This window comes from Vigna umbellata, chromosome 3 (genome assembly GCF_029865625.1).
Source record: "Vigna umbellata cultivar VRB3 chromosome 3, Vumbellata_1.0, whole genome shotgun sequence".
Taxonomy (NCBI): Eukaryota; Viridiplantae; Streptophyta; class Magnoliopsida; order Fabales; family Fabaceae; genus Vigna; species Vigna umbellata.
In genome coordinates, this window is record NC_142167.1 from 27,216,395 (window position 1) to 27,288,483 (window position 72,089).

At 32.8% G+C, this 72,089-nt stretch overlaps 4 protein-coding genes and 1 long non-coding RNA gene across 5 annotated transcripts; all 5 read right to left on the reverse strand.

Moving 5' to 3' along the window:
• Positions 1-24,529: 24,529 nt before the first annotated feature.
• LOC148202153 (uncharacterized) lies at positions 24,530-27,963 on the reverse strand. Its single transcript, XR_015785324.1, has 2 exons — positions 27,836-27,963; positions 24,530-25,409 (listed from the first exon to the last, which is right to left on the reverse strand). It is a non-coding gene; the product is annotated as an uncharacterized LOC148202153 (long non-coding RNA).
• Positions 27,964-28,308: 345 nt separating this feature from the next.
• On the reverse strand, positions 28,309-31,806 carry LOC124835232 (GDSL esterase/lipase WDL1-like). Its single transcript, XM_047310135.2, has 6 exons — positions 31,550-31,806; positions 30,076-30,153; positions 29,637-29,777; positions 29,429-29,502; positions 29,005-29,154; positions 28,309-28,847 (listed from the first exon to the last, which is right to left on the reverse strand). Exons 1-6 carry the CDS (start codon positions 31,658-31,660, stop codon positions 28,634-28,636), a joined length of 768 nt encoding a protein of 255 aa, XP_047166091.1. The 5' UTR covers positions 31,661-31,806; the 3' UTR covers positions 28,309-28,633.
• A 1,884-nt stretch (positions 31,807-33,690) lies between these two features.
• Positions 33,691-35,398, reverse strand: LOC148202154 (uncharacterized). The gene is made up of 4 exons (XM_088110489.1): positions 35,197-35,398; positions 34,405-35,034; positions 34,199-34,321; positions 33,691-34,113 (listed from the first exon to the last, which is right to left on the reverse strand). Exons 1-4 carry the CDS (start codon positions 35,230-35,232, stop codon positions 33,691-33,693), a joined length of 1,212 nt encoding a protein of 403 aa, XP_087966615.1. The 5' UTR covers positions 35,233-35,398.
• Positions 35,399-47,337: 11,939 nt separating this feature from the next.
• On the reverse strand, positions 47,338-49,442 carry LOC124835234 (GDSL esterase/lipase WDL1-like). The gene is made up of 6 exons (XM_047310137.2): positions 49,332-49,442; positions 48,873-48,950; positions 48,301-48,441; positions 48,069-48,145; positions 47,709-47,852; positions 47,338-47,554 (listed from the first exon to the last, which is right to left on the reverse strand). The coding sequence occupies exons 1-6, from the start codon at positions 49,440-49,442 to the stop codon at positions 47,338-47,340; spliced, it is 768 nt and encodes a 255-aa protein (XP_047166093.1).
• Positions 49,443-69,907: 20,465 nt separating this feature from the next.
• Positions 69,908-71,107, reverse strand: LOC124835237 (uncharacterized). Its single transcript, XM_047310139.1, has one exon. It carries the CDS (start codon positions 71,105-71,107, stop codon positions 69,908-69,910), a length of 1,200 nt encoding a protein of 399 aa, XP_047166095.1.
• Positions 71,108-72,089: the final 982 nt, after the last annotated feature.

The following is a 72,089-nucleotide window of genomic DNA, read 5'->3' on the forward strand; positions in this document are numbered from 1 at the left end:
GAAAGTGCAATTATAGTCACCATTTAATTTCACTTGTTTCGGGTATAGGGTTGAAGTCTCATACTCAAAGCACGAACTTTGCTCCAGGTTGTCTTGAAGTCCGGACAGACGTGGCTCCGAGCACTCCAAATTATCTTGAAGACCTGACGAACAAACGTTGCTCAGCACTCCAGGCTGAAGACCGGACAGATGGAGGTTGCTCAAGGTGCTCCAGGTTGAAGACCGAACGGACGTTCTCATAGCGGGCGGACCTTACTCGTTGTCTCTAAGACCGCGCGGGTTCGTTGAAGGCCGGACGGACTCCCTAGTCGTCCTCGTACTCCAAGTTATGATGCTCATTCTCCCTCCTCTTTCTTCAAGCCGAATGGGCGGGTACATGTTAAAGGCACTCTGACGCTCAAGTTAGTAATGTAACAGAGCGGTTAGCACATAAGGTAATGCATATATTGTGCACCTTGTCTTAAAGTCATACTTGAGACCTTTATTTATACTAGTCGGTGATGGGCCTTTACCCTTCGCCGACCTAATGACGACCCAATCGCACCTTAACCTTCATTACGGACTTAATGAGTCATTATCATTTATAATCTAACCATGTGGTCAACCTAGATGGTTGGCCACTCCATTTTGCTGGACGGTCGACTTGATTGGTCGACCTAGGTGGTATGCCTGGATGATCGGCCTGGTGGATCGACCCAATGGTTAGCTTGGGTTAGCTTGGATGGTCGGCCTGTTGGTTGGCCTGGATGATCGGCTTGGGAGGATAGCCATGGGGGGACTGTACGGGAGGAAAAACGTGTGGAAGGACCGTACAGTCATGTTGGAGGACCGCTCGGTTGGCACAACAAGTAATGCATATATTGTGCAGCTTGTCTTAAAGTCATACTTGGGACCTTTATTTATACTAGTCGGTGATGGGCCTTTATCCTTCGCCGGCCTAATGAAGACCCAATCACACCTTAACCTTCATTAGGAGCTTAATGAGTCATTATCGTTTATAATATAACCATGTGGTCGACCTTGATGGTCGGCCACTCGGTTCTGCTGGACGGTCGGCTTGGTTGGTCGACCTGGATGCTCAGCTTGGTGGATCGGCCTAGTGGTTGGCTTGGGTCGACCTGGGAGGATGGCCATAGGGGGGACTGTACGGGAGGATAAACGTGTGGAAGGACCGTACGGTCATGTTGGAGGACCGTACGGTACACAAGCCCCCTAAGCCCGAGCATGATGTTATTCTGCGAAGGGGTTCTTGTACATGACCTTCCTGGTAGGGACGAGTTCTCCGGTTGTTTTTTGTTTATGTCCTCTCTTTTGATCAAGATGGATGATTGGAAAAACGAGTCTTGCCTTTGTCGGCTGAGTTGGATACGCTACTGATCCTTCAATCAGACCGATTGTAATTCCTTTGGTGAAGATCCACGGTCGCCGACCTTTGGTGAGGCCAACCAGGATTCCTTTAAGGTACGGCCGAACGGGTGTGGCTGAACACTAGAGGCCAAATTTAGCTAGGAGGTTGAGGTCGAACACGTACCTGTGAGGCCATGGGAGGCTGAGAGGTTGAGGCTAAGGTAAGGCCGAATGGGTGAAGCTAGGTGGCCGAATTGTTGAGGCCAAATTTGGCTAAGAGGTTGAGGCCAAATATGTACCTTTGAGGTCGAACACTTGATGAAAATTTTGGCTAAGTACTTGAGGCCGAATGACCGAGATTGAGACCGAATGACCGAGATCTTGTGGGCAAATGGCCTAGAGCTTATGGCCGATTGGCCGAGAGCTTGAAGCCAAATGGCTAAGTACCTGCAAGGCCATGGAGGTCGAGCAGTCGAGGACAAACGACCGTAGCCGGATAACAGAGGTCGGATAGTCGAGACCTGATGGTCGATGTCGGACGACTATAGCCGGATGATGGAGGCCAGATGGTTGACGCCAAATTTGGCTAAGTACTCGAGGCCATGAGAGGCCGAGCAATTGAGGACCGATAGTCGAATGCTTGAATGCTCATGCCAAATTTTGCTAAGTACCCGGGGCCATGGAAGACCGGGCAGTTGAGTCCGAACGACAGAATGCTTGAGGTCAATGTAAGGCCGGATGGTGATGCTGATTCATCTGCAGAACGTGTCGTTCACCAACTTTGGTTTTATATGGAGTCGGGCGGTAGTGGTTCTATAATGAACTCGTCGTTTACCGCCCGACCAAGTTGACAGTGGTTCCTTTAGGAACTTGTCGTTCATCAACTGGGGCTTTATCTAGAATCGGTGTTAAACAAAATTTTTTATCCCCGACAATGGAGCCAAAAACTTGTTAAGACTCCAACAAGTGTACCGAATCACACAAGTAATATAAAATTAAGACAATCATGTGATAACTTGATTAATTAAGACTTAAAGAAAACGAGATCATTGGTTTCAAATGTAAAAACAGAAAATTAAATATGAATGCAAGTTGATCAATAGCAGAGTAGCACAATGATGAACGGATGTTGTTTAATATGAGATGCGTATGTTGTTGGGGTTAGATTTCGCCAAGTTCCCTCTCATGTATGTAAGAATTCTTCTATATGCATTAATGTTAACGTCACTCACTAAATCACTTAAACCCGATCCCTTAGTGAAATAAGTATGTCCTTAATCACTAGTTCATGCAATTTCTAGCATTCCTAGTAATTAAATGTGAAGATCAAGAGCTTTAAGACGACTAAGACTCATACCCTCATCCTTGAGAAATATTACTCTTGGGAGTAATTCAACAAGAACCTGAATTGTAGGAAACCTCCCGACACTCATGCAATTCATAAATCATGTTATTGAATGCATTAAACAAAGCAAGCGTTGTAACAGATTAATTACTCTAACAATTAATGAAAAAATATATATTATTAAGAATCAATTCAAATACATGAGAGTTCACAAGGTTACATCATCCCCCAACAACAAATAGAGTTTAGTTCACCATAGACATGGTGAAACTAGATGAATAATGGAGAAGAATGAGATAGAAAAACCGTAAAAATAGAAGATGGAAGCTCCCGCATCCAAACCCGCTTCCAGAGGGTGAAAGAGTGTGCTACTGCACTTCTCCTGCAAAGATACAAAACCTATGACGTCTTGGTCCTTTAAATAGAGCAAAAACAGAATAGAAACGAAGTCCGGCCCATGTCGCTCGCGCTCAAGCGCCCCCTTAGGGCTCCCGGGCGTCGAAAGGTACTTTCTGGCGCTTAAGCGCCCAAAAGGGGCATTCAGGCGTTGTGCGGTGCACTTCTGGCGCTCAAGCCCCCCTAAGGGGCGCCCAAGCCTCGCAAATTTTTTCAACACTGTGTTTTTTTCTCTTTTTCTACAGTTCTGCTCGCTCCTTGAGAAGTTGAGGCCAATGCAAGGCCGAACGGTTAAGGCCATGGGAGGCTGAGAGCTTGAGGCCGAATGGCCTAGTAGTTGGGGCTAAACACTTAATACCAAATATTGGCTAAGTACCTGAGGCCGAATGGTTGAGGTCGAGCACATACCTTAGAGGCCAAATGGCCTAGGTTTTAAGCCGAAATGTGGCTAAGAGGTTGAGGCCAGACGGCCGAGTGGTTGAGACCAAACGATCGAGAGCTTGAGTTTGAATCGCTGAATGGTTAAGGCTGAACATGTATCTGTGTGGCCGAATGGACGACCAGTTGAGGCTGGACGACCGGATGTTGGATGCCAAATTTGGCTAAGTCCCTGTGAGGTCAGATGGCCTGATGCTTGAGGCTGGATGGCCGAATGCTGGATGCCAAATTTGGCTAAGTCCTTGTGAGGCTGGATGACCGGATGACCGGATGCTGGATGTCAAATTTGGCTAAGTACCTGAGGCCGAATGGATGAATAGTTGAGGTCGAACAATACCTTAGAGGTCGAAATTGCTGAATTGTTGAGCCCAAATTTGGCTAAGAGGTTGAGGCCGGACGGCCGAGAGCATGAGGTCGAATGATCGAGAGCTTGAGGCCGAATGACCGAATGGTTGAGGTCGAGCACGTACCTTGGAGGCCGAATGACCGAATTGTTGAGCCCAAATTTAGCTAAGAGGTTGAGGTCAGATGGCCGAATGGTTAAGGCCAGACGACCGAGAGCTTGAGGCCGAATGGCCGAATGTTTGAGGCCGAACATGTATCTATGAGGTCGAATGGACGAGCAGTTGAGGCCGGAAGACCGGATGATGGATGTTAAATTTGGCAAAGACCCTATGAGGCTGGATGACCGGATGCTTGAGGTTGGATGGCCGAATGTTGGATGTCAAATTTGGCTAAGTCCCTGTGAGGCCGGATGGCCGGATGCTTGAAGCTGGATGACCGAATGCTGGATGCCAAATTTGGCTAAGTCCTTCTGAGGCCCGATGGCCGAATGTTGGATGCCAAATTTGACTAAGTCCTTTTGAGGCCGGATGGCCTGATACTTGAGCCTGGATGGCCGAATGCTGGATGCCAAATTTGGTAAGTCCCTATGAGGTCAGATGGCCGGATGCTTGAGGCTGGATGGCCGAATGTTGGATGCCAAATTTGGCTAAGTCCTTGTGAGGCCGGACGGTCAGATGCTTGAGGCTGGATGGCCGAATGTTGGATGCCAAATTTGGCTAAGTCCCTGTGAGGCCGGATGGCCGGATACTGGATGCCAAATTTGGCTAAAATGGTAGAGGTCGAACACGTACCTTGGAGGCAAAATGGCCGAATTGTTGAGCCCAAATTTGGCTAAGAGGTTGAGGCCGGACGACCGAGAGCATGAGACCGAATAAATGAGAGCTTAAGGTCGAATGGCTGAATGGTTGAGGTTGAGCACGTACCTTGGAGACCGAATGATCGAATATTTGAGCCCAAATTTAGCTAAGAGGTTGAGGCCGGATGACCGAATGATTGAGGCCAGACGATTGAGAGTTTGAGGACGAACACGTATCTGTGAGGCCGAATGGATGAGCAGTTGAGGCCGGACGGCCAGATGCTGGATGCAAAATTTGGCTAAGTCCCTGTGAGGCCGGATGGCCAGATGCTTGAGGCTTGATGGCCGAATGTTGGATCCCAAATTTGGCTAAGTCTGTGTGATGCCGAATGGCATGATGGTTGAGGCTGGATGGCCGAATGCTGGATGCCAAATTTGGTTAAGTCCCTTTGAGGCCGGATGGCAAGATGCTGGATGCCAAATTTGGATAAGTTCCTGTGAGGCCGGATGACCTGATACTTGAGGCTGAATGGCTGAATGCTAGATGCCAAATTTAGCTAAGTCCTCGTGAGGTCTGATGGCCGGATGCTTGAGGCTGGATGGCCGAATGCTGATGACAAATTTGGCTAAGTCCTTGTGAGGCCGGATGGCCGGATGCTTGAGGCTAGATGGCCGAATGTTGGATGCCAAATTTGACTAAGTCCATGTGAGGCCGGATGGACTCATACTTGAGGCTGGATGGCCGAATGTTGGATGCCAAATTTGGCTAAGTACCTGAGGCCGAATGGTTCAGGTCGAACACGTACCTTGGAGGCCGAAATGGCCGAATTGTTGAGCCCAAAATTATTTAAGAAGTTGAGGTCGGATGACCGAGAGCTCGAGGCCGAACAGCTGAGCAGTTGGGGCCGAACACTTGATGCCAAATTTGGCTAAGTTGTGAATGCGTTATTGGACCCTTAAAGTTTCTACAATCTGGATCAATATGTAGGGGTCGGGTTGACATAATGATGTTGAGACTGCGTGCTTGTCTGGTTCCTTGTGGATCACAGGGGATGCCGCTAGGCCCCACAGTGGGCGCGAAAATGTTTTGGGTATAGAGTTAAAGTCCCATACTCAAAGCACGAACTTTGCTCCAAGTTGTCTTGAAGTCCGGACGGACGTGGCTCCGAGCTGTCTTCAAGACCTAACGGACGAATGTTGCTCAGCGCTCCAGGCTGAAAACCAAACGGATGGAGGTTGCTCAATGCGCTCCAGGTTGAAGATCGGACGGACGTTCTCATAGCGGGCAAACCTTACTCGTTGTCTCTAAGAGCAGGCGGGTTCGTTGAAGTCCGAACGGACTCCCTAGTCATCCTCGCACTCCAAGTTATGATGCTCGTTCTCCCTCCTCTTTCTTCAAGCCGAATGGGATAGTACCTGTTAAAGACACTCTGACGCTCAAGTTAGTAATGTAACCGAGCAGTTGTCACAGCAAGTAATGCATATATTGTGCAACTTGTATTAAAGTCATACCTGGAACCTTTATTTACATTAGTCGGTGATGTGCCTTTACCCTTCGCTGGCCTAATGACGGCCCAATTGCATCTTAACCTTCATTAGGGGCTTAATGAGTCATTATCATTTATAATCTAACCATGTGGTCGACTTGGATGGTCGGCCACTCAATTCTGCTATTCGGTCAGCCTGAACAATCGGCCTGGTTGGTTGGCCTGGTTGGTCGACCTGGGTGGTCGATCGGGATGATCAGCCTGGTAAATCGGCCTAGTGGTTAGCCTGGATCGGCTTGGATAATCGACTTGATAGTTGGTCTGGATGATCAGCTTGAAAGAATTGCCATGGGAACAGGAAGACAAACGTGTGAAAAACGATACAGTCATATTGGAGGACCGTACAGTACACTACTCAATATGAGTGATAAATGATGCAGGCATGTGAACTACGAACACAAACATTTTATTGAAGCACGATTCTTATTTCCTGTTATTATGTGATTACAACATTACAAAGAAATCAAAAATAATTTATTCGTTTCAACATTGTAAAAAGCCACATGTTGCATATGAAGTGGGAAAGCAAGGCACAACATAATCACCAACTAATTCAACACTCAAAACGCTTATGACCAACAGACACACCTAATACATCTTGAATTATGCTAGCAAAATGTGGCAGTAATTTAAATCTTCCATAGAAAAAAGTACACGAAATAAGAAAAAAAATTGAGTCCAATATAAGAAATAAAGGATTTCAAATAATCACCTCAGTTTCATCGTCTTGTTATTTGAAACTCAAACGGTTACTTAGTGACTGAAACGATCCTTTTTTCGAAGTCGATGAATCAGATATAAAATACAATGAGAAGAAAAAGAATATGTAGTCACCAATTTCAAAGGTGAAATCACATACACAATCAAACAAAATGAATTCACGGAGTTGGAGATACCATTTGAAAAGAATAAAAACAAATTAGAAAGTTAAGAATATTGGAAGTCCTACAAAAAGATCAGTTTAAAATATATACTAAGATAAATTTACATATCAATTCTTTTTAAAATTGAATTAAATTTAAAATTCACTATTTAACATAATATCTTAACAAAATTTATTATTTATTAAATTATATTGTCTATTATCAAAATATTTATTTTTTATTAAACATATTATTTCATTAATTATCTAATCAATTAATAATATTAAATTAGTTTAAAATATATGAGTAATTACAAATATCCATGAGTAAAAGTTAACTTAAACTTTTCATTTCTTAGCAAAGAATCCTACAAAATGTACAAACGTTTACCTGTTGCCTGAAAATAGCATCAAACTGATCCCAATTTTAGACTCACGAACAATCAAATTCACAGCTTGCACAGAAAGTTGAACGGAAATGGAGATTCATTTAGTGATTTGAGGAATTAGGATTCATTAGCACCTCTACGGATAATTACTATGAATACATTGTTATGATTTCTCATAATCAAAGCTGTTTTGTTTGGATTTATTAAATTTTATCAATTTATTTTTATGGTTATTTTAAATTTAATATTTTTTATTTGACTATTTTCTTAAACTTAATATTTTCATAAATTAAAATAATTATTTATAAAAAAAATTATCTGTGAAATAAATAAAAATTATTTACAATAAAATTGTAAACATTATTTATATCTAGTTTTATAATTATAATAAAAATTATTTTATTATTTTTTATCATAAATTAAATAACAATAGTGATTCTATTAGTATCTTTAATTTGTTTATTTACAATTCTTATTTTACTCATAAATTAAATAATGTTATTTATGGATTTTGGTTTTCTCGTGTCCCTCTATATGTATAAGTAATTTTTTTCATGTGCCCATTTCTCTTTTCCGTGTATGTGATAACAAAATTGGTATATTTTTAGAACAAACTTTATTTCTCAAATTTTCGATCCCGAGCTTTTTTTTTTAGTCGTGGAGGTTGCTACTTATCTTTTGAAGTCTACTTTTAAGAAAACAACAGAGGAATTTATTTAACCTTTTTCTATATTATAATTATGTAATTGAGTTCGTTGTGGTCAATACCATTTCAAGAAGGTTTATATGAAAGAAAATACTGATGAATACCCAAAAGTACTTGATACTAAATATATAGGTATTATCCACGGTTAATATTCATTGAAATGTTAAAAATTCATTGTAATGACTTTTTTCTGACAGATTGTCGATTATCGATGGATTAAAATTCGTTGATAATAACGTAGTTAATAATATTTATTGACAAAATTTTATATTGACGAAAATATCCGTCAATAAATACGACAAAAATCCATTAATGATTACTGACAGTTTTTTTTGTCGATAAATACAGAAAAATCTATGGTAAATATGTCAATAAATACTGTGATCAAGTTCATCTTCTTTTTCTCTTTCTCCCGTTTTTTCCCGTCTAGAAAAATAAAGACATTACAAACGAATGTCATACAGATTCATACAATTTTATAACCCGCACAAAATTTTATCATCCTGCTTTTATTCATTATCTTACTTTACTTTGTTTTATAATTTTATTATCACCTAATTACCATTACCTTTATGACAATTTCATAGAAAACCAACTTAGCAAATTACTTAACCATAAACACAGAAAGAAAAAAGAGGAAATAAGAAGTGGAGTTTGGATGCACAATGCAACGATGATGCACAGTGGTGGCGGTGTGTGACACGACGATAGTGGAAGAATAGAAGCATCACCACCCCCTTGCATGTGTTAGAAACGAAGAAGATGAAGCGAAAAACTCGATGGTAGATCATGTTGGTGTGGTAACAGAGACAACAACGACGACATGGTTCAACGAAGATGGAGGCGCGTCAAATAGATCATGTAGCTTTGGTGGTCTGAGTTGAGACGGGAGAAAGGGAGATGAGAGAACTTTGATGGAGAATTGGGGTTTGAAGTTGGAGAAGAAGAGAAACGAGTCTGGAATGAAAGTAAGAGAGGTAAAAAGTTAATAATGTGTGGTTCATACTGAAAAGAAAAAGTGGATGCGAAATTTGCCACACTTACAACCCGCGGCCATAAGTATTGTCCGTCGATAATTCAAATCCTAAAATATGTCAATAAATCTGCCGATAATTTAAATTTATCAACGAATTTATTTTCGTCGATAAAAGTTTGCCGATAATTTTAATTATTTTTGTAAAGAACGAAACCTATCTTTTTTTATGTAATATCAAATGATTGTTGTTTATAATTGATAATTTTATTCACTAAAAAGAAAATAAATAAACAAATAAAATGAATCAAATTTAATAAGTTAAAAATATATTATACACTTCAATTTTAAGTGTAATGATAATAATAAAAAGTACAAATATTTAAAATTAAGAGCGGTAAAATATATTAGTTGGCTTTATCATTGGCTTACAAAGAATGGGTTCGAGACTAAGAATACTCGTATGTTCCTCTAGAGTATACTAGCAATCTAGAGTACACTAGCAAGGCAATCGATTACTTTTAACACACACACACACACATATATATATATATATATATATATATTGTAAATATATTTTAAGATAAATTAATATTTATAGTAAAATAAATTAAAATATTTATTATTGGATTAAATATAATTTTAATTTAGATATAAAATTAGAATTTTTTTCATTTCAAATATACAATTTAGTTTTCAAACTTTAAAGATAAATAAATATAGTGTTTATAATTTAACTGCGTTAATTTTCTCCATGTGTTAAACTGTGTTTTAAATTGATATTTGAATTGTTTATATTATTTAACATAACTTGAAATCTCGTTTAGCATATAAAAAAGTTAACATTATTAATTAAGAAATTTATATTCATTTATTCATAAAGTTAAGATCAAATATACCAAAACTAACGAATTCTAAATATGTATCCAAATCTAAGAACTACTAACATATTTAAACCTTTATTAGTTAATTAAAATTAAAAATTTAAATTATAAATTATTGTATTCATTATTACAGAGCAAAATATGTATATTCACTAATGTAAAAGAGATTTTTTATACCTCTTAAAAATACTTTTTATACGTGTTTTTGAGTAGGTATAGAAGCAGAGGTAGTCTTTTCTTTTATACCTGTTATGTTTATAATATGTATAAAAGTCTGATATTTACACCCTGAGGGTAGAAAAAAACTCTTTTTATACTTACTGGTGCTACAATAGGTATAAAAGAATCTCACTTTTATACCTGCTGGAACTATAACCGGTATGAAAAAGCAAGACTTTTTATATCGGATATGAATTTAAGCGGTCTAAAAAGTAACGTTTTTTTTTAAATATTTTATTTGTATGTGCTACTATTCATATCCTGCATAAAATTCAATTCCAGAATACAGTCTAAATAATCAATAACGAGTAAAATAATCAATATTTCTACCTGCATAAAATTCAATTCCAGAATACCATCTAAATAATCAATAACGAGTAAAATAATCAATATTTCTATTAACACATCAAAATATAATATTTACCTAACAAAGTTTCTAAATATATTTACCTAACATAGTTACTTAACATAGTTACACATAAAATAGTTCCTAAACTCATAATGTAATATGGAAACATATAATAATTTACAAATGGTTAAAAAAAATGTAGCCTACTACTCCTGAACATCCTTTCTGACATGTTGCTTCATTGAAAACGTATCATCAAATATCTACATAATGAATAGTTTTTCATAAGCATTCACCAATACATATAAAACAAAAATGCAACAAAAACAATAATTTTCACCCAATTATATCATGTAATTCTATCAAAAAGTCAAATCCAATTCAGACCTTGTTGCAATACTTTAAAAAAAATGTACAAACATATTCATAAGGAATCAAATAGCAATCCATGCATCACTCATACTATAATATAAAATCATGATATATTTAATAGCCAAATGTGTACCTAAAAGCCAATTGTGTAGCCAAATGTAATATAAAGGCATTAAAACTTACAATCTCCTATAATATATCTTAAAATTTAATTAGCGTAAACTGTTAAACATATATTAAAATATATTGTAATAATATTAAATGTAATTTATTAATTTAGTTAAAATTTAGTCTAAATATAATTTTTTTTGTAAAAATCATATTGGACGAGTTAGTTAAATCAGTCTAATTAAAAGTTAATGATGTCATATCGAAACAAAAACAGCACAAAAATCAGTACAAAAAATCATCTTGAACAGGGATTTTAAAATATTAATTTTAAAATTTAATATAAAAGGTGTTAAATACTAAAAAAACGCATTTAATATGTTGTACTGAATTATATTTTTATGTCTGATATGGTGTACTGAATTAGATTTTTATTTCTTATATAAATGCTAAGGATCTTTTAAATAACGTTTTATTTTAGATTTTAATGCCATAAAGTTATAATATTGTATTTCCTTGATACTAATTACTTCCGGATAATCAATATTGATAACAAAAAAGTAAAAAATAAATGTAGGTAAATATCTACAATGACAATTGGGCTATAATGTATTTTTTTATCCATAAAAAGTTTAATATATATATATGAAAACGTTTCTTTAACAATTATATTTTGTCAACTTTTTTACAATGTCACGTGGTGTTGTTTCATTGGTTGGTTTTAAAAGGCTTTTTTAAAAAGGTGAAATTTGTTCAGAAGGGCAATTTTGGAATGAATTTGGATAGAAACTCCTTTTGGCAGTTTATTTTTTCAGATTCACTTGCAGTTTGGTTTTCTCAACTCTCTCTCTACCATTGAAGCTTCCATCTCTCTCCACCATTGAAGCATACATCTCTCTCCACCGTTTGGGTTCTCTTCGTTCCTCGCTTTTCTTCACTCTCTGTCCATCATTGAAATGTAGTTTCTCTCTCCCCTTTGAGTTTGAGTTCGACTTTTCTTACTTCGTTTCTTGGATCATTTGGTCACTGTCGAGGATTTTGTCTCTCTCTTTATCCATTTCCCCATTTTTTGATGGTGTGACTGTGGGCTCGTTGGCGGTATATATCCCTCATTTTGGAATTTTGTTGATTTTGGCGTGCATTGTCGTTGGCGACATTTTCATGGTTGTGTAAGTCTTTGGCTTTTGTCTCCCATTGTGGTTGGCGGTATTTCTCCCAAGGTTTGGGTTTTTTCGCACACACCGTCGAGGTTGGTATCACCAAGGTTTGGGCTTTTTCGCACACACCATTGATTCATTACCAAACTTCACATTAGAAGTTGTAGAAACCATCAACCATGACCAACAAGGGTCCTTCATTCATAAAATCTTAAAAACACTCATAACAAACAAAAAAACAATCATGGGAAGCGCGGTTGTCACACCTGGGTAGCACAGATAAGCTTTCAGTACAAAACTGCAAATTTAACCTGGTAATCGATTACAACCTTTCTGTAAGAGATTACAAGTGCATGTCTTCAGTGTGTATGGTACAGGACCTAACTTGCGTTGCTAAGACCACCCAGGATGGGTCTTCCCTACATAGAAGACTTACCAAACTTCACACTACAAGTTGTGAAAACCATCAACCATGACCAACAAGGGTCCTCCATTGACAATATCTTAAAAAGACACTCACAACAAACAAAAAACAATCATGGGGAGCGCAATTGTCACATTTGGGTAGCGCATATCAATTTTCAGTACAAAACTGCAATTTTAACCTGGTAATCGATTACAACTTCTCTGTAAGCAATTACAAGTGCATGTGTCCAGTGTGTATGGTGTAGGAACATGTTAGCTCATTGAATTGTTGAGAAAAAATGTCATTTAGGTGCTTTCATGTAAGTTAGATGAGCTCCATAAGCATTTTTGGCCAATTTCTGCCCTGGTAATCGATTACAGGGGTCTTGTAATTGATTACTAGAGGAAAAAGGGTAATTTATATAGAAACTTCAACTATACTCCCCAGGTAGATGAACATTGCTCCCCAACTCTATTTTTCTGACCTTTGCTACTTGTTTTGTTCTTAACTTTCTCCACCGAACTTCAAATGACTTGATTCTTGTTTTGTTGGAATCTAGACTCAAAGAGCTTTCCAACAAAACAAGAATCAACTCATTTGGAGTTTGGTGGAGAAATTTATGAGCAAAACAACTAGAAAAGGTCAGAGGTGGTAGAAATATATAAAACATTAACTTTAAGGAATTAACTGCACCTACTCAGATGTCCAAAAATTATAAATTAGTAGTCATTGGAAAGATTTTTTAGTCTGCTTTCTAATAAAAAAAGAATCACATCATTTGGAGGTCTGTGGAAAAAGTTATGATTAAAATGTCGGAACAATCGGTACCGTTATAGAGTTGCGCAGCGGAATAAAATACTCGGAAAGCGTGTTACGGTCACAAATCGAGTTATGATGGTCCGTTTTAGAAAATCAATTTTCTTAGAGAAAATTTAACAAACACTTGATGTGCATAAAACAGTAACGAGTGTAAGGAATAGAAAAGTTGACACACTGGATTTTTATCCTGGTTCGATTCAAAAGAATCTACGTCCAGTTGTTAATCACTATAAAGAGTGATTAACGATTTCACTAAAATCAGTTTCAGCAAAATACAATTAAGAGTGAATAAACAAACCGAAATATAAAACCTTCCTTCGACCAACGAAATGGAAGCCAACAATCTACACTTTCCTTCAACTCTGGAACAGTGCAGAACAGTTCTTCCTTCGACCAACGAACCGGAAGAACAATAGCGTTGCCAACTCGAAGAGAATCGCTCCGACCTTTAACCCACAAAGCGAGAGCTTCTCCTTTTCACGAGACTAGGCAGTGCAATGAACTAGCTTTTGGAACTTCCTTAGATCACACTGTATTCTCAAAAGCTCAGTAGTGTTTCTAAGAGTTCTAGAACTCATCTATATAGCCCACTGTTCTAAAGTTTGCAAAGATGAATTGCAATTGCCGCAGATAATCGATTATTGTTAGTGATAATCGATTATTCGAGTCCGTTACAGGGTTTTCAAAAAGTGATAATCGATTATCCTGAGGAATAATCGATTATTCCAGAGACTTTTGGCAGTTCTCATCAGAACTGTGATAATCGATTATTTGGAGTAATAATCGATTATTCCAGAGCAACGAGGTTTTTCAGAAGGGCTCAGGATAATCGATTATAGCTTCTAATAATCGATTAAATGCGTAGCAGTTCTAAAAAATACGAATTTTTCTAAGTATTACATGTTTAAGGCTTTTCCTAATACATTTATAATCTACAAATTGCTTTTAAAACAACTATAACAATGTATCATCTTTCAGCATCATCAAAATTATTTATCTTCAAATTTACCAATGCTCTTCATTGGTAACAATCTCCCCCTTTTTGATGATGATCAAAAATCACTTTTTAAAAGCAACGTTGGGTTATCTGCAAAAGATACAAACTGAGAGACAACAGTAGGAGTTAGTAGTAACTGCACATATTTCTCCCCCTTTTTGATCATAAGCAAAAAGAGTGATAAGGCTCCCCCTTAATATGAGCTCCCCTCAATTAAACAGTGTAAGTACTAAAACAGTAGATCATTTTATTCAGGAAAACATTAAAGAGTACAAGGGCACATAAAGCAAGACATGAATATGAGAAAACATTCTAGGAATTCAAAACAAACAAACATGAAAGCACACTAATCAAAAATCCTAAATCTAAAATTCAGGACTTGGTGGTCTCTCTGGAGGTTGGAGATTAAAATGATTTTCAATGTTTCCAATGCGAGTATCAAGGTCATTGAACTGGTCGATCAAAAATTCTTCATGATTTTGTTGCCACTCATATATTTGGTCAAAGTGAGATTGTTGAAAGAGACGCATATCCTCCAGTTGTTTAGACAGATTTGCAAAATGCTCCTCCATAGTCAGGGATGAATTTGAAGGCATGTGAGAAGGACCAGCATCAGCAGAGGTAGCAGCTGGGACGGGATCAACCATATGGGCGTCCAAATCGTCATTGACATTTTCGTGGTGATCATCATCCTTGTGAATGATCACACGGCCACGAGCAACAAAACCCATTTGGCGAAATGTTGTCTCACCAATTTCAGTGCCAATTGCTTGAATGGAGGTAGTGAGTTCGCCGTCCACACTTACACCTTTGTATTCTAAAATTCGAGAGATGAGAAGTGCATATGGAAAATGATAAGAAGAATATTTCTTGGCCTTTACCATGGTGTCGGAGATGAGGGCTGGCCAATCAATGTGGATGTGATTTAAAAGCCCATATAGTAGTAGAAGATCTTGCTCCGAGCATTGAGCATGGTTAGTGGCACGAGGACATAGGATCCATACAATTAAGTAATGAATCATCCTTTCTTCAACCTTGAATCCACCCACAAGCAATTGTCGACGATTGATTTGGTGTTCAGGATGACGCAAAAAAGATTGAAAGGCGAGGAGACGATTGAAGTCCGGAACTCCAAGATGGACTTTGACAGCATCATCCCATAGTGTGAGTTGTGCAACATTTGTCCATATGTCATCATCCAGAATTATAGGGACACCTTTTACTTTTGTTGTGATGATACCGTCACGATAACGCATATTGAAGTAGAAGACACGGATAAGATCAGGGTATATGCACCCCTTTTGCTCCACTAGATGAGTAAGTCCTTGAGCACGAAACAGATTTGGAAATTGAAAGCCATAATAACGATAAAAGTCGAGACGGATGAACTTTACCGCCATGATTCGGCGTTCTTGCCAGAAATGAACATAGTCACCATGTTGCTCCTCATCTGAAATCCAACCTTCGATGGAAGCAGGACGAACGTTTCAGGAGCGAGAGGAAGAAGCACCAGCAGTCCTCCTTCGGGTTCTTCTTGAATCAGCCATGAGAGAAGTGGGCACAAAAGAAACTTTGGAAGGAAAGAAGAAAGAGGAGAGATTTGGTTCAGATTTGGGTGCAGCAGGTTTCTGGGTGCAAAGAAGTGAGTAATAATCGATTATAGGGGGCTATTTATAAGAAAAAATGGAGAAACTAGCCGTTTATGACCGTTTCCAGCCGTTAGGATTCACTGTAACGGCTATATTTTTGAAACAGATCGCGTAATAATCGATTATTCTAAGTGATAATCGATTATCTGCTCATAAGTCACTTTCCAGAAATTGTGTAATAATCGATTATGTATGAAGATAATCGATTATCTTCGCATACAAGTCCAGTTTTGGTTTTGAATATGAATAATCGATTATTTGTAAGTGATAATCGATTATCTGCGAATAGGGGTTTTGGCCAAAGTTAAAAATAATCGATTATTATAAGTTATAATCGATTATCTGCGAATAGGGGTTTTGCCAAAGCTAAAAAATAATCGATTATTATCCTATGATAATCGATTAAAAGCGCTGATCGTACCAGAATTGAGAAAATTTTATAAAGTTTGAATTTAGGACATATCTAACACTCCTAACTCTCTTCTAAGCTCATAGAATCTATCTTTAGGTAGTGCTTTAGTGAAGATATCAGCCAATTGATGTAAAGTGTCAATGTATTCAATTTGGCAATCTCCCTTTTGAATGTGGTCTCTCAAGAAATGATGTCTAATTTCAATGTGCTTAGTTCTTGAGTGCATTATGGGGTTCTTAGTGAGGTTGATAGCACTAGTATTATCACATTTCAGAGGAATGTGATCAAGGAAGATATCAAAATCCTCCAGTTGTTGTTTCATCCATAAAATTTGGGCACAACAATTTCCAGCAGCAATGTATTCAGCTTCAGTGGTAGACAAGGCTACACAAGCTTGTTTCTTTGAATGCCAAGACACTAAAGAACAGCCCAGAAAATGACATGTTCCACTAGTACTTTTCCTATCAATTTTACAGCCACCATAATCTGCATCAGAATAACCTATCAAACTAGGTAAAGCATCAGAAGGATACCAAAGTCCAAAAGATGGGGTACCTTTAAGGTATTTCAAAATCCGTTTGACAGCAATTAGATGAGATTCTTTAGGATTAGCTTGGTACCTAGCACACACACACACTTTGCATAATGTCTGGTCTACTAGCAGTTAGATAAAGTAAGGATCCTATCATTCCTCTAAACATGGTTTCATTTACTCCTTCACCAGATTCATCCTTATCTAAATAGCAGGACGTTGCCATAGGTGTGTTGGCCTCTTTACAAGTATCCATACCAAACTTCTTAAGCACTTCTCTACAATATTTAGTTTGGGAGACAAAAGTTCCCCCATCTATTTGCTTTATTTGCAGTCCTAAGAAGAAGTTAAGCTCACCCATCATAGACATTTCAAATTCACCTTGCATGATTTGTGCAAATCCCTCACACAATGAATCATTTGTAGACCCAAAAATGATATCATCTACGTATACTTGCACAATCAAGATATGTTTTTCTACTTTTTTAATAAACAAGGTTCAATCAACCTTTCCTCTAGAGAAGTCATTTTCAATCAAGAAAGTACTAAGTCTTTCATACCAAGATCTAGGTGCCTGTTTTAGACCATACAAGGCCTTTTTCAACTTATAAACATGATTAGGATATTTAAAATCCTCAAAACCAGGAGGTTGACTAACGTATACCTCTTCTTTAATGAAACCATTTAAAAATGCACTTTTCACATCCATTTGATACAATTTAAACTTCATCAAGGATGCATACGCAAGTAACAATCTAATTGCTTCTAACCTGGCTACTGGGGCGTAAGTTTCATCATAGTCGATACCTTCCTCTTGGCAGTAGCCTTTTGCAACTAACCTGGCTTTGTTCTTGGTGATGTTGCCATCTTCATCAAGCTTGTTTCTAAACACCCACTTTGTTCTAATGATTTGATAATCATCTTGTCTAGGAATGAGTTCCCAAACATCATTCCTTTCAAATTGATTGAGTTCTTCTTGCATAGCAACACACCATTTATCATCTTGAAGAGCTTCCTTTATGTTCTTAGGTTCTACCTGAGACACAAAAGCTACTGTTAAGCAGAAATTATTAAGATTGTGTCTAGTAGTTACCCCTTTTAACATATCTCCGATGATGTTGTCCAGAGAAAGTCCTCTTGGTTGTTGATAGCTTTTAGGATCAACTACTTGATGTTCATTTTGAGTTTCTGGAGGATAGTTTTCATTTAGATACATCTCTTCAAGAGCTTCCCTCAAATAATCCTCATCACCTGCAATTGGTTTATTTGACTCAAGAGGGTTCACCTCAAGGTCCACAATTTCATCAAAGACAACATGCATTGATTCTTCAATTTTCAAGGTTCTTCTATTAAACACCCTATATGCTTTGCTAGTTAAAGAGTATCCTAAGAAGATTGCCTCATCAGATTTAGCATCAAATTTGCCTAGATTATCTTTACCATTATTCAAAACAAAACATTTGCATCCAAAGATTTTCAAATGAGATACATTTGGTTTTCTACCGTTAAACAGTTCATAGGGAGTTAGCTTAAGAATAGGCCTAATTATCATTCTGTTCAACACGTAACAAGCAGTACTAACTGCATCAGCCCAAAAGTATTTTGGCACATTAGATTCATTTAAAAGAGTCCTAGCTAGTTCTTCTAATGACCTATTTTTCCTTTCAACAACACCATTTTGTTGGGGAGTTCTTGGAGCAGAAAAATTATGAGCAATTCCATGTTTTTCACAAAACTTTTCAAAAGATTCGTTTTCAAACTCACCACCGTGATCACTTCTCAAGGTTTTGATTTTCAAATCCTTTTCATTTTGAACACGTTTTGCAAATGATTTGAATGCTTTAAAAGCTTCACTTTTCAAGGTTAAGAAAAATGTCCAAGTAAATCTAGTGTAGTCATCAACAATCACAAGAGCATAGTAGTTTCCACCAAAACTTTTAATTCTAGATGGACCAAACAAGTCCATATGCAAAAGTTCTAAAGGTTTTGATGTTGAAATCATGTTTTTAGACGAAAAAGAGGATTTGGTTTGCTTTCCCTTTTGACATGCAGAACATATTTTGTCTTTCTCAAATTTTAATTTAGGCAAACCAATCACAAGATCTTTTGAACTCAATTTATTTAAATGTTGCATATGAATATGCGCAGCTCTTTTATGCCATAACCAAGGATTTTCCTCTTTGGCAACTAAACATGTTATACTATGACTAGATGCATGTTCAATATCAATCAAGTAAATGTTATTATGCCTAACACCTTGCAAAGCAATTTCAGTAGAATTTTTAAAATATACGGTACATCTATCACTTTCAAAGGTTACCTTGAGACCCTTGTCACATAATTGACTTATGCTTAGGAGATTGTGTTTGAGACCTTCAACGCATAATACGTCCTTTATAGTCAATGTGTTTCCTCCTCCAATGTCTCCAGTGCCAATGATTCTACCTTTGTTATTATCTCCATAGGTCACAAATCCTTGCTTCTTCTTCTCAAAAGAAATAAACCTTTTCTTGTCACCGGTCATGTGTCTTGAACAACCACTGTCAAGATACCACAGTGACTTCTTTGACTTAGTAAGTTCCTACAAAACAAATTTTAGCAAGACTTTAGGTCCCCAATCTTATTATGGGTCCTTTGGGTTAGTTTATGCAAATATACATCATTTTACAATTTTAACCCATGCATATTTACCATTTGGAACACCAAAATGTTTGATGTTGCATTTGTTTGAGGTGTGACCAAGTTTCATGCAGTAAAAACAACAAGCCTCATACACTTTATTTTTCACAAGAGTTCCTTTTTCTACCCAAACTCTACGAGTTCTTATCACTTTATATTTTTTGTGTAGATGCGTGTTTCCACTTCTAGCATTGCTTCTCTCAAAGTTTGTTTTGGCATGTGACTTAGACTTATTTGCCTTTGCAAGTAAATTCTCAAGAATGTCAATATCAAACATATGACTTTTACACGATAGACATTCAGCAGGTTATATAACAGTATCAAATTCAGATAATTTAGTTTCCAAATTACTAACTTTGTTTCTCAAAACAACTTCATCATCTAGTGCTTTTTCATACCTCAAATTCAATTCATTATGCTCTTTCTTTAGCTTTTTATGAGCAACATCAAGTTTTTCAGATTCATTTAACAAATCAAGAAATGCCTTTTGTAAGTCAAACTCATCACTTGACTCTAAGCTAGAATCACTTACTTGGCTTCCTGCATCTTCTAAGTCTGCCATTAAGCACAAGTTTGCTTCTTCATTTGAATCGCTTGAACTTGAAGAACTAGAAGCATTGTCTTCCCAAGCTATGTAAGCTTTCTTCTTCTTTGGAAACTTTCTTTCTTTCTTTTCTTCACTTTTCCTATTCTTAGGACAGTCAGTCTTCACATGACCCCTTTCTCCACATCCATAACATTTAATGCTTGATGGAGATCCTCGATTTTCTTTCCTTTCTCCATGGTATTTGTCTTTTCCCTTTGCTTTCATAAATTTAGCAAACTTCTTAATCATAAGACTCATGTTTTCCTCATCGTTATCGGAATCATCATCCTCAATTCTCTTAAAACTTTTTCCTTTTGAGATTTCAGACTTGAGGGCAAGCGTCTTTCTTTTGCCTTGATCCTCTTTTGTAGTTAATCTTCTTAGCTCAAGCTCATGCTCACGAAGCTTTCCAAAGAGAATCGCCGTTGACATCTGAGTGAGGTTTTGAGAGTCCGAAATGGCAGTCACCTTTGGTTGCCAAGACCTGTCTAATGATTTCAATATTTTCACATTCAATTCATCAGTGTCAAAAGTCTTACCCAAACCTGTCAGGTGGTTCACAATGTGAGTGAAACGCTTCTGGACATCAGATATTGTTTCTCCAGGCTGCATTCTGAACATCTCATACTCCTGAATGAGTGTGTTCTTCCTTGCACGTTTCACGTCGTCTGTACCTCCCACATCTCCTGTACTGTCTTACACACTGAAATTCTATAAAATTCATCAAGTACTACAGCAGATGAAATAATATTACGAGCCTTAATATCAAATTGGGCTCTTCTATTTTCCTCAGGAGTCCAATTAAAGTATGGTTTTTCTACTTCTACACCATCAACAGTTCTTTTAGGAATATAGGGACCATTTAGCACAGCTTCCCAGATGCCTCTGTCAACAGACCCCATAAAAATTTCCATTCTGACTTTCCAGAATGCATAGTTATCACCAGTAAAAAGAGGTGGTCTGTTGATGGATGCACCCTCAGCATATACTTGATTTTGATGACCGACCATTTTCGCAAAAGTTTGAAAGAATATCAAAGCAAGCTCTGATACCAATTGTCGGAACAATCGGTACCGTTATAGAGTTGCGCAGCGGAATAAAATACTCGGAAAGCGTGTTACGGTCACAAATCGAGTTATGATGGTCCGTTTTAGAAAATCAATTTTCTTAGAGAAAATTTAACAAACACTTGATGTGCATAAAACAGTAACGAGTGTAAGGAATAGAAAAGTTGACACACTGGATTTTTATCCTGGTTCGATTCAAAAGAATCTACGTCCAGTTGTTAATCACTATAAAGAGTGATTAACGATTTCACTAAAATCAGTTTCAGCAAAATACAATTAAGAGTGAATAAACAAACCGAAATATAAAACCTTCCTTCGACCAACGAAATGGAAGCCAACAATCTACACTTTCCTTCAACTCTGGAACAGTGCAGAACAGTTCTTCCTTCGACCAACGAACCGGAAGAACAATAGCGTTGCTAACTCGAAGAGAATCGCTCCGACCTTTGACCCACAAAGCGAGAGCTTCTCCTTTTCACGAGACTAGGCAGTGCAATGAACTAGCTTTTGGAACTTCCTCAGATCACACTGTATTCTCAAAAGCTCAGTAGTGTTTCTAAGAGTTCTAGAACTCATCTATATAGCCCACTGTTCTAAAGTTTGCAAAGATGAATTACAACTGCCGCAGATAATCGATTATTGTTAGTGATAATCGATTATTCGAGTCCGTTACAGGGTTTTCAAAAAGTGATAATCGATTATCCTGAGGAATAATCGATTATTCCAGAGACTTTTGGCAGTTCTCATCAAAACTGTGATAATCGATTATTTGGAGTAATAATCGATTATTCCAGAGCAACGAGGTTTTTCAGAAGGGCTCAGGATAATCGATTATAGCTTCTAATAATCGATTAAATGCGTAGCAGTTCTAAAAAATACGAATTTTTCTAAGTATTACATGTTTAAGGCTTTTCCTAATACATTTATAATCTACAAATTGCTTTTAAAACAACTATAACAATGTATCATCTTTCAGCATCATCAAAATTATTTATCTTCAAATTTACCAATGCTCTTCATTGGTAACATAAAATAGTCAGCAAAGGTCAAAGTTGACAGCATGGGTTATGCACCTCACCTCAATTGGAGAAAACCACCTAAATGGACATTTTTATTTTGGAGAAAACCACCTAAATGGACATTTTTATTTTGAAGAAATCAATGGCATAACCTCATTATTGGTGCAGGGAGCTCACCGAATAACATTGAACTCACTCACCCATCTCAAAAAAGGAAAAATTCAACAAAAATAGAGAATGGGGAGCAATGTTCATCTAGCTGGGGAGTACAGTTGAAGTTTCTGTAAAAATTACCCTTTTTCCTCTGGTAATCAATTACAAGGGTCTTGTAATTGATTACCAGAGGAAAAAGGGTAATTTATGCACAAACTTCAACTGTACTCCCCAGGTAGATGAACACTGCTCCCCAAAGTCGTTTTTGTGTCCCTATAAGTGATCTTTTCTATAGGCATAGTGAGGTGGATTTATGTTTTTTCGAAAATGTATTTGTGATATTCAATGAAACCCATCACTCTTCCTCTCTCTCCCCTACACTCACCAAACCCCAATCCTCCGATCTCTTCCACTCTCTCAAACTCGTCGCTTCAACTTCTCTAACCCGGGCTCCCTACCACAAACCTCCCCCTTCATTCTCGATAGAGGAAGTAGCCTCGTCTGGTTTCCCTACACTCCCCGCTACATCTCCTCCCATCGTCTCTTCCCAAACACTGACCCCACCAAAATCCACAATTTCATTCCCAAAAATTCCTCCACCGCCAAACTCCTCCGTTGCAGGAACCCCAAATACGAAATTTTTATTCTTTTTCCAGAATAAAAACAAATATGATCTTAATGAAGCTATCCTAATACATTAAAATTTACATTCCATGAGGGGAGGCGAGAGAAAGGGTAAAAAAATCAATTACAAGTGAAAAAATGGTGCTTCGCTTCAGTCGGAAACAAGGCAAGTCAAAGAAGAATCCATATCTACCACAATGCTTGGCCTTCTTCAGAAATACATTTTTGAAAAAAACATAAATCCACCTCACTATGCCTTAGAGTGTCCACGTCAGCCAAAAAATCACATCTCATTCACTAATTGCACATTTGAACATTTGGTCGTTAATGATTTAAACGACGTTTGCAAAAAGGACTAAATTGAACACAAATTACGATCTTTAGGACTACATTGAACAGAAAAAAAAAATTAGGACAATTTCGAACATACCCAACCAAAATTGGGACCAATAATAGTATTAAGCCTATTTTTTTTAATATAATTTTACTAAAATTAATCATTCTCTCAATAAGTGCATTAATTATTTTATTAAAATAAAGAGAATAATTAATTTAAAATTAAATTAAAAAATGATGTTTCATTAAATTTTGAAAATATTTTACAATAGACATAGAAAATGAATTTACATGAATAAAAGACATTTTGAAAATTGTGATGATTACCGAAATAGTATGTTCAATGGTAATGTTAATGTACATTTATGGCGGTAATATTTATGGTGGTTTTCGAAACCATCTTAATTTAAAGTATTGCAATAAAAAAATAAGAAGTATAATTTACACCATATTTTAAATTATTAATGATAAGTTCTGTTCAAGATATTACGTGTGCAACAAGTTCATCTTACCTTTAACATTTAGATGTTGAGGTTCATTTATTTAAACTTTTCATATAAAAAAATGGATGTGGGAAGTTCACATTATCAAGGGTAAGAAAATTAAGCTGAAAAAAGGCGAAAATCTTTTTAAACAGAGGAATTTAGCACTAAGATTATGAACATACCTTGGGAAAAATTGGTTTAATGTCTCAATAGGTCCCTATTTTCGTCCAGAATCTTAAATAGGACCATTTCTTTTTTAGCGTCTCAATTGGGTCCTTATTTTTGTAAAATTGAATCAATTACAGGCTTACCGTTAAATTGGGAAAACGTCCGTTTAATATTGAATTACGTGGCATAGTTTAATTAGACGTGGCATTATAAACATGTTTGAATTGTATTTTGTATTAAAAAAAGACTGCAAACAGGGGAAATCAGATTTAGACAGGGGAAATCATATTTACTTAAAGGGCAAAGTGGGAAAAGAAAGAAAATAAGTGCAACCCAGCAATTGAGAAATCAATTTGAAGCTTCGAAACGAAAACAGAAATCAAGATCCCAATTCAAACATTGCAATTTCAATTACATCAAAAAATCCCTAATTTCCCACTTTCAGCAAAACCTGATCTCCAAAATCAGATAAAGGGAACCCTAAATTGTAGAGTCAAGAATTTCTCAATCACAACTCGTCGTTGACGTTGTCATCGCCTGATAAGGCAATCACTCGCCCTTGCTGTTGTCGCCAGAGATCAATGCGTCAGGAGTGATGGTCAGAACTGAACCCGCATCCACCATTGCGGGTTGATTCGAAGGAGGAAAGCTTCCGCGACCCCCTCAGAGCACCACTGGGACGCCATCGCTGTCGCACCCTCACCGTGCCACATGGAAGGGTTCGCGTCCTAGCCACCGGTAAGCTTATCCCCTACCTACAAAACCCCTAGCAGAACCAAGAAGAAGAGAAGGAAGACGTCTACTCTTCCTACTCCGCGAGTTCGAACAAGGTCGAAAGGAGAAACAAGCTCTAAAGCGAAACACGCCACTGCCGAAAACCACAATTAGATCTTCTCCCCTACAAGGCCGCAACCATGGTACGAAGAATCAAGAAGAGGAAGAGGAAGAATTTTCCTGCGTGCACCGCCGTACTCCCACTGTTGGAGTTTTTGGTTTAAGAAAAGAAAAGAGAAAGGGAATGAAGTTTCCCAGAACCCTAAAACTCATCTATTAATTTAATTTGATTTCTCAAGTTTACCCTTACTTAAATTTTATTTTCCCAACGTGCACTCTATTTTTTAATTCAAAAATTAATAAAAAATACACTTCACACACCTTTTTAAAGCCACGTCAATTAAAATTACACCGTCAGCGCGTCACATATCTCCTTCCTTAACGCCGGTCTGATCAATTTAACGGTAAGCCTGTAATTGATTCGATTTTACAAAAATAAGGACTCAATTGAGACGCCAAAAAAAAGAAGATCCTATTTGAGATTCTGGACGAAAATAGGGACTATTGAGACATTAAACCTAATTTCATTGATAAAACATACAATTGTATCATCTCTTTAATAGAACTATAATAGCAGCATCCACAACTCTCTAACTCTTATTCTTATAAAATTATTTATATTTTACTCCATTAAAATTACATTCTTTTATATAAGTTTAATTACTTTTGGTCTATTTTTTTGTCAAAATAGTTTAAATTAATCTTCCATTGTTTTAGTCTTAATTAGGTTTTAATTTTAAAAAAACGATGTAATTTAATCTTTCTATTAGTACTTCAAAAACAACGTTAAAAATATTTCATGTATCAGTTTAGTTTTTTTGTTTTCATTTTAAATTTTTAAAATTTCTTTTATTTTTTTAAATAATTTTAAAATAGTTTAATAAAAATGTCAATTTTATTAAAAAAATATAATTATAAAATTTATATAAAAATGAAATTTAGAAATAAAATTATTTCATTTTAGAAAGAATTATAAATGAATTGAATTAAAATAACAAATACATAAAGTGAATTGAATATAAGACACATTATCATGTTATATTGTCATGTGACACTATGCATAACACATAGATATTATTTTTAAATAAAATAAAAATTAAAAAAGAAAAAAATAATAAAAACACACGTGTCATTTCTTTAACCTTATTTATATAATATTAATGAAAATCATCAAATTACATTAATTTTTAAAATTGAGACAATAAAAATTAAAAATTGAGACCTGATTGAAAATAAAAAAATTAAGAAACCAATTTGAACTATTTTAACAAAAATCGAGTCTACAAAATTAATTAATTCTATATAAAAATACAATACATAAACATAAATATATACATATATATATATATATATATATATATATATATATATATATATATATATATATATATAGACACACACGCTAGTATAATATAATTTAACTTGAATTTACTAGTCTGACCATGAAAATTTGATTGAGGTCGTGTACTCTTTGTATTTTTTTCTTAAAACAATTGGATGTCATGTTATGCATTATTGTTTGGACTCCTTAATAATTGACCTTATCCTTCCACATTAATAATCTTTCCACTTGCAACCAAATATTACTAAGTTGCATATATTTTATATCATATATTAGTGTTTTATTCATAAATGGGTTCCTTCACCTCACAACCTTTTTCATACGTAAATTGCAAACAGAAATTTCCTTTAGCAGTGAGTTTTCGTGCACTCTTCATTTTGTGGGTATCACGTAAATGGCTAAGTTTGTCTCCTAAAACTCAAATAAAACAAAAGGTTTAAATGTATTATTGTTCGCGTATATTTAGTTATTTTGCTTTTGGTTTCTATATTTTTCCTTAATTTTTTTCAATTTTTTTTCTCGACAAACTTGATTCATTAATTATCACCGTAACGCAATCAAATTATGCTATATGTCAAATTTTTTATTGTCATTGTTCAATAGCTTAAGTATATCAACAAGAGATAAAACGTTTGTATTTTAATAAAATTAAGGACTAATTTACAAATAATAAAGCTTAAAACCATTTTCAAGTCATAAAAATACATTTTAGTCTAATAAAAGTCTCACCAGTATATGTTATGATAGAAAAAACAATTTCATCAAATGGCAGAGTAATGCATTCAATATTAAGATATTGTGTATTATTCTTAAATTGGTATTCATCCAAATTTTACATTAAGTGATAAAAAGAATAAAAAAATTACTATTAAAAAAAATGAAAAGTTAGTTTGAGTAAGCACATCACAACTCAATAACTTGTTTTGAGTGTATACGAGACTTGATAATTATGTATCATGAAAAAGTTTTTTATGCCCTAGAATTCCTTGAAGGAATTACAATTTTATCCTCAGTAACATTGCATGAGAGAATTTGTAATTTCTTTTTTGTAAAGATTGTATATTGAGTAATAAACTAGTTTAATTGAATATTATCCATTAAAAACAATTCACAATTTTTATTTCTCAAAAAGATAAAATGAATAATTTTAGTCTATATAACAAAAACTGACTATTGAAATAAATATATAATAATCCATGTATAGTTTATTATGCATGTACATATACACCACTGAAGTTTAATATTTAAACTCATTATGCTAAGTAAAAACTCATATTATAAGTCAACATAATGTAAAGAGTTTTAGTTACATTATCTGCATCTTGGGTAATCATTATTATTATGCATAAATGTTTAGTGATCTTATATGAAGGAATCAAACACAAAGTTCTATCTAAGAGTATAATAAGAGAAGTGAACACTGATGAGCATCTCATCAAAAGAAAGCAGAACATTAATTTGAAGAGTAAGTAATAGAAGAAAAAGGCAATATACCTTACGAGCATAGACATGAGAAAGAGTAGCTCCCCAACCTTCATAATAGCTATACTGAACTATGGAAGATCCAAACAACACAAACTGTGGTCTCCATCGTCCTATCATCTTTCTTTCTCTTTCGCTTTCTCAACCACGAAACACAAAAACCAAAGCAATTTCTTTCGCAATTTATGCACTTCGTAGTTACCCACGTGTTAGGTTTTTATATTAAAAAAATCATCAAAACAAAAATCATGTCGGAAGTGACAGTTACTATCAGTGGGAGCCAGCTCAGATCTAAATAATGATCAATCATCAGAGGATTTTAAAAAGGAGTACACGTTAAATGTTTCAAAGTTTTGTTTTCTTGAATTTGAAAATATGCAATTTGTGATTTTCTTAACTTCACAAGTGTTTTTTTTTATATGAGTAAAATTAATTATCTTCAAACAAATTTTCAATAAACAAAGATTGATTTTGACTATGATCGATTATAATAAATTATTGAATACATAATTTAACTTTTATGGTTGTTTCGAACAAACTTTTAATCTGGACATATCGTGAAACACGTTACATAGATTAAAATAATCGACCTAGTTTAATGTCCTAGAATTCATTTACCTAGAAGGGTTTTTTCTTTTGATGTCCTAGAATTGCTGTGGCAATTGGCTCAATCAAAGTGCATATATAGTCACTATTTCATTCCACTCAAGGTGAGAAAATCCAGTGATAAATGATGTAGACATGTGGTTCTTATTTCCTGTTATTATGTGATTATTGCTTCAAGGATTCTAAGAACTGGGGCAGACAACTCTATTCCCATTGCATAGTTTCAAGGAAGGTCCAGTTGGAGACATTCACATTGCTTCCATCAGGGCCAATTGGATCATAAGGTGAATCTTCTCCATATTCGGTTGGCATTGACCTCCATTGCAGGCTTGGTTCCCATTCTGCTTCTTTGATCATCTTCAATATCTCTTTTACAACCACATGGCTCCCCTCAGCAGAAAGATGAATTCCATCCTCCCTATCAAACACCACTCAAAAATATGAAGGATAACAAGATTTGAATCTTCTAAATTAAGGTTCATGTCACTATGAATTACTCAACACAATGAATCATAGGAAGATTTCAACTTTTCTAAATTTAAGAAGCATGTGATTAATCAAGAATGCATACTTACGTGAAGTAAACATCTCTCCAGTCATCCCTGTTCTGGAGTAAAGTCCACAGATCAATGGCATTGATATTCATCTCACGGCACAGCTCCAAACACGCTTCTGAGTATATTCGACAAGATTCGTTTGTCCTTAATTGCTGCCCCGGTAGCACACTGGTTTAAAGTCCAAAATTTTGCTCATCACAGTCTAATTTAGATATAAGTTCTAAAAAAGAAAGAAAAATCAAAGGAAATAAGAATGTTTGTGCATATCAAATCTAGTTCATTACTTCTATGCACCAATTCTTTGGCTACCCTTAATATGGCTATATTTGTCATGATATAATCAGTATTGACGTGAGTGAAGAAATCACCAGCATTTAGTTCTCTGCCTTTCCTCTTTTGTGAATTTATAAAAATGAAATAGCAGTTAGATTGAAGTCAAAACCTGTATCCAGTAAGGTGTGCCTCATTGACCGGAGGTGCAGTGAGAAATATGATGCGAGTCTTCTTTGAAAGGCTCTGGCAATCACAAGGATGTGTCAAGCATGGCAGTAATAACTAAGGTAAAAAGATAGGGATTCTGTAAAATATACTTGAAGGGTGAAGGGTTTCTTTCATGTAGTAATAAGAAATGAGAAATGTGTTGTTTTTACCTTCAGATGGGTACCTATCTTTCTCATATTTTCTATGTATTCTTGGAGAGGTACATGTTGACCACGGCCACTTGGATGAGGAAGAAGAGAATCATTACCACCAAAGTACACAATAACCAATGATGGTTGCTCGGAGGCATTCTATGTTAAAGAAGATGACAGATCAGAACCTTGGAAAAAACGTTATAAATTCTGATAATTGAGTAGTTCATTTTAGTAGATTACGTATTGTAAAATTCAGAATAATCTTCCTAACATGTGACAAGATTCATTCAGAAGACAACATGAGGATATCTTGTACCAAGATTTTTTACATCATTCTGTACCACTGTCCATTTCCAAGGTGCCATTTGTTTCTCAATGACCACAGCAGAATAAGCAGTTTTTTAACATTTGTGATGGAAGGACAAAAGATTGAAGTTGAAGAAAGAAGAGGTACCTTTGGGAAAATTTCATCCAGAACTTGCACAGCACGCCTTGAGTTCCAGCCAGAGTATCCTCGCAGAATTACATCCGCCTATGTCATATCAAGGTGTAAAGTTAAACTCATTGACAATCCAAGTCATAAAAAATAAAAGCAAATATTTCATTCAATTACTGGCTGAAGTTTAAACAAATTAAGACATTTTATATGCTGTGATCTCATGTTAATCTATTTGATATAGTCTTTTTGGTCTGTAGTTGGATCTTATTCTAATAATACCAAGGCCTTGCACTGAAACAATAAATCATTGGTGGGTGGTGAGTAGAGTATGACCACCATTTCCGTAAAAAAATTTCAATATGGTGATTTACTGGCAGCAAATTATTCATCAACAGTTTAGGTTCACCTATTCATTTTAACATTTCTTGACATTAAAAGAATATGGAATATTTTCACAACACCAAACTTTTTTAGGAAAATGACACTCTTCTTTGCCCAAATAAGAACCTTTCACACTTCTTTTGATCTTAGTCTCATAAATAAAACACTACCCCTTTTTGTTTATCCAAGGAAATGCCGACCAAAATAAGCAATTCTCATAGTCTCATCCAGTAACCAAAAATAACAAAAACAGCTCCATCCAACTTCACGGAAAATCATAACAGACAAAGAAAATTATTCATCCGCAGGGTCAACATGAGAACCGTACTCTAAACAAACCAATTCCTCGGATCCAGATTCTCTGCATCCACTTTTCAACTCATTAAATGAAATCTTTCAGAACTTTCACATGAAGATCTGGGCTCAGTTAACTTAAAAAACACACATCTGAAATGTCAGCCATCCATTCCTCATCCTAATATTATAAATAAATGTATTGAGTGCCTGAAAATGTGGCAGCACTGAATTCATTTGCTCATGTCAACGCTCGTCTGATCAAATAAAAAGCAAGAACAGAAACAGAATACTACAACCTTCACCCAGTGAGATCTATTAAAACTCCAAACATTAAATCCTAAACTCTAAATTTGCTAGAATAACCTTAACCTTTAGCAAAAGTTATACACTTTCCAATGCACAAACAAGAGTTCTGCGTGAGCTCAGTTGCAATGCAAACGCACCCAAAATCATGTCACGTGTATCTAAAAGTTATCCAAGACCAAGAACAACTCTATTTACATATCCCCATTACTTAGTACATTATTAGACTTACATGTCTGAGATAGTGTCCGTTCTGCTGATATGCTCTAAAAGATTTAATCTTTAAAGGCTTGTTGTTGGAGTAAAGAAAAAGACCATTTAATAAGGTAGCCTTAATTTTGATACTCAAACGGGCTCATTTGTTGTACCCTCTTGGTTAAATCAGCTACGTCGAAGAACTTCACAACTTAAAAATTCATAGTCACGCATCAAAAGTCTAAAGTCACAGTCTTTCACAGTTTGACTCCCTCACAGAAAGCACTATACTGAAAGGTACATGCACACATACCTTACGAGCATACAAGTGAGCAAGAATGGCGCCCCAACCTTGCTGGGAATAGCTGAGCTGAACAATGGAAGAACCAAAGAGGACGAACAAGGGTCTTGCTGGTCCCACCATCTCTTCTTATTTTCTCCGTCTTGGATGAAATTGGAACAGATCCGAACCCCAAGACTCAGATTTATATTGATTGAACGTGTTGGTTCTTATTGAGCCAAAGCATTGAATGGTTGGGAGGTTCCGTAACACACTGGTTAAAGAGCCATGATTCAAATGACGCTGCATTTTATGCACTTATCACAAGTGACGGGTGCCTGCCACAAAACCTTTGCATAACCGGATATTGGCCCGCTAAAAAATCGGGTCATAATCGTACGATCCCAAATAGGAATATGATTAAAAAACAAAAACATATGTATACCGGATGGAAAATGTTATTCCAACAACGCTTTTTTAACACAATTTTGACAACGTGCACGTGGCAGCTTGCCATTGGCTCAGTAATTTGAAAATGGAACAGAGAAGGGGTTACGGTCATAGGGGTATTTTGGGCTTTCCAAATTAAATTTTGACAAAATTTGGGTTTCGCGGTTTAGGGTGCCACAGACGTTCGTTCAAGCCTTCGTTCTTCTCGTTCGTTCAAGCCTTCTCTGTCGTCCGTCTTCTCATGAGGGGTCACCCCACACTCCTTTGAGTGGGCACCAACTCATGAGGGGTCACCCCACACTCCTTGGACTCACATCACCAGCCACCCTCTCCCACCATTGGAACACCTGCACCAGCCTCAGACAGGTGCAGAAGTGCCTAAAAGTCACTTTGTTTGCCAATGGTGACCTGTGTTCATCTGACTGAGTACCTGTGTTGGACTTTCTGTACAAATTGGCAATTTCTCTCGGATAATCGTTTACAGGGGTGCTGTAAACGATTACCACAGCCCTTTTTGAACACTCTCACTCATTCCTTGTACAGGTTGCTCCACCAACTCATGAGGGGTCTCCCCACCCTCCTTGGACTCACATCACATCACCAGCCACCCTCTCCCACCATTGGAACACCTGCACCAGCCTAAGACAGGTGCAGAAGTGCCTAAAAGTCACTTTTTTTGCCAATGGTGACCTGTGTTCATCTGACTGAGTACCTGTATTGGACTTTCTGTACAAATTAGCAATTTCTCTCGGGTAATCGTTTACAGGGGTGCTGTAAACGATTACGAGAGCCCTTTTTGAACACTCTCACTCATTCCTTGCACAGGTTGCTCCACCAACTCATGAGGGGTCTCCCCACCTTCCTTGGACTCACATCACATCACCAGCCACCCTCTCCCACCATTGGAACACCTGCACCAGCCTCAGACAGGTGCAGAAGTGCCTAAAAGTCACTTTTTTTGCCAATGGTGACCTGTGTTCACCTGACTGAGTACCTGTGTTGGACTTTCTGTACAAATTCTTAATTTCTCTCGGGTAATCGTTTACAGGGGTCCTGTAAACGATTACCAGCCCCTTTTTCAGCAGTCTCACTCATTCCTTGCACAGCTTGCTCCTCCAACTCATGAGGGGTCTCCCCACCCTCCTTGGACTCACATCACATCACCACCCACCCTCTCCCACCACTGCAACACCTTCACCAGCCTCAGACAGGTGCAGAACTGCCTAAAAGTCACTTTTTTTTCCAATGGTGACCTGTGTTCACCTGACTGAGTACCTGTGTTGGACTTTCTGTACAAATTCCCAATTTCTCTCGGGTAATCGTTTACAGGGGTCCTGTAAACGATTACCAGCTCCTTTTTTTAGCACTCTCACTCATTCCTTGCACAGGTTGCTCCCCCAACTCATGAGGGGTCACCCCACACTCCTTGGACTCACATCACATCACATGTTACTCAAAATGACCACTCAAACACCAACATGTTACAAACAAGCCTGCAACTTAGGAGACAAAAAAAATTACGACATTCTGAAATCGACAAACCCATAACTCATAATAACAATGGTATTGAATAGATAAAATATGAGACCAATTCAAACCAAAACTCAAATTTTATTTCATTGAACCAAATCGAATACATTGAACATTGTTTTCTTAATCTATTTACAATTATTACAATTTTCATTACTTTCCAAATAACATTTTCAATCAACTAAATACACAAATCATTCATTTTTTATTCTAAGCACTACGGTCCCGGTGTATGGAGTCCTAAGTGCTCTTCCCTTGTAACGCCTTCGTGATCCAACCCTAACATACGTCTTCAAAGGTTGTTCATTTCCGTCAATGTCAGTAGGGGATACAAAACCAGTGTTCACAGATGGTTCTGTACGAGGCACACTTTGTCCAACGTCATCTTTATTTTGCCTTCTTGCCTTCTCTTCAGCCAATTGTGCCTCCAAAGTTGCAACCCTCCTTTTAAGTTCTTCAATTAGAAATTCTTGTTCCTCTAAGGCACGCATAAAAGTTTCTCTGCGAGCTCTTTTTTGTTTCTTCTTTCCTCTTGGTTTAGCATCCTTTCTTTTAGGTGTTGGTCTGTATTCGTCCTTATCCTTCGTTGAAGGACCACCATAAACATCGTCAACAACCTGAAATTTAACAACACATTACAAATTACACAACTTTGGTCAATATATGAAAACATAACAAAACTTTCGATAACAAACAACTTACCAAACCTGTCTCCATACACCGTTTAACGAACTTGTCTCCAACACTTATATTCATCCAATGCAATATTCGTGGAAATTTATCAATAGGACCTTTTGGTGGAACAAACAGCTCAAAAAACCATACCTAAGACAAATAAATCATCTTAACTTGTAACAAACTTAATTCAAATAACATTTTAAGTAAGTACATCAAATACTATTAATTACCTGCAGCATGTACACACAACCGTTGACGTAAACGTTTGAAATACCTTTGCCTTTCTTCAAGCCTTTTGAAGCTTTGCACAAACTATGTAACAGAAAACGATAAACTAGACTACCCCAACAATAACTACCCAAAGCACTTAAGTTGTCAACAACATTAAACATTACGGGAAACACTTTCCCGCTACGTTTTGGAAATAAAATCTCACTTATCCCTACCAGGAGGTAAAGGCTACAAAAATGAGAACAAGGAATCTTCTTCTTTTGTTTTCGCATTAGAATTTTGTATATTGAATTCAATTCCTTTGTTCCTTTGCCTATGTATTTCACACATTCACTATTGCCCAGCTCTTCCTTTAAGTTAATGTTTGCACCATCTGTACTCAGTCCCAACCCTAAATAAATATCATTTTCATTTATATTCAAAACTTTATTCCCAACTATAAAACCACTACTACAGTCGTCCCACTTATCCAATAACTCACTCAGTATATTTCTACCTACTTTAACATTGACATTGACATCTAAAAACCAAGCAAATGGAGTTGTCGCAATCAATGATCGATGCTCCTTTGTTAAGCGTTCGTTCAAAGTACATATATACTTTGTCGAAAAAGAGTGACGAACACTCAACTGCATAAACCAAAATCAAATCATCAAAACAACGAAACCCAATAACCCAAGCACCACAACACAACGATACGAACCCCAAACATTAACCCAAATCAAATAACCATGCTACGTGATGCCCAAACCGAATAACCAAGCTACGACATGGAATGGAAAACCACTTACCTTAGTCGTCGGACAATCGTCACCGGAACTTGCCATTACGCACGATAACAGGAGACCAAACTGGCCGGAGACAACAGGATGCAAATGGAACGAAGCGAGACGAAACGCAACCTTCGACCTCTCAAGAGAACGGACCTTCGTTTGCAATGGAACAGAGAAAGGGAAAGGCAATGGAACAGAGAAAGGGAAAGGGGTATTTTAGGATTTTCACTCAAAATAAGGGTTACGGTCATAGGTTTTAAAAAAAAAAAAATTTAAACGAACCAATGAGGTGGCGACACGTGGGGTTGTCAAAAAAGTGTTAAAAATCTGTTGTTGGAATATCGCGGTCCATACTGGATACATGCCTAATAATCCAAGGTATATACTAGATAATGGTACAGTACAGATATTTAATATCTAACCTCTTTATACTCAACTTAATATTTATTATTATAAATTTTGTTTGAGTGTATTCTATATAAATAATTAAATAATTAAAATAAAACTATAATAATAAAATAAATACTAATTATGGAATAATTATTTAACATTTAATTTTATATTTTTTTATTTAGATTTATTAAATTGAAATTATTTTAAAAAATGTAACTTTTTTAAAATTTATATTTTGACATAATCATTTAAATTTGGCTTTTGATAAAGACTTATTTATTAGTATGCAATTTTATTTAAATTGTATTTTAACATTAATTCTTATATAAATTTATAATTTAAAGATTTATTTTTAATAAGGTTATTTAAAATAAAAAATAAAAATATTTATGAGTATTAATGATTATATACGAGAATATATATATATATATATATATATATATATATATATATATATATATATATATATATATATATATATATATATATATATATATATATATATATATATATATATATATATATATATATATATATTATGAGTCTTAATGATTATATATGCAAATAAAAAAGTAAATTAGATTAATTCATTTTCATCATACTTCAATAAATATACCAAATAAATTATAAAAATAAATTAAAAAATAGTAGAGTTTGGTTCATTTAACATATTTTCATATCAACTAAAGGGTGTTGCTCCCTCCATCTCCAAGTGCTGCTACACTTTTCCACTATTTTTTTTTATTCCAAAAATACTTTATACTTCCTCATTATTTTTTTTTATTCCAAAAATATCCTACACCTCCTCATTATATTCAACAGTCTTTTTTCTTTCTCTCTCCACATTAATGGAGCATTCACATGACTCAGATTTAAACTTGTGATATATTGCAAAATTTTATTTACACTTTTCCTTAAATAAGTTTGATTCAATCTTATTTTCACTGTTCAATATAAATTTTTCTTCAAATTACTTAATAAATGGTAAAATTTTGTTCTAAATTTCTAGAAAAATGTTTATATATATGTGTGTGTTTTTTACATTTAATATCTATAATTTTTAACATTATATTATGCTTTAACTTACCGACATGTTTGACTCAAATAACTTGAATAAAATATTTAATTTATTAGATAAATAATATAAAAATATTCTTAAATACTTAAAATATAAAAGGAAAGTTAATTGTTAAAGATTTAGAATTTATTTAGTTCTTTCGTCATTATAAAGTTAGTATATAATAATAATAATAATAATATATTATTTACTATTAATATTATTATGTTTATTATTTTGTATTTGCATCTAACTTTTAAGTTTATAAAATGGAAGTGGTAGAAGCACTAATATTGAAGTTTTTTTTGAATTTTATATTTTGCAATATATCACAAGTTTAAATAAAAGTCATATGAATGTTCTATTAATGTAGAGAGAGAAAGAGAAAGATTGTTGAGGATAGTGGGGATGTGTAAAGTATTTTTGGAATAAAAGAAAATAGTGGAGAGATGCAAAAGTACTTGGGGTGGTGGAGGGAGCAACACCCTCAACTACATACTCAATATAAGTCGTATAACTTATATTGGGCCACTTTGAGAACCCTGAGGTCATATTGCTCATGCAATCTTTAAGCACGAAGGGATCCAGCTAGGGTTGTTTGGTTTATGTTTTTCTTCTTATAGACTTCCCATTGTATCCACCACTTTTAGATGAAAAAAAAAGCTTAATAAAAAAAAAATCATGCATCTTAAAAATACCAATTTATTTGAGGAAAGAGTGTGAGGAGAAAGAGGAAAGAGATGAAAGATTAAAAAACTCATAAAAAAATAAAAACAAAAAATTAAAAATAAATAAACATAAAAATGGTAAAATATGACATTCACCAAACAATATTAAAAACTAGAAAAGTCAACCTTTTAAAATTTTAAATAAAACTAGAACTCAACTAAATAAAAAATATTAGAAAAGAATTAAATATTTATGACTTAATAATTAATTTCATTCATAATTAATGAACTAATAATTAATTTCATTCTCTAACATCGTTCATGAAACTAATGTCACTCATGTAACAATCGATTTAATCCCTTTTAAAGACATTGAATCGATTTTAGGATCAGCATAATCAATTTCAATTCTTTTAAACACACAAAATTGATTCTAAAAATTATGTAACACACACAGAACTAGTTACAAAAGTTTTATAACACATATATAACTGATTCCAGAAGCTATGTAACACGCTTATAATCGATCTTTACCTTGTTTAACATCTTCATAATCTATTCCATCCACAATACCCTTATTCCCTCTCCCTCTTACATAGTCAATCTTACATTCACTCTCCCAAGAATTGGATTCTAAATACATGCTTTATCAACCACAAGTGAAACTCATCATTCCTCCAAATTAAAGTGAATGATGTTTTAGTATTTCACTCATGATAAACAACTCATCCTCCAAATCTTTAATTGATGTGCGAAATGCTTCACACTTCTCTCTTATAAACTGTCGCTCGTAAATCGTATCAAATACTTTGAAACAAACATATCCTTCACTCGCAAATGAATCTTCACAAATTCGTGTTAGCAATGCATCCATTGAAATAAACATTGCACTCATTTGTCAAGATAAATTTAAGGGAGTGTGGGTGAATGAATTTGAAAAGACTTTGAGGTAAAGTTTGTGTTACTTTCTTCAAGTGATTTAAAGGTGAAAGTGGATAGATTTGAAAGTAAATTTTTTGAGTGATTCTATAGATATATTACAATAAAAAATTGTTTTAATAGATTAATATATAATATTACTATTTTACCCTTTAAATTTAGTATATTATTATATATTATTATAAAATGTAGATTTGATTAGTTTAAATTAAGTTAAAAGGTTAAAAAAGAATTGGAACTTGAAAAAAGACAAATAATTTCTACTGATCAAATAAAAAATAAATAATTTTAAGTATTTTTTAAATTGTGATGTTCTTAATTAAGTTTTTATTAAACGAATATGTTCTACAAAGTATTTAAAATATTTTTTTATTATTTTTATCTAATATTCTGTTTGATTTTGTGATCAATTTGAAGAGAAAAAGTTAAATTAATCGACAAGTTACATGCAGAGATAAAAAGTAACGATAATTTCATCTTGTTGATAATAAAATCAAATAACCAATGCTTAAACAAAAATAAAGTATTTCAAATGATTAATAAAATATTGTTTTAATAAAAACTTAATTAAAAATATTTAGATTTATAAAATGTACCTTCAATTTCCTAAAATACATATTTATTAATTTTATATTTGTTGATAATTTCTGTGTCAAAAATGAGTGATGTTCACTGCACTCACCTATTTCACTCTACACTTCCTATTTTACACATTTGTTCTTTATTTATTAAAATCAAATGAAAATTAATAATGACTTAATGATTTTTTAACAAATTATATACAAAATAAATTATATTATATATATGGTTTATAGAAACAAACAAATACAAAAAGGAAAACATATAATTATATAATAATAACTATTGAAACAAATAATAATTAATAAAAATAAATAAATTTAATAATAATTAGATAATAAATAATACTTAAATATCTACAAATTATAACAACAACATTAAAATTAAAAAATAAATTAAAAACCAAAATAATAAGTAAAAAATTAAAATTTACCCATAATAAATATCATTTAAATAAATAAATAATTTCAAAAACATTACCAATTAACAAACAAATATAAATTTCAAATTAACTACATTATAAATAATATTTAAATAAATATCAATATAATAAAAATTAAAAGTTAAAACAATGTCAACAATTCAATAAAAAAGGTTTCAAAAACCACAAAAGAACAACAAATTAAATTTAAATTAATAAACGAATAAAAACAAAAAACTATTCAACAAATAATTAAATAATAATTTATATTAAAAAATAAAATATTAATAAATAATTATAGAGTCAAAAAGATTTAAGAAACAAACTAAAATTTTGAAATTAAGAAAATTAATTATATTAAAAATAAAATTTAAATAAATATGAAATACAAAAATAAAATACAAATTACAAAATATTAACAACAAAATATTTAATATTTAAATAAACCTAGAATGGAAAAGCTTTTCAAAATAATGTGAGAAAAACTTGAACTCATGTAATTTTGAGACAAAGCAACAGTAGTTAGTTAGCATGAACATAACACTTTAACACTAATATCACAAACAAATTCAAGACAATTAAATATAGAAAAAGTTTGACTACACCAACAACAACCGTACTTTCAAGTGCGATAATCGCATTTCGAACTGCGACGTCATGTTAACCACATTTCCAAATATGGTTAGACCATATTTCAAATTGCAGTCACACTTCCAAGTGGTGCAACCTCTCCTCCAATACTTGGAACCAGATTGCGCGCTAGAATAGGAAAAAATGGGGTGTAAGGTTTGAGTGAAATCTCGTAGAGGGGTGGGTAGTTGCTTTTAAATGTTGAATGGATAAATTAAAATGCAGTTAAAATATTCTCTATGTTTTTTACAGGAGCACGTTGGAATAATAAAAAAATAGAAAGGTGCAGGGAAAAGCACTCGTCAAGGATTGACTATACTCCATTTTCTCCCTAAACATCCAGTCGTCCACCCCATTTCTCATGTAATAAAATGAAACCCTACAAACTATTGCATCCATTTGAATTGCAAATGTAATAATTTCTTGTCTTCCTTAATATTTTTAAATTTATGTATGAATTTTATGAATTTATAATGTAATTATATAACTTTTAATTTTTATAAATTAATGTGTATGAATTTATTAAAATTAAATATTTTAGAATAAAATAAAATTAACATATGCATATCAGATATGAAAATCCGATACCTATATCAGTGGATATCCGATGTTTTAATTTTTAGATGTATGAGAAGAAATTGTTGGATGTTAATATTGATGGGGGAAAGGGCCAAAAGATATAACAACTTGGCAACGAAAATTCAATCCAAAACCCTTCAATTTTTAATGTGGAAAACCCTTCAATGCAAGGGTAAAAACCACGAGTCGTCCAGACCAAAGAAAAATTCACTATGATTAATAATAGGATACAAAAGAGTCTCTAATAATAACACCAAATGATGTGTTCAATAAGCCAATTTAAATAAGCACAAATGCTTACAAATGAGAACAAAGAAGATGAAAAATCTCCAAAACAGGGCTACTGGTGTGGACTGATTTCTCCGAATCTAGACCTCCGATTGACGATCCGAACGGTCATAATCAAAAACCATATGTCTGGAACCAACTTTCCAAAAAGTAGCTCGATCCAACGGTGAACGACTTCACAACGACGAAAACACCAGTGCAGGTTTAGGGTTATGTAGGAATGACTTTCTCTCTTTCTTTTTCTCTCACTTGGCTTTTGCCTCTCTTCAAATGACTCTCACATGCCCTACTAATCTGACCCATCTCTATTTAACCTAGTGAGAAATAAAGGTCCAAATTATTTGGGCCTATTCTCCACATAGGAAGGGAGCCCAATAACCCAAGAAATCTCCCCCTCACGATTATGTGGAGATATCCGCTAAACCGGTGATCTCACAAAAAACTTCAAACTTCCCTCTTGGCAACACCTTGGTCATCATATCAGCACCATTATCATCTGTAGGAACCTTCGCTAATTCCAACAACTTAGCATTCAAAACATCACTTATTCAATGATACCTAACATCAATATGTTTGGATTTAGAATGAAAAGTTGGATTCTTACCAAGATGAATAACACTTTGACTGTCACAATACAACAAGTATTTCCTTTGCACAAAACCAAACTCCTGCAAGAATTTATTCACCCATAACAACTCCTTACATGCTTTAGTAAGTGCAATGAATTCTGCTTCAGTAGTAGACAATTGATTGTCAAGTCAAGGCTCCCCCTGCAAAATGAATCAAATAGCCTGAAGTAGACTATCTGGAATCAATGTCTCTAGCCATATCTAAATCTGAGTAACCCATCAAAGTAGGCTTATCACCTCCAAAACAAAGCCTCAAACCAATAGTACCACGAAGATACCTCAAAATCCATTTCATAACATTTCAATGCTCTCTACCTAGGTTTGACAAAAATCTACTGACTGTACCAACAACATGTGCAATATCAGGCCTTGTACATACCATTTCATACATCAACTACCTACCGCAGAAGCATAATGAACTTTTCTCATATCTATCTTCTCAGCTTCATTTGAAGAACATTGTTTAACACTCAACTTAAAATGAGTAGCAAGAGGAGTACTTACAACTTTAGCATTTTTCATTTGGAATCTTTGCAACACCTTTTGAATGTAGTGCTCCTGTGATAGCCAAAGTTTCTTCTCTTTTCTATCACGAATGATACTTATACCAAGAATCTTCTCAGCAGCTCCCATGTTTTTCATGGCAAATGACTTGCCCAATTGCTTCTTCAACCTGTCAATTTTGGATACATCTTTCCCAACAATAAGCATGTCATCAACATATAACAACAATATAATGAAATCATTCTCAGAAAATTTCCTAACAAAAACACAATGGTCAGAAGTAGTCTTCTTATAGCCTTGCTCACACATAACAGACTAAAACTTCTTATACCACTGCCTCGAAGCTTGCTTCAAACCATATAGGCTTTTTCGTAGCCTACACATATAGTCTTCCTTGCCTTCAACAAGAAAACCATCCGGTTGCTTCATGTAAATCTCTTCCTCCAAATCACCATGAAGGAAAGTTGTCTTCACATTCATCTGCTCAACCTCCAAATCTAAGTAGTAGCTAAACTTAACACAGTTTTGATGGATGTCATCCTCACCACAGGTGAGAAAATCTCATTGAAGTCAACACCCTTTCTTTATCTGAAGCCTTTCACCACTAATCTAGCTTTATATCTGGTAGATGTAGAATTGTTCTCTTGCTTCACCTTGAAAATCCGCCTGTTCTCTAAGGCTCTTTTACCCTTAGGTAACTTCACCAAGTCATAAGTGTGATTATCATGCAGAGATTTCATCTCATCCTGCATTACATCCAACCACTTTTTCTTTTCTTCACTTTCAATGGCCTCCTCATAACATTCAGGTTCTCCCTCATCAGTCGACATCAAATACTCATTGGTAAAGTACTTCTTAGAAGGTTGTTTTGACCTATCAGATCTTCTAGGTTGAGCTTCTGGTAACTCAGGTATATCTCCAAGACTCTCATCTAGTGACACATCATGTTCCTCTTCATCAACATTATCAATAGGAACATCCAAGTCATCTCCAATCTGATGATTATCAATATCACCATGTTGTTCATCATTATGAACATCAATATCCAAATAATTAATAGACAACCGAATTGGATCAAAATCAGCCACATTACCATCTTCCTTAGGTGTAGACTTCTCCACCTTATCAATATCTTCAATGGTTTGATCTTCCACGAATTGCACATCACGACTTCTAACAACTTTCTTTTCAACGGGATCATACAACTTGTAGCCAAATTCATCCTGACCAAAGCCAATGAAGATGCATTGCCTTGTCTTCACTTCCAACTTGGATCTTTCATCCTTTGGAACATGAACAAATGTTTTACAACCGAAGACACGCAAATGATCATAAGTAACATTCTCGCCAAACCAAATCTTGTCTGACACCTTAGAGTTCAAAGAAACTGCAAGACTTAGATTAATAATATGCACTGCTGTAAACAATGCCTCACCCGAGAAATGCTTAGGCAATTTTGCTTCAGAAAGCATACACCTAACTCTTTCAATCAATGTCATGTTCATCCTTTTCGCTAAACCATTAAGCTGAGGAGTTTTGGGAGGAGTCTTCTCATGTGCAATACCATACTGTCTACAATAAGCATCAAATGGTCCACAATATTTACCACCATTGTCAATACAAATGCACTTCAACTTCTTGCCTAACTGTCTCTCAACCAAAGCATGAAATTCTTTAAACTTGTCCAACACTTGGTCCTTTCTCTATAGTGTATAAACCCAAAGCTTCCTGGAACAATCATCAATAAAAGTAGCAAAGTAAAGTGCACCACTAAAAGACTTTACCATCAATGGGCCACAAACATCATAATGCACCAATTCAAGAAACTCTGACTTCCTAGAAGGAGGATGCTTCTTGAAGGATACTCTGGTTTGTTTACTAGTCATGCAGTGAGAACATTTCTCCAACTCTACACTCTTCAATCCTGAGAGAACATCCTTTTTAGCTAAGCAGTTAAGTCCTTTTTCACTGATATGCCCAAGCCTTCTATGCCACAAAGATGACTCCATATACACGACATTCACACTATCTTTAGCAACCAAAGCTTTTTTCCAGTAAAGCTTGGAGTTTTTATCCTCTTGAGCCACAATCAAGTTACCTTTGGTGAGCTTCCACTTTCCAAAACCAAAGTGGTTATCAAATCCACCATCATAAAGTACCTGCACAAAAATCAAGTTAAAGCAAACATCTGGAGCATGTTTAACTCCTCTAAGCAACAATTGCATCCCCATGTTGATTTGCAAGTGAACATCACCAACACCAATAATCTTAGACACTCCATCATTACCCATCTTCAATATTCCAAAATCACCAGGTGTATAAGATGTGAAGAACTCCTTCCTGGATGTAGCATGTAGTGTAGCACCACTATCAATTATCCACATGCTCTCATCAGATACAAGATTAATAGTGTCATAATAACAAAGACAAACAAGGTCACCACATGTAGTAGTAGTAACACGATCACCATCATCGGTATCTTTTTCTCTTTGCTTACCCTTTTTGTCTTTCCTCTCTTTCTTCAACAAAAAATAGTTCTTCTTTATATGCCCTGTTTTGTGACAATAGTGACACTCCACATTCTTGTATCAAGACCTGGACTTGCTTCTGCTTTTATCTCTACCACTATTTTGTTCATTCTTCTGGCTTCTCCCCCTATTCTCTGTAATAAGAACTTCTGAATGAGATGAAGTACCCCGTGTCTTCCTTCTCATCTCCTCATTAAGAGAACCACTCTTTGCCATTTGCAAAGAAATATCACCATTAGGGGTAGCACTTATCATGGAAACCCGAAATGTCTCCCACGAAACCGGTAAAGAGTTTAATAGGAATAAGCCAATAGATCATCATCAAATTTTATACCCACTCTTGCTAATTGATCATAGCGTCCTTGAAATTCACTCGAGTGATTTGAAATAGGAGTTCCTTCCTTGTACTTCAACTTCACAAAATTTTTCAGCAAGTACAATTTATTAGTCCTTGACTTAGAAGCATACAAAGACTCAAGCTTATCCCATAGGCTTCTCGCATGTGTCTCATTAGCAACAAAATTATAAACATTATCATCAACAAACTGCATGATAAATCCACATACTTGTTGATGTTTAAAATCCCATTCTTCATTTAACTTGGATTCCGGCTTATTGGAAGCAAAAACAGGAAGATGCAAATATTTCACAAATAGCAAGTCCTTCATCTTGCCTTTCCATCGGTGATAATTTTCTCCATTCAAAGGAATCAATTTTGTATGTGCCTCCATCATTCACGCAAACTAAACAGTCCCTTAACCAAAGAGCTCTGATGCCATTCTGATGGGGAAAGGGCCAAAAGATATAACAACTTGGCAAAGAGTAATAACGCAGCAGAAATTCAATCCCCCTTCTTGCGAGAATCTGTGAGGAGCACCAAACAAATAGAACAAAAATAGAATCCAAAGCACAAAGAGACACCAACAATTTTTAAGGTGGAAAATCCCTCAATACAAGGGTAAAAACCACGAGTCGTCCAAGCCAAAGAAAAATCCACTATGATCAATAATAGGGTACAAAAGAGTCTCTAATAATAACACTAAATGATGTGTTCAATAAGCCAATTTAAATAAGCACAAATGCTTACAAATGAGAACAAAGAAGATGAAAAATCTCCAAAAAAGGGCTGCTGGTGCGGGACTGATTTCTCCCATTCTAGACCTCCGATTGACGATCCGAGCGGTTAGAATGAAGAACCATATGTATGGAACCTACGGTCCAAAAATCAACTCGATCCAACGGTGAACGACTTCACAACGACGACAATACCAATGCAGGTTTAGGGTTATGCGGGAATGACTTTCTCTCTTTCTTTTTCTCTCACTTGACTTTTGCCTCTCTTCAAATGACTCTCACGTGCCCGGCTAATCTGACTCATCTCTATTTAACCTAGTGAGAAATAAAGGTCCACATTATTTGGACCTATTCTCCACATAGGAAGGGAGCCCAATAACCCAACAAATATCCCATAGATGAGGAATCGAATATGGAGATCCGATTTATGTGCTAAGTGTATATCAACTTCAATTGTTAAAAGGAATGAATTTTAAAATCAAAAGTACAGGGGTAGAATCACTGTGGGGTGTAGGAAATTAAAAGAAGGATGCGGGACAAAATGTTGGATCATCTCCTTCAAATTTGAAACCCACAAGTGTTTCTTTCTTTGTCATCTCCACCCACTATGGCACTTCCCACCGCTGGCCAAAGCCAACCATTAGAGGCGTCGTTTGATTCTTCCTCTTCTTGACCCAGGTGTGGATTCTCTGTTTGGGTTGCGATTCACAGCTCGGTGTGAGTTTGGAGAATGAAGATGACACACAGGTTATGATGAAGGGTGGCTTATGAAGAAGAATGGAGGTGGGTCTGGTTCTCCATCTTTGCGTGTGCCTCTTTGTAGATTGCATTAGGATGAATGAAAATGGAGATTGGTGTTGAGTTGTTGAAGATGATGGTGGACGGTACAATGGCTTGAGGATGATGGTGTTATGCTTGAGTTGGGATGAAGGAGTATGGAGATGTTGATGAAGACGAAGGTACTGGTTCTGTTTTTTTTTTCGTGTTTTTCTGTTGAGTATTGAAGAAAGGGATCATTGCTTATATTTCCTATTTCTATTAACAGGTGGGTTTGGAAAAACATGGGATATCTAGATTCGATATAGGTAGAATAAGAGATGATATGTTTTTTTTATTCTAAAATATTTTTATTAATTTTAATAGATTCATATGAATTAATTTATAACAATTAAAATTTATATAATTACATTATAAATTTATAAAAATTCATATATAAATTTTAAAATATTAAGAAAAATAAAAGATTATCATAACTACAATTCAAATGAGGTGCAATAGAGTATAGAGTTTTATTTTAATACATAAGAAATATGTTGCAACTGTGCATATTTCATAATAGGAAAAAAATTGGGTGTAGTTTGGCAAAAAAAATTGTCAACAAACATAAAATTAATGGTGTTTATAACTTTCTGCAGCTCCCTTCTTTTATTGGAGTCATCAGTCTCTTGATGGTGTTTATAACTTTTTCTTACACTTATTTCTTTTTCTCCTTTTCTTGAGTGTAGAAAGTTTCAAGGAATAGTAATTCTATAATAAAAGTTATATTATATATATTTTAACACACAGTACAATACCATTATACAATCGCATAGTCATAAACGCATCAGGTGCATTGTTTTTGTTTTGCCCTAAGGATATGACCTATAGTTGATAATCTCTCTTTTTTTATACACATGGTTAGCATTGAATCTCAATTAACATACTCAAGAGATTCGACATTCCACTAACCGCGATGCACTTTGTTGGTAGGAGGATTCAAACACACTATAAAATCATCTTAATTACTGATACACTCTTGATTATATATAATCTGGGCTCCAATTGTATTGAAACGTTCTATGCATGGTAACTGCAGATTGATATATAGCTTCTACAGATCCCATTGCAAAGACCTTCGCGAGACACAGTAGGACACATTAATGGTGGTTGTTCCATCAGGAGCGGGAGGGTAATATGGTGAATCTTCTGCATATTCTGTTGGCATTGACATCCAATGCAGACTGGTTTTCCAATCTGCTTCTCTCAGAACCCTTAGTATTTCCTTCACTACCACCTTGCTTCCCTCTGCTGATAGATGAACTCCATCCCTAACCACCATTAATAATGTAACAGATCACTTAATCAGTTCTCAAATAAGATATGATTATACTATATTCAATTATTATTTTTTACTTTGCATTAAAATTATCTTCTTTTCCTGAAAGAAAAATAGAAAAGTTTTGAGAATATATATGTACTCACGTGAAGCTAACATCTAACCAGTCATCCCTTTTCTGAATTGCAGACCACAGATTAATGGCCTTGACGTTCAGCTCCTCACTGAGCTCCATTAGTGCGTCTGCATATTCTCCGCAGGATTCATTGGTTCTTCCTGACTGCGTTGCACTGCATTCAGCGAAGTTCATTTGAAAACTTGTGTAGTGCAGTACAAAACAATGTTATCTAACCACTTAATTTAAAGGGATGGAGATGAGATATACAGCTATAGCAGAAATGTTATGTATTAGTACAAAAACACCACTATCTATATCTCTCTATATAAACAATGCCTGCAAAAAAATGAAAGGTATGTATAAGCAATAACAGGAAGATTATTTGTACCTGAGCTTTTTGCGGAGTTGCTCTTCATTGATGGGAGGAGATGTGAGAAATATAATGCGAATATGGTCTGAGAGGCTCTGACAAATATTTCATATATACATGTCAACCGTTGCAGCATCAAATATTACAGAGAAAAGACAAAAATACTATTGTATGACATGATTTTTTATGTCTAAAACATGTTCTATATTGCTCTGAAATAATGTTTTGGTATGGAAGATTAAGTTGTTACCTTAAGATGGTTAGCGATCTTCCTCATGTTTTGAAGATATTCTTGGAGGGGAACGTGAGGACCAAGACCAGAAGGGTGAGGGTGAACGGAATCATTACCACCAAAGTACACAATCACCAACGATGGTTGCACGGGAGCATCCTATGTTCAACAAAATAACTAAGAGTCACTAAGAATCGCCAAAAGTAGAACTCATCACACATTATCTAAAGCAAAATCTCGTACTTCACGTACATGAGATAAATAAAACTATTAAATAATAACCTTTGCTTTCGTGTGTGGAGAGAAATGCTTAATAGTTAATACTGTATTAATAAAACTAAAAGAAAATTTGAAATTTAATGAGACTATATATAGTTGCTGAATGTAGGTCCATTCTGTTTAAACCTAAGACAATTTAGATATCAGGTTCTCATTGCTATAATCTGCAATAGATCAATTCAATGGTTTTTGACCTTTATGGATAGGTGCCATTACTGAAATTTGATGTTTTTAAAGAACAGAAAATAGAATAAAGAAGATATATAGAAACAAAATCTACGTGACATTGAAGATGTTTTTTTTTTGTGTACCTTGGGGAAAACTTCATCCAAAACATCCAAAGCTTGCCTTGAATTCCAACCTGAATATCCTCGCAATACTATGTCTGCCTGGCCATGTCAACGTGAGATAAAAACAAGGATTTTAGAGAAAAACTATATATAAAAACAAGTTCAACGTATATCTTCTGACAGTGATGAAATACAATATATTTACCTCCATTATTTATGTTTTACTTGTCTTTTAATTTTACTCATTATTTTTCATATATATAACCTATATCCTATTTAATCTTTTTAAATATCAATTATCCGTTATACATAGTAACTAAAGGTTTTGACAGATTAGTAGGTTCAGTGAGCTTGTATATTGAATCTAAAGCTTGGTTGAATAAAGAAATTAAAAGTGTGGTTGGAGAATATATATATATATATATATATGGAGTTGCAGGTATTGGTGTTAGAATGAAAATGGAGGAGAAAGAGAAAAACCTTTCTAGCATACAAACCGGCTAGAATAGCACCCCAACCACCATTGTCGAAACTAAACTGCACTATAGAGGAGCCAAAGAGCACAATCTGAGGTCTCATGGGGCCAACCATATTTTCTTTCTCAACTCTTTGACTCCCCTACACAAACCAACTACACTCTTTGCATATATGATGAAATAACAGTGAGGATGAGATCCAATTTATAGATGCAGATCAGTGTTGCCACGTTTTTGGTCGGCACCAAAACTGTACCTTAAGCCTTATTATATTGCCATTTCATCATGCTCCATGCCTCAAACCCTACCAAAATACAATATTATTCAAATTCGTTCATAATTGGATTCTGAATATTCCTGTGAGGCTCCAACACTTGTACAGTTATACTTAACATGTCTTTAAAAGACAAAAATAAATGTATCCAAGCTCATTCATTGTGTTGGAGAATACTAAAGGTAAAACATAGGAATCTGTGTCAACATGCTGTAACAAATTATTTAACACCACTTTCAAGGATATATCACATTATCTCTCCAAATAAAATCTATTTTAATCAGTCATAATTTACAATTTTTGGCATAATACTTTGATGCCAATACTTGTTCTCATCACATCCATGATATAAGTGTATATATACATAATCAATATATTTATTACCTCATTTCGCTTATGGATCCTTAAAATAATAATAATAATAACAGTAATATAGCTAGTATAGTTATACAAAAACAGAACATTCTTTCTTCTAATACACTTGTTTAACAAATTAAAACATAATATCATTGTATAATGCTAACATTAATGACCAAAAGCTCACAAAAAAACATTGTTGATTTCTTATTTAAAAAGTTTAGGTGATTACGATCATAAAAGCTCACATGCCAGAGCAATCCTCCAAGCTTAAACAAACACCCTATAGAATCTTCTATACATTATTCTTTAACCGTCTTTGTTCATAATCAAATTCTTATTCTCGTCCTTGAATGGCGTAAGTCTACACATACCGGAACAACCTTTATTAATTGTAGTAAACTTTTAATTTAATTAAGAATAAAAACAAAACATAATCTCATTCCTAATTATAAATCATTATCTTTGTTGGTCTCTTGTATGAGGACTGGGACAATCTTATTATCCAATATTTTTTTTTTGTTGATAAAAATTATAAATTATTATAAAATGATTTCGTTTAATTTTATTAAAAAATATTAAAAAAATCAAATCATATAATTGTAGGTAGGTAATTCAATCTTTTATAATATACTCGCTGTATTCATTTTCTAAACACATAAATGAATATTTACGTATATTTCACACTTCGTTAAATCTATTTAGTAAAGAAAGTAACTTATTATTTATTTATTACTACATTGAGTTTTAGATCTGAATTTATCTCAAGTTTGAAGACCCTGTGGCTGTAAAAACTAGGATTGTTGTTTTTTGGATAGGGTAAATGATTTTAGACTAAAGCCACTTATTAAATGGTGGCAACTCGTGTGAAGTTAGGTAAAGGTATTTTTCTTCTTAATTTTCTTAACTTTCTAACTTAAAAGTGTAAAAAACTCCTCGTAGGAGTATTTGGAGAGTATAAAAGTCAATGAAACTGACTAAAACGTGTAAACACTCATTTTAGAAATACTAGGAAATAGAGTTTAAAAGTTAGCAAAAAATTATAAATATGTTTTAAGTTTAAATGTTATATTATATTATATTATATTATATATATATATATATATATATATATATATATATATATATAGGGTTAAATATGTTTTTAGTCCCTAAACTATTGGCCATTTCTGGTTTTTGTCCCTCTTCCAAAGTAAGGTACAATTTGGTCCTCATTCTTTAGAAAAACGTTCGTTTTAGTCCTCAAAATTTTGTTTTTAGTCCTCGTTTTAGTCCTCAAAACGTTCGTTTTTTCGACTAAAACGAACGTTTTTTAAAGATTGAGGACTAAATTGTACCTTACTTTGGAAGAGGGACGAAAACCAGAAACGGTCAATAGTTTAGGGACTAAAAACATATTTAACCCTATATATATATATATATATATACACGGAGTTTGCTAATTTATGTAAGAAATTTTTTAGTTGGTACATCTTAGCAGAGTGTACCAAGTTTTAGGTTATAAAAATATCCTGATTAAAAAAAAACATATTTTAAATCTAAGGGTATTTTAATAATTTTAAAATTTAATTTAAAATAAAAAAAATAAAAGGTAGTTATTTATCATCAGGCTTTATAGTTGGGTATTAGTTGTTTTTTAAAATAAAAAATAAAATAAAAGGTAGTTATCTATTATTCATGACTTAATAGTTGGTGTAACGTGTATTAGTTGGTTTTCAAAAATGAGTGGATCATTAAATTAGTTGTTTTTAGAAAATGAGTGGATCATTAACTTGTTTGCTAAACGCTTTACTAAGGTTTTTTCAAAGTGCACTTCTAAAATAATATGTATTGATCACTTCTAAAATCCCACATTTTAACAAGGTTTTTACATTAAATCATCAACTACACAAATGCTATATGTAAAAAATTATAATAAAAAGTCTTATTTATTTTATGCAATCACATTCATTTCTGAAAATTATATATTCCTAATAATTATATATTTTTAAAAATATTATAATTAAACTTTTATTTTTTATTTTAAATTAAATTTTAAAATTATTAAAATACCCTAGATTTAAAGTATTTTTTTTTCATGAAAATATTTTTGTAACCTAAAATTTGGTACACTTTGCTAAGATGTACCAACTAAAAAAAGACCTTACATAAATTAGCAAACTTCATATATATATATATATATATATATATATATATATATATATATATATATATATATATATATATATATATATATATATATATATATATATATATATATATATATATATTCTTAAACCAAATTAAGAAACTCTTTTTATGTTTATTTAATATTCATTTTTCATTCATTTGGAGGTTTGTGCCTTGATCTCACGTACGTGTAGCAATATGTAAGGAATTACCTCATCAATATTGTTCGATAGATTCAAATTTGTTTGATGAAATTCTTTTCTACTTGTAATCTTTATATTTAAAGTACCTTTGCCTTCACATATTTATCAACTTTTATATTATAAATTCCCTACAATATATTTTAAAAGTTTCTTATACTTTAATTCTTAAATTTTTTTAAATAATTTAATAATAATTTAATCACTCCTAAGAATTATTAAATTTAAAGAAATGATCACTTAAAGGATAAAATATTGATAGAATAATTATTTTAATTTAAAAAACTTTTATTCAAAGGATAAAATTATGAAACAAATATGCATACCAAAATGAGAATCTCCTTTATATAGACTAGAAAAAACACATGTATACATCTGTGTTATTCTTTTGTGATAACAAAAAGTTATAAACTTATAATTATAAAAATCAATATAATTAACTTTGACAATTTAGTTATACATAGTTTTTATTTATTTTGTAGATGATTTTTATTAATTTAGTAGATAATTTTTATTTATTTAATTTAGAAAAATAGTTAAATTTAAAAAAACGATTAAATTGAAAAAATAAGTTAAATTTAAATAAAATGGTAAATTGAAGGATAAAAGTGGATACACCAAAAGGAAAAATTCCCTATATATAGGTATAGATATAAATTATAAAAAAAAATTATTTTTTATTAAATAAATTTTTATTTAAATGATTATTTGAATTTAAAAAATAGTTATATTAAAAGAATAAAATGGTAAAATAATTATTTAATTTATAGAACAATTAAATTTAGATAAAAATCATTTAAAAATTAAAAATTAAAATGTAATTATTTTAAATTAATAATAATTATTTAAAGGACAAAATTGAAGAAAAATGTATAGCCTGAACCAAATGAAATCTTCTTTATAAAGGTATAAATAATATTAAATTACATAAACAACCACATGCTATTTAATATGTGCTCCATGATAATTTCTTAATACATTTAGTAGAATATTCATTTAGTCATCGATCAATAGTCATTTTAACGTTGATATTCAACATTTAAAGCCTAGTTTACATAAACTATAAGAAAAGAATTGTGACTCAGAACTCTTATACCCTTTAATTTGAAGTGTTTTTAATAAGCATTATTGGAGTATTTGTTTTCTTTGAATTGACCTAATTGAATGGTAAATTCAAATTTCTTATGACAATTTGACCCGGCTGCGATACCCGATTGGTTAGATATCTGCAATCATGCCGTATTATATTGCCACTTCATCATGTTCCATTATTCAATCTAGCATAACTATTAAACTGTTCCATAATTGGATACCAGAATATTCTTGTCTGCCTGCAATAATTGCACTTGATAAGCATTCTTCTCTGATACGCTTTCTTTTCTAATATGTAGTCACATTCTCATGTAACTGTTCAATTTTATGCTTACACCCAATCTTATCATCTAGCTCACAATTAAATCTTTAAACAAATTATTTGACCTAACATCAAACAAAAAAATAATACTTCTTTGCAGGCGGCGACAACATGGAAACATGACCACTGTGTACAGTGATTTAACCAAAAGAAACATTGTCATATGTTTTCTGGTGATACTCACACACACACACACACACACATATATATATATATATATATATATATATATATATATATATATATATATATATATATATATATATATATATGCAACTGTGTTCTTAAATAAAGTGAAATTTTCTGCTCCAAGAACTTATATATTAGAAAAAAGAGATTTAGTAATGCATGTTGATGACATCTCCACTGACAGCTCCACCAAACGACAAAAGCACAGTTAATCAGTAAAAGATATGTTAATTTTAATGCTTTGCTTTGCACTGTCAATTAAGTACCTAACAAATGTAACTAAAAGATAATGTTTTGTTTATTCAAACTAAATTTGGCCATGTCAATTAACAAAGTTGTGTGAAGGTTTCTGGATGGAGTGTTGCAATTTAAGTGATGCACTACATGAATTGAAAAAGAGTCGAATTTATTTCCTTGAAAAGGATGCTAAAAAGTGGTAATTAGATTTTGTTTTCTTAATTAGTTAATGTACCACATACAGTTTTTTATTTTAAGATTACCCATGAAATAGAAATAACATCACTTAATTAATATACGCGTTTGGTAAACAAAATAAAAAATAAATTCTCATTTGACATGTGTTAAGTTTTAATAATATAATATTTAGTAAAACACATTTTATGCGATTTAGTACTATATTAATCAAAATTACACTTTAAAACGTTAAAAAATACATTTAGATGTTGATAAGTATGAAGGATTCTGCTTTTACAATATTTGCTAAAGAAAATATATAGAGCATGTGTATCATGTTATCAATGTATATATATATATATATTTGTTTAATTGAAATACAAATTATATAGTAATTACGTAAGTGAAATCGTATCTATAATTGTTAATTCTACACTATATATATACATATATATAAATGTAAAAAAAGTTATGTATCAAAATATTTCTCAATAAGAAAAAAAAAACATTTTATGTATATATTAACCACTGCATAACTTTTAGTACAGTGACGTCATCCAACACTAACCACGTTTCAGGTAATCTGTTCGATCAAAATGTTCATCTAAAACCTTTTCATTTTTATCTGTACAGAAGTGTTATGTTAACAATTTTTTTAATAATTTTTTTGATAAAGATTATTTATCACTGTTTTATTCATCAGTGTATTTGAAACGAATCAATCATAAACGATTATATAAATGGTTGTAAAAAAAGTTATAAAAAAATATTTTTCTTAAATGTTATATATGTGTTGTGTTACTTTTCAAAGGTTGCTTTTATTTCCATACACTCTCAAATTAAAACTATGATATCACCTTCGTTTAAGCTTAATGTGAAATAAGTGTGATTTTTTTAAATATACTTTGTGAAATATTATGAACACTATTGGAAACGATCGACTCTATTGTTCTTCAATTCTTAGTTCTCATAAATTTTCATTTGTATATTTTCCAGATACATATAGGTTGCATTATCTAAATAACTTTATATTTATATATTATTTTTACTCATGAAAAAGATTGCGATTCTTTTACATATTATATAATAAATTAAGATAAAACTTTCAATTTAAAATACTAAAATAATGAATTTGTTACACTTTTCTTAAATATATTATTCATTTAACTCATTCTTATTAAATGTGAAGTTTAAATCACGATTGAAGTTTTAACAGACAATTGGATATATATATATATATATATATATATATATATATATATATATATATATATATATATATATATATATATATATATATATATATATATATATATATATATATATATATATGAAGTTTAAATCATGTTGAAAGTTTACCAAACAATTGGAAATACATGTTACATATATCTTTAGAATCCACTACTAAAAAAATTTCAGTTTTAATTCAATTTTATAAAATTGATAAATTTATTGTATTTAGTTATATATTATGAATTAGTATGTTAATATTGAAATATATATGTAGAGTTTGTTAACTTTCGTCGTCTTAAAAGTGTATCAAATTTTAATTGATAGAAATACCTTTATTCATAAAAAAAGATATAAAATATTTCAATAATTTTTATTTTTAATTTAAAATTAAAAATTAAAATAAAAAATTTTATTTTAATAACTCTAACTTTAAAACTTATAATTTATATATATATACGGAGGTATTTTTATGAACTAAAATTTGATACGTTAAATTAATAAAATATATATATATATATATATATATATATATATATATATATATATATATATATTTTGTATGACTAAATAATAGTTAATTTGTTTGATAACAATTTGATAGAAAGTAACATGATAAATTTAATAAATAATAAATTTTGTTAAGATATCATAAAATTTATATTTTTACTATAAATTTGTTTTATTTTTAAGTTAATATAAGATCACCATTGTTTAACTTAATCTAAAACCATTTTTAACAGGAAAACTAAAATCTCGGTTCATATGCTTTAATTCTTTTCTAAGTTCTAATTTTATGACTAAATATACAGTTATAAATTTTGTTGTTGTATCAATTGAACAGCTTGTTATAAAAGGCGTTCAAAAACATTGAGGTGATATTAATAAATGTGTTTAGTTTGTTGTTACACTGCAAAACATCTCAAAAGGGAAAAGTTAGTGACCCAATTAAGAGTGTTAAACGTCATTTTAAACAATTCAAACGTAAAAACAAACCCTACAAGTCTGTGAAAGCAATGCTTGAAGCTTGGTGGTGACATTTTTCAGTGAAATTTTAGGATATGGATGGATATATTAGGCATGAATTTCCATATAAAACATAAAACATATTTGTATTATTGAACCAAATAAAATATAAATTAATCAGAGTCGGTTACATGTTAGCTGGTGTCCTTTTAATATTGTTCATTTTCTTTGTCCCTTTATTGGTTTGAAAATATATTATAGAATTGAAGAATCACAATTAGTAATATGATACTTCTTACATAACAACTCATCATTGAGCAAATAGTAATAATTAAAGACCACTTGAAGATATACAATCTTCGAACTAAAATTTTCACAATGCTAATTAACATCATTTATACAGTGATGACAGAGTTGGTACATTCAAAATCAGAAAAATAAGAGTTGGTACAATAGATATGTGTTGTTTCTGCTAATTATGTGTCTTCTAATTTAACAATGCATAAAATGTGGGAGAAATATATTAATTAAATTATAACATATTATAACGTAGTATAATTCATTATTATTTTTATTTGGTTAAAATATTAATTTAGTTCTTGTTTTTATTAGATTTTGTCAATTTAGTCTTAATATTTCTTATTTAATAAAGTTTTCATTTTTGTTAATTTTATTTCAATTTAATTGTTTTTCTAGTGTCGTTCAAATAATTAAATAAATAATATTTATCCCATGTTAGTTCATATTTTTAATATTTTTAAAAAATAATCCATGTGTCATGTAGCATTATGTTAATGGCAAGGTGACCGACACATATCAATGTTAATATTACGTGTTAGTGTTTAGGCATGTGTCAATGTCACATGTTAGTATTTTATATTCAATTTAATTTTTATATTTGTTAATTTTATTAATTAACTCTTAATTTCTTTTTTAAAATGGAGTAATTTTATTTCTTTTCAAATTGAAACCAAATTTAATTATATATATATATATATATATATATATATATATTTTCATGAAACTTCACATTTTATTAAATATTTCTAATTTAGGGTAGACTTGATTTAAAATTTGAATGAAAATTTTAGAAGTGGAAATTAACATCATTGTTCTAAAATTTTAAGAGGTTAAAAATCACAAAAACTATCTAATACTTCATGTGATCTTTAAGTTAAAAATCAATTAAACTATTTAATACTTTATATAATTTTTAAGTTAAAAATAATTTAACCTAAAAATTAGTATAATATTTATATAAAAATTCAATTTGGTTTGAATTTGGAAAAGAATAAAATTGTTCCATTTAAACAAAATAAAATAAAATTAAACTAAACAAAAATTATGGATATATAGACAAAATTGAATATAAGACATTGACAAATAATATTAACATTAACACATGTGACACTATTACTTTCACTTGACACTGTTACTACATGTGGTACTTCTATTTTTATTGTCACATAACACAATATTATCTTGATATATGATTTTTTTTAAATAAAAAACTAAAAGAAAATTTAAAAAGTTTAAAAACAACATATTGTCGTTATCTATTAATTATTTTAATGGTGTTAGAAAAAAATTAAATAAAATTGATAAAAGAACTAAGATTTTATTGGAAAAAAAAATTGAAACTGAATTAACAAAACCAAACAAACATATAAAGTAAATTAGTATTTTAAAATTTTTATTTATATAAAGGTCAAAAGTACCTTCAAAACCGCTTTGAAATTTCATCTATCGAAATACCTATTAATAATTAAAAAAAATTATACAAAAAGATGTAAATACCTTTATCATCAGTTACATTAATATAGCATTAATTTAATTATTATTTATATTGCAAGTATTTCTCTACACAATAGATAAACTTGTTGAAGTAAAAAACATTCATGGAAAAGTGCAGAAAAAACTTTCCTTTACATTTGTTATAAAATATGTGGAGGTAATATGTAATTACGGTTATGTGTTTTACATTTGTTATAAAAAGTAACCAATATAAAATGTACGTTAATATTGGTTATAAGAATGATTGATGTGAAATATACATATTATAACGGTTAATTTTATAATTTATGTAAATCATGATTGTACATGACATATTTTACATGGATTATTTAGTAACAAATACAATATATAATATATGGTGGACTAAGAATTTATTGAGTTAAAAGTTATAACTTAAAAGTTATCTATTTTAACGGAGTCAAAACCCATGTTACATTTGAATCAGATCGTGTGATGGGACTTTATAAAAAACAATTATGAAATGGTGTGTGATTTTTTTATTAGATTCAAAATGGTTCCAATCTGAGGAATCAAAGCTAGTTATGGTGTTATATCGAATAGGAATATCCTAAACTTGTAGGATACTTAGAGTATTCACCAAATATATAATGATAATAAAATAAAAATGAATCATGTGATTGGTACCCACCACCAAACAAATTATATGATAACATATATATTGATATATATGTAAGCACTCTTATCAGTTATCAGGCAATTAATAAATAAATACAAAAACATATCGTCAGTTGTCTTTTTCACATTTTCAAAATGGAACACATGACACTTCCATTATCCCATATCTCTGGAATTTAAAATTCCTACCATTATCAATATTTATGCATAAACTACACTTTTTATATGTATGCAAAGATAAGAATATTTTTTAATGTTTAATTTTATAAACTTATATATATGTATTTTATTATTTGTACTTTTTCTTATGTTTTATTAGTTTTACGGTATTATTTTTTTTATTATGCTAAATTTTAGAATACTGTAAATGTTTTTAGTGATATTTTTACTTTAGGAAGTTTACTAATTAGTTTACCATTGTTTTATATGTTTTACTAACATTATTTATTCGCTGAGTATTATTTTTATTTACGTTATATTAGTTTAAATATCTTAAAATTAATATACATAAATTTTATATTATAAATTTTAATCTATATTTTTGTTATCATTATTATTAATTTTGTCACATTATATGTTCTCTTATAAGTCAACTTAAAAAACATTACATCAATAAGAAACATTTTTTTTAAATCATTTTCCTATTTTATTTTTATAGTACAGATTTATTATTTATTGTCCTTTATTATGTTTATTTTCTTTTTATAATATTATATCTTTATACACACGTGTCAACGTTTTAAAAGCTACTTGTACACAAGAAAAGTTTGTCGTTTATCACATCCAGAAGGTCACATATTGGACGAGAAGATTTAGTTTATGCTTTTTTAAGTATAGAGACTCTGAGTAAAATTTTAAATCGAGATAGAAAATTAAAATTACATTACTGAAACATAATTAATTCTTTAAATTTGAATATATAATTTTATTTATATACAAAGATAATTACTTTTTTTGTGTATATTTTTTATCCAAAATTAATAAACCGCTGTTATTTTAAATTAAAATAATTATATTCCCATTTTTATATTAAAAAAATAATTTATATATAATTATTTTATAAATTAAAATAAATATTTTATTATTTTATAATAATGACTACTAATTGAGGGCTTGCGTATTATAAACAAGACCCTACCTGCCTATACTTTAATCTTGCGGTCCTCATCATAACCTAATTTTATTAAAGTGAGTAAAGTTTAAATAAAGTTATATTGGTTATAGATAAAAAAAATCAATAATTAATATCTCAATTATTTCGAGATTTGTTATACGTATAAGTGTATCTATCTGCTACTTTTGTTTATCAAGGACTAATTAATGATAATTACTTTATCCTCTCAAACAAATTACTCCCTTTATAGGAATTGAAATTAAATCTACAACTTTTTTGCACATTAATTTACTTTTTTTTTCAGACGACAAGCATTTCACTAACTTTTTTTTTCAATTGCCTAGAAATTTTATGTCAAGCTACCCGTTTTTTAATCTTTTATTAGAAAACAGGAAAAATGTTTCTGTTGATTTTCATCAAGGTACTTAAAATATAAAAGCATTAAGTTTTATTACTTACGGAGTGTCGTTCCTTTAATAAATTTCAAAACGGAGCTTTTTGATCTTTCCCTCACAAGAGAACAGAGATTCTATGTAGAATTATTTTGTTTCACAGAAAAAAAAAAGTCAATACTAAAGTTATAGAGAAATGAAAATGTCTTTTAAAAGAAGACTATATATTTAATATATTTTTATTTATTATAAAATTTTATATTTCCAAATTTTTTGAATATTTATATAATTTTTATATCTTTTGAAAGTGAAAGTTTACTATATTAATAATATATAAGATGTTTGAGACTACGAAATATGAGTTTAAGTCTCACATTAAGTAGATATGAAAAAGTTGAGCATCAAATAGATTGAAGATTAATAAATCTTGTCTTAAGGTTTTGAATTAAAAATGGTATAAATTCCTTATGTGATTGAACTTATATCTCTTCGATAAATCTCTCATCAAAAGACTATCGGTGTTATCAGAGTTGATGATTCACTTTAGTGATTACTTTAGACGATAAGTTTACCATTTAAATTATTGTAGTTAGAAATGTTTCTGTTTGAGATATTCATCATGACTAAGAATAAATTAAGATTATAGATAAATTCCTTATTTTTGTACATTTCTTTAATATTTTTTCTACTATTTGAATGTTAGAAGTTTTATATTCTTTTTGCCTAAATTGTTAATATTGAGACAATATACACCTAAAAGTGTCTAGATTATACAAATTATCTTTTTATGACAATAAACATGGACGTGTTTTATCTATGTTATATAAATTGAGTTATGAACCTTCAAATGTATGTTTTATTGTTATAGAAAAGTTGACAAAATCACAAACAAAATTTTCCGAGGCGTGTATATCACTGTTCTTAAGAACTTATCTGTGGTTTATTGTTCAAGTTCCCCAAGATAATACAGGAACTTCTCGAAATATTCAAAGATCTCAGAACTAGCAAGAAACTCTACAAGAGATTAAAAGAATAAACCCAAGATATAAAGAGGATAAGAAAAACAAGGAAGAAAAATGAAGAAGATACCTTGAGGAATAAAGTTTCCTTTAGAGAGGAGAAGAGGAAGCTTGATTTGATGTATATTTTGGAATACAGGAAATGCTCTATTTATAGAGCAGAAACTTGGTAAAAATCGTTACCACAATAATGAATAATAAAAACTGACTGTTGACACTTATGAACTTTAATGAGAGAAAAAATGATGGACGAGCGCCCGAGGAGATGACGATAGAAGCTGTGCGAGCACGATTCGAACTCCTCGAGCCTTCCTCGACGAGAGAAGACGCAGCAGATATGTAGACAGAGCTCTAAATTGAGAGCTAATCGGAAGAGAACTCGAGAAAACCCTAAATAATGGATAAACCCTAAATCGAACGATGGAAACACTAATCGGACACGAAGAAACCCTAAAATGGTGAGGAGACTCAATATAAACCGATTAACCGGTTCAAATGACTGATTGAACGATGGAAAAGAAAGATGAACGGAGGAAATAAGGTTTGTTCGGTGAAAAATGAAGGAATAATGAAAATGAAGGAGGAAGTGAGACGAAACCCTAGCGGAAAAGATGAGATTCGGTGGAAAACCTGGATCTAGGGTTGCAATGACGGAAGCAAGGTAGAATAGAGGTTGAACGTGGAATCTGTGATGAAACCAAAGCAAAACGGTGAAGAGGATGTGGTTGATGGCCGAGGAGCTATTTAGAGAGTGAAATGCAAATGACGCTGTGGCTGAGGCGTGATGGAATGAAGAATGTGAGGGAGAGCACTAACGCATGCTCTAATGAGGTGGCAGCGAAGGAGAGATAGCGTGGAGGAGAGAAGCACCGTGAATTTTGGAAAATGAAAGTGAGAGAGGTGCTTGGAAGGTGGCTAAAGGGAGTCTTTGGACTCTCTAGCCTATGACTTTCAAGAGAGAATAGTTTCTGATTCAGAAAACTCAATTCTCATTAATCTCAAAAGTGCCAATACAAGAGAGGAGCTAGGTATTTATAGTAACCCATGCTCCTTACAAGCTAAAATACATGCACAATAAAATGTGAAAACTACAAAAAGAGGACACTGAGAAAACACATCAGGCAGCATTCCATCAAAAAAACTATGCACTTATGAATGTTAATGAGAAAATAAAAACTATTGGTCAACATTTAAAACTAACGTTTCTTTTGCAATGAATGCTTATTTTACAACAATCCCCACATATTACAAAAGAAAGTAGAAAACTTTTATCTTGGGTCTCATAAGATGTAATGCATCAGAGCAGGTATAACAAACTATATGAACCATCCTTAAATCAAGAAACTTAACACACAATGTAGTTGGTATAGCAAGCTATATGAACCAAAGACACTTGATGTGTGTTAGAGGTTTATCAATCACAATACATCTCCATTATCCTTGCTGTTATCGTTGTGTTGCACTTATTAGGCCATGCGTGTGCCCGATATTCATGAGTGCTCTAGAGATCATGCCAAAATCTCATGCAAGCGGCCCCACTCGACACTCATATAGGTGATTTCATGAAGTGTATGCTATAAATCATACACCACCCATAAAGGATATGAAAATATTTAAAAACTTTGTTTAAACTAAAATTCTTTCATAACAAAATTTTAATGACAAAGTTTAACTTCTCATAATGTAAGCACTTTCAAACACACCATAGGAATTGACATATTTGATATCAAATTAGTGTTATCAGAACTAACAAATGACTTATTTTTACTAATAAGAACCTTATTCATGTGATTTCCAATCACAAAGGTTGGATTATCATCATTTGTTTGTTTGCAAGTGGCTTAAGTCTCACTCCCCTCATTTCTAATATCATTTGTCTTCCTAGGGGTTTTTTCAGAGGATCTGCTAGATTTTGTTCTGACTTCACATAATCAATGGAAATAGTTCCACTCTTTAGCATTTGCCTCACTAAATTGTCTATCAATTGTATATGTCTATTCTTTCCATTGTAATTCTTGTTTTTAGCTATAAATATTGTCGATTGACAATCAAAGTGTATTGACACCAATGAGGTTGATTTCATTCCTAATGGAATGTTTGCCAAGAAGTTTTTTAATTACTCAGCCTCACTACTAGCCATCTCAAGAGCAAAAAACTCAGATTCCATTATTGATCTTGCAATAATTGTTTGTCTAGATGATGTCCATGTAATCACATCACCCCCAAGTATGAATACATAACCACTAGTGGATTTTATGTCATCTGAATAAGAGATCCAATTAACATCATTGTACCCTTCTAATACAATGAGAAATCCACTATATTGAATGGTATAATCTATTGAACCTCTTAAGTATCTCTTGCACATACATATCAATATTCCTAATTAGAATATTAAGTATATCTTCTTAGTCTACTTATGAACTATAATGAGAGAAAAAAACTGTGCACTTATGAACATTAATGAGAAAATAAAAACAGTTGGCCAACATTTTAAACTAACGGTTTCTTTTGCAATAAATGCATATTTTATAACAATTATAAGTACATATGTTAGCTAAAGCTTGCAATCAATCTCGTGCTAAATTTGTATGATGTTCAAGTTTTTATTTATTAAGAAACAATTGATTGTGAGAAAAAAACACAATGATATTTCTCAAATTACTTACTATGCTTTATTTGTCATATATTTTCATGCATTGATAATGTGATTAGCTTTGCAACATTTGTCAAACCTTTCTTTCTTATATCTTAACAAGATTTACAAATAAACATAAAACAAATACCATGAAAGAGAGAAAAAAATTACATAATAAAACATAAGAAGATTATATCAAAATCTGTCTTTCAATGTCATGTGTTTAATATTAGACGACAAAACAACCAACGTTAAATATAATCAGTGACATTTTTGGCTACTAAAGTACCATGTCAGATGTTGGGGGACGTGTTAATTTTAGTAAAATATTGAGCGCGAAAGTGAAAATTTAAACGCATTAGACGTTAGATGCTTGAAGACTACACGTCTAATGGCTATAAGACATCAGATAGTGTGTGCTATGACGTCATATAATCTGAAAAAAAAAGAAAAAAAACTAGTGTGAGTCATATTGTTTATTATCACTTTCTCTTTGAGGCGAATCAACAACTTTATTGATGAGTGCGAGAAAAAACAAAGGTTAATTTGGGTCATTTACCTCAAGTGTATGTGTTTCCGCTGTCTTGTTTGAGATTTTTTTTTGAGTTTTAATCGATTCGTTATTTTTTTGTGCAACAACAACGTTTTGAAGGTGAGTTGAAGCTCCACCAGTTCCAACAACGGTGGCGAGTAAGCTCCACCACTTCCAATAGCGGAGGTGAGGAGCTATACACTAACCATCGGTGGCGACGACGAGTCCTCCACTCTCCATTACTGACAATGACTCCCCTCCACTGTTAGTGACTACAATGATCTACAGTCCCTCCAACAAGGTTAGTTTCTTGGTTTTCATACATTGTAATGTATTGATTGGTTATTGGAGATGTGATTTTTAGTTTTCCTATTGTACTTTGTGTTTTGTTTCTTGTATGTGTCATTGGTTATGTTTGTCTTTTTCTTTATGGTTTTTATATTAGATAATTTTTTACTATGAAATTTGGCATTTTATTTTTGATTAAATTTTTAAAATATTTGTAGTATGATATGATAGTTAAGCAATAAGTGTGAAACTTAGATCCCGTTTGAGATTTAGCATAAATGATTAAACTTTTAATCTTTTTGTATAAATCTCGAATTGTCCGATCGGACAATTTGGAAAAATTATTTTTCATAATTTACTAGAACGCGTATGTTGAATTTTATGGATTCATTTGATAAAAATTTTGGTTGTAATCAATTTGTATTGTTTTTTGGATGCATACTTGATTGTGGTCATGAGTGATAGCTTTCATTTTGTGTATTTTGGAGACCAATGCGAAATGCTGCTGAAAATTTATCAAATTTATGATGCTAAACTTCTTTGTATATGTGTTAACAAATTATGAAAAATATTTTTTTTGAATGTGTAGGGCCTAACCTTATGAGAGTTAAAAATTTGAGGTTGATGAAGTTTCTTATGAACATACTATGGATTGAAGATGAATGAATGAAAACCATATTAGTGAAGTATGAAAAAGGAGGTTTATGAGTTCTTGCAATATGTTCAAGAACATGCAAACTCTGTGAATGAGACATATTTTTGTCTTTGTGTTCGTTGTCTTAAACAGATACATCAGAACTTGTGCAACTTGCACGATCATCTATTAATCTATTGTATAATGAGGAGTTATATAGTTTGGACTTAGCATGGAGAAGTACTGCACAAGCCTACAATGTCACGAGGAACAAATTATGTGGACGAATGGATGAGTGATCATTTAGAGGACACAAAACGTGATGTCGATGAAGAAAATTTTGGATGAGCTCATTTATATCATTCTCTTAAGAATGATTGAGAGAGAAAGAATTGTATCCAAGATACTCTAACTTTACACGTTTTTCAGCAACTTTGAAATCGTTCAGTTTAACAGCAAAAATTGGATGGGACGATAAAAGTTTAACAAAATTATTGGAGTTGCTAAAGAAGATATTTCCAGAAAATAACACGTTACTTATCCGTAATTACAAGGCGAAGACAATTCTATATCCAATAGGTTTGGAATACTTGAAATACATGCATGGCCCCAATGATTGTGTATTGTACAAAAACGAGTTTGCTTCACTAAAGGCAACATGTGGTTTATCATGGTTTAAAAAGAAAGTTAATGAAAATAGTGGTGATGAACACAAAGGTGGTCCACCTACTAAGTACTTGCCTATAATACTTTGGTTGAAACAATTATTTTCCATCAAAGAATATGCAAAGAACATAAAATGACACATTGATGGAAGAAAGTGTGATAATCTTTTTCGACACTTGGCTGATTCCCAACAATGAAAGAATATTGATGAAGTATTTCCAGAATTTGGTATAGAACCAAGAAATTTAAGACTTGGACTTGCTACAGATGGTATGAATCTTTATGAGAACTTAAGTCATAGTTCATGGTCAGTTTTGTTGATGATTTACAATCTATCTCCTTTGTTATGCATGAAGAGAAAATATGTGATGTTGTCTATGATGATATTGAGTTCTAGATAACCTAGAAATGACATTGATGTGTACTTGAAGTCACTATTTGATGATTTAACCAATAGTAGTTCCTAAGAGTAGACATGAAGGTAAATGTGAAGGTAATGGTGTTCTAGAAGTGAAGATTAAAAGTATTAGTGGAAAAGAAGTTGAGTAAGTTGATTTGTACATCTTAAACAACAGTGTCAATGTGATTCCATACATGTTTCAACATATTGATGAAATAAAATATGAACACCCACGAATGAGTGAAAAATGGACACTTAAGGAACATAACAAAATTTTCTTATCGTGGTTTAAGAAGAAGGTTTATGTAATCAATATACTTTAATCTTTCATATTGGTGTAAACTTGATGTACGACATTCTATAGACGTGATGCACATTGAAACAAATGTATGGGATAATGTCATTGAGAATTTACTAAACGTAAAAGGAAAGACAAAAGATGGAGTAAAAGGATGACAAAATTTGGTTGACATAGGCATCCGTTTTGAGTTACATTCACAATCAGTTGGAAGACGCACCTACCTACCCCTAGCCTGTCACACTCTTTCTAAATATGAATTTTTTTTGTAAGTGTTTAAGCAGTGTTAAGGTTCCACAAGATTAATCTTCAAATATTAGTAGCCTTGTTTCTATGCAAGATTTAAAGTTAATTGGCTCTCACGATGGTCATGTCTTGATGCAACAACTTTTACCAGTAGCTATTCTATCCATATTACCTACTTCTGTTAGAGGTATTCCCACACGTTTGAGTATGTTTTTTTAATTCCATTTGTAAGAAAGTATTTGACCCTCAGGTGTTAGATGATTTGGAAAATGAGGCATTCAGACTATTGTGCCAATTGGAAATGTATTTTCCACCCTTAGTTTTTAATATCATGGTTCATTTGATAGTTCATCTAGTAAGGGAAATTTGATTATGCGCACTAGTTTTCTTGTGATGGATGTACCCAGTTGAGAGATACATGAAGATCTTAAAGGGATATGTCAAAAATCAGTATCGATCGAAAGCTTCAATTATAGAGAAATACATTGCAGATGAAGCCATTGAATTCTACTCAAGTTATATGCCCAGTTGTTAACCTATAGTAGTTTCTAAGAGTAGACATGAAGGTAAATGTGAAGGTAATGATGTTCTAGAAGTGAAGATTAAAAGTATTAGTGGAAAAGAAGTTGAGTAAGTTGATTTATACATCTTAAACAACAATGTCAATGTGATTCCATACATGTTTCAACATATTGATGAAATAAAATATGAACACCCACGGATGAGTGAAAAATGGACACTTAAGGAACATAACAAAACTTTCTTATCGTGGTTTAAGAAAAAGGTTTATGTGATTCCAAATATTTCTGAAAGTCTATTGAGGCTAGTTAATGGGTCGAATACCGATGTGGTCACATACGACACATACTCATGGGTCAAAATATGAAGATGACAAAAGTAGAGTTCAAAATAGTGGGGTTACCCTACAAGCTGATTGTTGACACTTTGCCAGTTCTATGGACAAAAATCCAATTACATCATCCATGAGTTAGTTTGGAATAATACAAGAAATATAGGAAATTGACTATGTCAGTCTTAGAATACCAATTTTCAAGTGTAAATGGATTGATAACAATTTAGGTGTGGTGACATATGATATCGGTCCACTTTGGTAGACCTTAACAATGGTTCATGGAACGCCTCCAACAACAACAACAAATATAAAGAGCACTTGAATAAAAGCTTTAGTCCATGACCTAATAGAACATTGATTTCTTCACTACAACTTCAACAGGACATCGTGTGAGCACAAAAGGGTCATGCTCTACTGTAGATCATATTGACTACACTTGTTAGTATGAACTATTCGTTGATGGAGATCTCTCGTGAGTAGTAGTCATAAGACGATAACTTGAAGGAAGGAAAATTATTTATGGTGCTCCTCTATTGCCCCACTACGCGCGTGACCTAATATAACATTGGTTTCTCCACTGAAACTTCAATAGGACATCGTGTGAGCAAAAAAGGGTCATGCTCTACTGTAGATAATACTGACTACACTTGTCAGTATGAGTTATTCGTTGATGGAGATCTCCCGTGAGTAGTGGTCTCAGGATGATAATTTAAGGAGGGCTGTAGAAAAAGTTTAGCCAATATTCTCAACTAAGAGAGGGGGGGGGGGTGAATTGGTTTTCCCCTTTAAAAAATTGTGCTTTAAAAACCTTTTTGAAATCTTTGAAATTTTCCTAGAATGCAATCAATGAAGAACAAAGACAATGTAAGAGTGTAGGGAAAGAGAGTGACAAACTTCTTCGTTTTATGGTTAATAGACCAATAATAAGATTTAGAGGGAACTTAAAAAATTCACTTTCACTCCAAAACAAAATTAATCGACTTCAACAAGTCCAAAATTTTCAAAACCAGAAAAAGCTCATAACAGTGAAAATTAATCGATTTTATTAAAAACATAGTCGACTTAGTGTTTAATAGAGTGTTACGTAAAATAGAGAAACACACACATAGAACATATTTGACTCCATTCATAACATAATCGATTAACAGTCGTGTAATCAGATTTTCATACAATCCAGTCAATCATACAGACAATCAACAGACATGCATACAACAATCATTGATATCAACATTTATGATGCATGAATGTATGAAAATAATTGCTACGGTTACCACATTTTAGATACTCTAGAACATAAGATTTCTTCACTATAGTTGATCCTTGAGTTCTGCACTGCTTCAACTGCATCTACTTCCCTGCAAAACAATTGAATGGTTTTGACACTAATACCCACATAAACTTGGGTCCTTTCTTGTCAGTTGCAGGAGGCTGTTCCTTAGAAATCCATTTGTATTTTCCTTTGGGAACTCCAACCTTTCTATAATAGCAATTTCTTACATTGTAACCGATTGTATTGCAATAAAAACATGCATTAGTAAAAGGCTTACTCAGATCAATAAATTTCTTGGAATTAATCCTATTACTTTTTACTTTATAGCCAATGTCTTGCCTATTAATTGCTTTACCGGATGATCTTAACACAACATCCAAATTTTCTTTTCCTTGATTAAATTTAGCTAGAGTGCTGGTTAAGTAATTAATTTTCTCAATGTGCACAGGACAATTATCACACTTCTTTTCAACCATTTGTATTTCTGTTTTAACTGTCTTTGCAGATTTCAAAGCAATTTCTAACTCATTTTTCAATTTATCATTTTCCTCTACAAGATTATCAATGATGTAATCATAGTCATTTCTTTAAGAGGATAATCGATTCTCCTTATATTGGAGTCGTATGGCTTCTACATGAATTTCTTGAAAAGCATCCAGCAGTATGTGATACTTCACCTCGATAGGCTCATTTTCAAAATCATCATCGTTGTCATCATTAGAATTTGTAGACCCTGCCATGAAACATAAATTTGATTCCTCTTCCACACTGCAATGATCATCGCTTGAAGAATCACCATCACTGTTTTCCCAGGCTATATATGCTTTTCTTTGCTTTCTGTTTTTGTCCTGAGGGTACTTTGTGATTGCTTTCTGCCTGTTCTTCAAGTTTGGACAGTCATGCTTGATGTGACCTTCTTTTCCACATTCATAGCACTGTACAGTGTTGTTTCTTGAACTCTTTCTTCCTCTTGAAGGACCTGCATTGTCAGTAGCTGAATTTCTATTTTTCATGAACTTATTAAATTTTCTTACCACCATGTTGATGATCTCTTTTTCTGATACTTGTGCATCTGATTCAATTTCAGATTCAGCCTTCTTGGAGGACTTCTTGCTTGTGGGTTTGAGGGTAATTGATTTCTTCTCCTCAATTTCTTCTTCCTTTCTTAGCCTTCCAAGTTCTAGTTCATGCTCCCTAAGCTTGCCACAAAGAGTTTCCATATTCATGTTAGTTAAATCTCTAGATTCTGATATGGCTGTTACCTTTGGCTGCCAGCTCCTATTGAGACTCTTCAGGATTTTGATATTGATCTCCTCTTTATCAAACACTTTGCTAAGAGCCATCAAGTGATTTACTATATGAGTGAATCTTTTCTGCACTTCGTAGATAGTCTCACCAGCCTTCATCCTGAATAGTTCATATTGTTGCACAAGGGAGTTTTTCCTGGCACGCTTTACCTCATATGTGCCTTCATGTGTCACCTCAAGAACTTCCAACATTTCTTTGGCAATCTTGAATTGGGAAATCCTGAAAAATTCATCCATGGTCAGTGCAGAGGCAATAACATTTCTAGCTTTAACATCATATTTAGCTCTACGGTTCTCATCCCAAGTCCACTTTGAAAAGTTTTTCAAAATAACTTTTCCATGGATAATTTGAGTGGGCTCATATGGACCGTTAAGAGTGGCATCCCATACTCCTTTATCCACGGATTCAAGAAAAATCTGGATCCTCATTTTACAAAAAGCATACTTCTTACCACCAAAGGTTTGAGAAGTGAAAGCCATTTCTCAGGATCGAATTGATTAATCGGAAATAGTAATTGATTTGTTTTTCAAATATTTTATGAAAATCAGCTCTGGTGCCAATTGTTAAAATAGAATGACTTAGTTTCTCACACCAAGAGGGGAACGGGGAGGGAGGTTGCATTGGTGAAGTGTAAAAAATATAATCTTTCGAAAAATATTTCACAAAATAAGATCTTTTACACTTTTCTTGAATCGCAAGTTAAAAGATATGCAATGCAGCAGTAAACTTAATCGAATATACTAATAACGTAATCGACATAAAAAAAGAGTGTAGGGATCAGAAAATTCAAACGTTTATTTTTATACTGGTTCGGCCAAGCCTACATCCAATATCCTTCTGATGAACGAATTTTTGATCCTTGGCAACGACGCCAAAAACTTGTTAACCCTCGGCAAGTGTAACCGAATCGTATCAAGTAATAAAACTGGTAAGACCAAGTATCGTTCTCCCAAAGGACTCACGACCTAGACAATTATGTGATTTATTGATTATCTAAGACTTGTAGAACCAATTCTTGTAAGTTTTAAATGCAAAATACTGGAAAGTAAATATGAATGCATGTATTGATCAATGGGCAAGAAGAAACAGAACACGTGGTTTGAAATATATGAATGAATATGTTGTTGGGGTTGATCAATTTCATCCTATCCACTCTCATGTAATCAAGAATTCATCTTTCTTTATTAATTGTTAAGCCACTTTCTAAATTACCTTAAACCCGATGTCTCGACGAAGAAAGCCTAATCATAATCACTAGTTTACAATGTCTTGTCTCCCTAGCAATTACTCATGCATTACACAACACAGAAGCTTAAAGGCAACCAACCATCATACTCCTATGTCTAGGTTTATACTACTATTGGGAGAGATTCCCCAGATCTAGATTTCCCCGTATGTGTCCATATCGACAAAATCAATAATCATGACATCGAATGAGTTAAACAATGCATGCTTTGAGCA

Bases quoted from the DNA above. Each gene is read 5' to 3' on its own strand.
- LOC148202154 (XM_088110489.1), bottom strand. From the start codon at position 35,232: ATGGCAAGTTCCGGTGACGATTGTCCGACGACTAAG. The intron at 34,322-34,404 runs GTAATTAATAGT...TATTTGTCTTAG, and splicing joins GTTGTGTGTACATGCTGCAG to GTATGGTTTTTTGAGCTGTT. The intron at 34,114-34,198 runs GTAAGTTGTTTG...GTTAAATTTCAG, and splicing joins GGTGTATGGAGACAGGTTTG to GTTGTTGACGATGTTTATGG.
- LOC124835234 (XM_047310137.2), bottom strand. From the start codon at position 49,442: ATGGTTGGCCCCATGAGACCTCAGATTGTGCTCTTTGGCTCCTCTATA. The intron at 48,442-48,872 runs GTACACAAAAAA...TGTTGAACATAG, and splicing joins TGGATGAAGTTTTCCCCAAG to GATGCTCCCGTGCAACCATC. The intron at 47,555-47,708 runs GTGAGTACATAT...AATGGTGGTTAG, and splicing joins TGGTTAGATGTTAGCTTCAC to GGATGGAGTTCATCTATCAG.
- LOC124835232 (XM_047310135.2), bottom strand. From the start codon at position 31,660: ATGGTGGGACCAGCAAGACCCTTGTTCGTCCTCTTTGGTTCTTCCATT. The intron at 29,503-29,636 runs GTAAAAACAACA...TGTGATTGCCAG, and splicing joins AGATAGGTACCCATCTGAAG to AGCCTTTCAAAGAAGACTCG. The intron at 28,848-29,004 runs GTAAGTATGCAT...GGTGTTTGATAG, and splicing joins TGGAGAGATGTTTACTTCAC to GGAGGATGGAATTCATCTTT.
- LOC124835237 (XM_047310139.1), bottom strand. From the start codon at position 71,107: ATGGCTTTCACTTCTCAAACCTTTGGTGGTAAGAAGTATGCTTTTTGT.